Source organism: Arvicola amphibius, chromosome 7, assembly GCF_903992535.2.
Source record: "Arvicola amphibius chromosome 7, mArvAmp1.2, whole genome shotgun sequence".
Lineage (NCBI taxonomy): Eukaryota > Metazoa > Chordata > Mammalia > Rodentia > Cricetidae > Arvicola > Arvicola amphibius.
Window position 1 is genome coordinate 25,562,678 of NC_052053.1, and position 72,089 is coordinate 25,634,766.

Sequence of the window (72,089 nt, forward strand, 5' to 3'; positions counted from 1 at the left end):
TAGAATGACCTGGGGTGGGGGTGGGGGAGTCCATGTTGAAAAGTTGATAAAGCTGGAGTCGGATGTGTACTGACAGTAACAGCAGCCGTGGGTGTCCAGACTCAAGAACAGAGGTTGCATGTGTTATGATTTATGGTGCAGTGACCCTGGAAGGTCCCACTGAGGATCGGAGTCCGTAGCAGGTGGGAAACAGATACACCATGTTGCGAGAGCTTGCATAAAGAATTTAGTTAGTGGGTACTGGGAAGGGTATAAGAGTAAGGGGTTAGGTGGGGGGCAGAGAGATACAGAGGAAAGAGAAAGAGGGGAAAGGGAGAAGCAGAGGCTGGGCCTCTTAAGAAGAAAGAGAAAGAAGAAAATAGGAGGCACAAGATCAGTTTGCTTCAGCAGGAAGGAGGCAATTGGATGTGAGCCGATTTTGCCTCTTAGACAGGGTACCCAGGTGACAGGCCAGGCCTGCAGAATTATAATACCAGCATGTACCAACAACTGCTTCTCTTTTCTCCATGTTTAGTCCAAGCAGTCCACCAGCCCACATTCAGAAAGGCTCTTTCCCACCTCCATTGCTCTCCCATGAGTCAGCAGACTGAGGAAGCAGCCTCAGAAGCCCAACCAGCAGCTTGTTTTTTCCTCCAGGTATCTCGATGCAAATTCAGCTGACAATCAAGACTAACTAACAATCACACTGCACTACCCAAATCCTCCTTCAAATGCACGATTTATTTTTGCAGCTGATAAGATGAATCTCCAGCTACAGGCCCAGGTCAGAGAGCCAGCACATTCCTTTGCTGGGTTGGGTCTTGTGACTGAATGAGACAGCAGGATAGAGGAGAAGTTAAATGTGAGAAAGATAACTCCTACTGAGTGAGTTTGCCCTCTCCACTTCCCTCAGGGATTAGTTGAGGCTCTGCTGGGATTCTACCTCTAATTTGCTTCCTTGCCTCTTCTTCCACTTCCTCGCACATACATTAAAGTCATGCCCTGTTTCAAAACCCACTTCTGAAAATCCTAGTCTGCTTCAGGGTTCTTCAAATAATATAAAGTCAGCTAACAAAGGCCCTGACTTCTGCAGAATTTTAAACGCCTTCTTCCTTCTTGTTCTGATTTCCCCACTTGAACTATACATTTTTCTTCACTTCAAATAAGATCCCCACTGCAAGAGCCACGTTGTCTGCTCTACATTGATAAGGATACAAGCTTCCCCAAGCCACTGTGGTTCAGGAACTGGAGCATCTGAAATACTCCACACACTACTTCCTTTTAGGCATTTCTAACTTTAATCATTCAGTGGGCCATCACCCGGCACACTATGTACCAAGCACACAGGATATATACTTTCATTCCACAGCCACTTTAACGTGTGGAACATTTAGGTCAAGGTCCAAATATGTCTCCCAGTCAAGGTAATTGGAGTTTTCAGGCAAGTATAAAGAAAATGAGGAGGGTAGAGATTGGGGAGAGTAGAAGAAAGCCTTCTATGTCCAAAAGGGCTGTTTCAAACTACCTTCACTTACAATCCAACTTGGTGTGACCAGCTAAGGCAACCAGATATTACATTTCTCCCTAAATAGATCTGAAGTAACCTAAATCACCTCTAAATTGCTTTTGCTTTAGCTAGGTGTGATTTCACAAGGATCTCACCTGAGCACTGGTGAAGCAGAGTCAGGAACATCAGGAATTCAAGGCTACAAAGAAAGTTTGAAGCTAGGCTGAACTGTATGAACTTCTGTTTCATAAGAGCAAACAGTGGAATTGTTTTTCCTCTAAGATTTGACATGAATTAATTAAGCTTTTAGATTTGAATCCTTGAGACAACTGACACCTTCCCTTTGACAAGACAGCGGCACAGAAGAGGATGAAGCAAAGGGTAGTGGAGGTCTGGCCTAAATAATAGAAACTTATATGACATGATAAAGTGGCTTTATTCTAGCCCCGTGGATGGAAAAGATGTAATGGTTTAAGTAAAATGTTGCGGATCCCCAAGTGGCTGCAGCAGGCAGCAGGCCATGAGACCACACCACAAATCCCTGAAGTGGAGGCAGGCAGCCGGCAGCAGGTCCTAAGAGCAGCCAGTCCCAGGCAGGGACCGCGCAGTTCCCCAAGTGGCTGAAGCTGGCAGGGGATCTCAGGTAGGGAGCAGCGTGGTGGGTGAGAGACCTCATGAGGCAGCCAGTCCCACGAGGAGAGAAAGATGGGCACACCCTGAGACCACCTTGTAGATCTCCAAAGGTGGCTGGTCCCAGGCAGGGAGCCACAAAGCAGGAGAGAGACAGAGACATGGATAGGCGCGCCATCCTGAGGGAAGTTGGATATTTATTTAGTGGGTTATGGAAGGGAAGGAGGGAAGAGGGAAGAGCAGAGAAGGAGACAAAGAGAGAGAAACAGAGGGGGGAGGGGAGAAGTGGGGAGAAGGGAGAGACAGAAGCTCCTTCTGAGAGAGAGAGAGAGAGAGAGAGAGAGAGAGAGAGAGAGAGAGAGAGAGGACTCAGGCCAGAAGCTGAATATCAGCCTGCCTTGGTGGACAGAGAATGGAGTGGGCATGGCTTGTCTCTTAAACGGACAGGACAGAACATTACATTCCCATCTCTTTTTTATAATAAAAAGGCTGGCGGTTAGGTACCACAGGTTAAAGGAATTGGGGTAGCGGATTCTCAAGACTGCTTCTTGCTTATTTGTGGGAGTCATCTTTGGGGGGAACTTGAGGATGCTGGGTGCTGGTCACATCCTGGCATGGCTGGTCTCTTTGCTCCTGTCCGGTGTTTGTGGTATGGAAATGTCTGGTGTTTCTTACATCTGTTTAAGGCATTGACAGAACAGAGGACAATGTTAAGTTTAGGGAAAAAAATTTAGGACCAGAGAATTGAGAGGGGTGTGTCTGACCTGTTTAAGGTGGATCCTTTAATTCAGTTCCCTGGGACTCACAAGAATTGTTTAGGTTTGTGAAAACAGAAGTCTTAGACAGCAGCAAAATGATTGTGACACATGTTTTTCACAATGAAAAGTATTTTTAAGACTATGGAAGGCAGCATGAGAGAAAAAATTCATAGTGTATATTTGTTCTGACTTCTTCATAGCTTGTTGGTATACACCTTAATAACTTGCATTTGTATTTTGTTGGAATTTGTCTGGTGAAGTTGTCCTTTTAAATGACAAAACCTCTCAGCTGTCAAACTGCATCAGAGATCTTTGAAAAGGATTAAAATTTCACTTGAGTTATTGATTAAAAAACAACAGAGAACTTACTTGGGTGGTACCTAGAGCTACTCCTCAGGGTCCTCCATGGTCACTGAAAGTCCTATTTGTCTTTTACTGTTTAGCACAAGACCTGCCAGGCTCCAGAAGATGCTGTGCACTAAGAAATCTGTAGGAAGACAATTCCAGTGATTCTGTCCACTGTCTGGTAATCTTCAGTTTAGATGAAAGGCAGTTTTGTTCAGTGGTCAGTGCTTGGAAGTTGAAGTGAATCTGGATGGACTTTGTTCTGTGTCCATTTGTCTTCTGTTTTCTTTGGAGGAAATAGAATGCTGCTGCTAGGAGCCAACTGTCTCTTTTTGTTATGAAAAGTTTTTAATAAATGCCATATTCCCCAGACCTCTGAGGAATTGAGGGTGTTTATCAGGTGTAACTACAGTATAGAATCTGCCTGGAGAGCTGGGTCTGATCTTGACTGTACTGGCTTTTAACTTAGCAGATAAGATTTATGCTCATAAAAAGACAGAAAGAAGAAAAAACTGCTTGCAATAGAAGGTTAACAACAGAATTGACAATAGTAGAGGACATCTTAATATACTTTAAATTAGGGTTGGATTAAATATACAGTATTGTTGCAAGAGACTTAAAAGTACATGCCAATTTAAAACATGAAACTTGTTGCTTTGTAGTCTGTAATGAGATACAATGAACAGTCAATTATAACATTTAACAGTAAACATAGGTGCATTTAAGTTATATACACAGAGTGAACAGTAATTGGGTGAAGTGGATGCTCTTGGTGGGTCCTACCAAAGGCATGCCACTGCACAAAACACACATGAAACAGAGTCAAGAAGAGGACCTTAGAGACAAAAACATAAGTAAACCAGGGGACCATGCAGGGTATACCTCAATAAAGATGGTGGGACTTGGTCACCTGACCTGCCTTTCAGTTAAAATGGTAGTGAAGTCACCTGACCTCAATTGAGATGTCACCCATGTAACAGAGTTAACATTGGAGAACCAGGCAGAGAATACCTCAGTAAAGATGGCAGAACTTGGTCACCTGACCTGGCTCTCAACCAAGACGGCAGTGAAGTCACCTGACCTCAGTTAAGATGGTAGTAAGGTCTCCTGACCTTGGTAAAAATAGCAGCAGTCACATCTTGTATGGAAAAGCCATGATTTTTGAGCTGCAGGAATTTTAAGTTTAATAATAGGAGAGACATAGAGGTGTGATCTGCCCTGTCACCATAACACAAACCGCAGTGGGAAACAAAAGACTGGAATTGAAAACAGCCACCTTGTGGATCTGACCAATCTTGTTGGCAGCAGTAGTGATAGCAGAGACAGTTTGAGGAAACTCCTTCCATTTGCTTGTATGCTGACAGTAGTCAGAAAGCTCCTGTAAAATATCGGGATCAAAGGTGCTGTTAGGTGGCCACTTTAAATTGTTATCTAAATTGTAAGGAGACAATTCTTTGAACAAAGATGGACAAGTGTAGGAATCTGTAAGTAGGGCATTAAGGCCTTGGATTTTAGGGCCTCTAAAAGGCATCCGGGGAGGGGGGAGCTGAATTGATGGGCTTAGATGGTTTGCTACCCTTAGCTGAAACCATGAAAACCCATGAAAATGGAGACACCACAAGGCCTATAGAAAGACGTCTCCCCTCTATAGGTGGGGTGTAAATCAGCAGTGAACACTGCAGGGTTTATAAAAGAGCATCCTCTGCCTATGAGCAGGGTGCTAAAGCAGGACTGGCTTCTGTCGGGATGACTCAGAAGCCATTCAAGCCAGAGGCCACTCTGAGTGGCCTTTAATGGTGGGGAAAAAAAGAAAAAAAAAAGAAAAGAAAAGGAAAAGGAAAAAGAGAAAGAAAAATCCAAGGGACCCTTGGCCCCCAGTCAAATGCACCACACAGTGTGTGCAGTGCTAGCATGGGAGGACTGATCCCAGGTCATCCAAACACAATTTCAGCTAAGAAAAGCAATCCAAAGATAAATGTCAGTGAAGGGATCAACTATTAAGCTATTAGCTATTAAGACCATGGTTGCAGGCTGTCCCCCCATTTCTAGGAAAACCAGAAGATTTCCGGGATCTCAAAAGTCAGTTCCTCGGGATCAGAGAAATGGTTAAGCTGACCAGAATGGGGGAACTCACTAAATGAAGGTGGTGGTATGCATAGAATTTCACTCAGGCAGATGGAACGGAGAGTTGTTGTAAAAAAAAAAAAAAAAAAAAAAAAAAAACCTGATTCTCGAGCCCAGAGTTCTGTGTCCTCAATTGGCCCAACTGGGGGCCGGAGGGAATGTGGAGAGCTTGGTCAAGTCATGGCACCATTGTGCTGCGGATCCTCAAGTGGTGGCAGCGGGCAGGGAGCTATGTGGCAGGTGGGAGACAGAGACATGGTTAGGCACACCATTCAGAGTGAGGTTGGATATTTATTTAGTAGGTTATGGAGGGGAAAGGGAGAAGGGGGGAGCAGAGAGAGATGCAGAGGGAGGGAGAGAGAGGAGAGAGAGAGACAGAGAGAGAGACAGAGAGAGAGACAGAGGGGGTGAAGGGGAGAAGTGGGGAGGAGGGAGAGACAGATGCTGCCTCTTCAAGAGAGAGAGAGAGACAGACAGAAAGGGAAAGGACTCAGGCTGGAAGCTGAAGGTCAGCTTGCCTCGGTGGATGGGGAAGGGAGTGGGCGTGGCTTGTCTCTTAAAAGGACAGGACAAATTATTACAAAAGATATTTAGGAGATGCTTTTTGGGGTGCTGTTTTGCTCTAAAGGTCTTTAGGGATTGGGTCATCAGGGTTGTAGGACTGGGAGAAGTAGAATCATACGATGTGGGGACCTCATGAACTTACTTAGGTCAGTTGGGGACATACCCTCTGACCTTACAGTGCTTCTCGTTGGGCTCTAGTTAGATCTGCAGAAAGATTGTATGAAAGACTAACCCCATGCCTCCTAGTCTTCTCTGGCTTTCTGTTTCCATGTGGGGCCCATTCCTTTCCTTTCGGCCCCATCTCTAGATCTGCAAGAGGTGACATAATTAAAGGAAAGGCCCTCACCAAAGTCTGTGCCATGAGTTTGAGTCTGAAACATCCAAACAAACCTCTTTCCTTTTTAAAGGTAGCCTACCTCCATTGTTTTGTTATAATAATGGGTAAATGAACTAATATAGGAAATTTGACTATTGGCTGAATAAAACAGTATTTAGAGGACTATAATTAATATTTTCTTATTAAGCATATGTATGTATGGGGGCTGTGCATGTGAGTGCAAGTATAAGGTGGTCAGAGGAACACAGCACAACCCCTGGAGCTGGGATTGCAAGACATTCGAAGCTGACATCTGTGGGTATAGGAAATCAAGTTCTCTGGAAGAGCAGCAAATGCTCTAAACTGCTAAGTGGTTTCTCCTGGCCCTAAAATTTAGAATTGTTTAGTGTGATAACAATATTGCTAATATATAGCAAATGGTCTTTGGTTTCCTACTTCTTTTTTTTTTCTTCTTCTTCTTTTCACTTTAAGAAAATATTACAAGCCAGACATAGTGGCAAACATCTTCAATCCTAGCAGGCAGAGACAGGCTTATCTCTGTGAGTTTGAGGTCAGCCTGGTCTACAGAGCTGGTTTTAGGACAGCCAAAGAGCTACACAGAGAAATCTCAAAAAAAAAAAAAAAAAAAAAAAAAAAAAAAAAAAAAAAAAAAAAAAAAGACTAAGCAAATCTGAAAGGGAAGAAAGTCAACAGTAATACCTCTGTGTTGGCCAAATATATGCATTTAGGTGCTAAAGCTGCTCTTTTTGTTTGTTCTTATGAAACAGGGCCCAGGATCTTTCTATGTAGTCCTGGCTATCCTGAAATTGGCTGTGTAGAATGTCCCGGGCTTGAACTCTCAGTGATTTACTTGCCTTTGCCTTCCAAGTGCTAGGATTAAAGGTATTTGCTACCACACCAAGAGCTATTCCCAGGACTTCCAATTTAGTAGTTTTGGTTTAGAGCCTTTGAATCATAACCCGTTTCCTGCTCTGAGTGATTTCCTGCTAATTCGTATACACCACCACCACCTGCCTGTTGTTAGGCTATTGGGGGATAATGTTAGAACTAATCAGGCTATGGATTTACCTGAGTATAAGGTGATTTAGCAAACTAAGAATTGTTTAATAATTACCCCAGGGCACTAAACGTTATCCTAATGATCTAAAATAGTTATTAAACCTCACCACTTAAGATTATTAAACTGCAACATCTGTTTTCAGGAAGCATTCCTAGCATCAGCAGTATTTGCAGAACATTTACAACTGCTTTTAGTTCTATCTCATGTCCTGCGAGAAGTTTACAGCTTTTCCTGAAGATAACCAAGTAGTCGGGTGTGAGGAGGTATCTGATCAAGGCAAGCTTCCCGGGTGACAGGCTGCAGCTTTTCCTGCCGGGCCAGGCTTCTCCAGCCTTTGTACGCTTTATTAGCTAATTACCAGGCTGCATATTCAACCCAGGCTCCAACTATATTAAGGGCTATTTACTAGCTAAAATCAATACCCTTTCGATTAGCCACCTGGCGTGGCTTTTTGGTAACTAAGCATTGTTTGGGCTTCACTGCCTTCCCTCCATTGGGGAGATGGTAAAGTGTTTTGTTTTGATTTTTCACACTGAGTGGCTACTGCTCTTAGCGGTAGGGGATAAAGGGCAATAGAGGCTGGCTCAGCCCTGGCAGAGCCCGAGAGCAAACTCATGCTACCCACTGCTTGAGAAGACAGGCAGAGGAGACTGCAAAGATTTGTGGGTTCCATTGATCTCTTTGAGCATTGTCTCGTGTTCTAGGTCATGTGCTACCCCCAGATGAGGGGAGAAATAAAACAGAATCCCCCCAACCTCCGCTAGTGAGTTTGGAAGATAAGCACAGAATCAACAGCTGCTAAGAAAGAAGAAAGAGCAGTTGTGGCGCAGGGTTGTGAGATGACCAAAGAGACCTTCTCATCCTTTCTTCTAAAAAGAAGCCATAAATGGCCTTTAATTGGTAGAGGCTGTGATGGATAAAACTTCAACCAAAAAGATTGTTTTGGTAGTCTTGAACTAGGCAAATTCTTACCACTAAGCTACGTCGTGCTCCAGTGGCACCTTAGTAATGTATTTTATTATAGAAATAATTCATGTTCATTTTGGAAATATGAAATTATATAGACTGCAAACAAAGAAGCACACAAACAAAAAACCCAAACAACTAAGTTTAAAAATCATCTATAACCCTACTGCATCACAATTTATCAGTGTTAAGAGTTTGCTATAAACATTTCTAAATGCTTTCTATGATCTGCACATATTTTTTCCATTTTAAAAAATCATTGGGCTGTTGTTATCTAGCAAGCATGAGACCTTTTCTTTTTTTTTTTCATAGTTCTACCAGAAAACCAGAAAAGGCAACCTACAGAATGGGGGAAATATTTCTGATGCTGGCCTTGTTTTTACCAAGTATACGCTCTTCCTCTGAGCTATATCCCTAGCCCACAAGCAATTAAAAAAAATGCTACCAGGCTCCGTGTCATACACCTTTAATTCCAGCATGCAGTAGGCAAAGGCAAGTGGATCTCTGTGGTTTTGAGGCCAGTCTGGTTTACATAGGGAGTTCTAGGCATCTGTAGATACATAGTGAGACCCTGTCTTTAAAAAGAAGAAAGAAAGAAGGAAAGAAAGAAAGAAAGAAAGAAAGAAAGAGAGAGAGAAAGAGAGAAAGAAGGAAGGAAAGAAAGGGAGAGAGAGAGAAAGGGGGAAGGAAGGAAGGAAAAATGGGAGAAAGAAAGGAAAAAGGAAAGAAAGATTTAAAAATAAATATATATAATAGGTATATGTATAAATATATATAATATTTATGGGAGGAGACATAGGTTGTGAATCAGATAATTTTAAGCCAGATCTTGTCACACTATATGTTCATGATTTTAGGCAATCTGTTTAATCTCTCAGCATCAGTTTCTTCATTTATAATATACAGATAACAATACTTCAGAGAACTGTAAGACAAATTAGATGAAACACTGTTTCAACACTTATAAAATTTTGCTCCATTTTTAAAATTATCACTGTTTTTTTTTTTTTTTTTTTTTTTTTTTGTTTCTGAGGCAGTGTCACATAACCCAGGCTGGCCTCAAACTTGCTATGTAGCCAGGGATGACCTTGAATTCCTAAACTTCCTGTCTCTACCTCCCAAGTGCTAGGATTGCAATTATATGCCACTCTGCACAGTTTACAACTATTTATTAATAGTTTCTGCTTGGCGTTTAGCTCAGCAACAGAGTATTTGCCTTTTATAGTCCAATCCCTGGTCAATCCCCAGAACCGGGGAAAACAACTGTATGCCAGATACATGGAATACAGGCATGTGCCACCAAAGGTGGCTCATAGTCTATTCTTTTGACTCTACTCTGTCCTTTTGGATTTCAAGAAATGTAAAACTCCAATTATCCAAGGCTAAGATTATTTTAATTGTAAGATTTATAAAAGTAACCAGGAATGATTGTATAAAAAGTACTGATAAGCCAGACCTAGGAGCCCATACCTATATAATTCCATCCACTTATGAGGATGAGACAGGAGGCATCTAAGTCTTCCGTGCACCGCGGCCCCGGGTCTGTGCTCTATGCGCTAGACCCCAGTTTGCCAGCTTTGGGCAAGGGGCTGGAGGTTGAGAATACACACGCAGAGACAGACTGACACACAGACCTTCCAACACTGGTACCAAAAGCCCCTCTTTAATAGCACCATGGAGGCTTAAGTACCCTGCCATCAATAGCCAACAGGTGAAAATCCCATCCTCTGATCCTTTAGGCAAAGCACAGCTTTTAGTAACTTCAATTAAAAGGTTCTAGCAGGGAATAGCAGCTGAAGGCCAGGACTCATTAGTACCAACATCAGTCCAACACTTAGCTGGGCTAGGGGAAAAATTTAAGACACTCAGTTCAATTCCCAGCACTGAAAACAAACAAACAAACAAACAAAAAAACATTCCTCAAATAAGTGATTCCTCCTTCCATAGATTTTTTTACTCAAGACAGGCTGAAGTCTAAGGATCTGCTTTCAGACTAAGAACTCAGATGAAAGCAACCTTCAGATCATAGCCTCAAAGTCAGCTGTTCCAGACCATTGCTTCTTAAATAGTGGTCCCTAAGTGAATACAGCATCACCTTATTATAGAAGAAGAACCCTAGAGCCGGGGCTTTGTACAGTGGTAGAGCCCGTGCCCAACGTGTGCAAGGCAGGTTCTCAGCACCATACATGGCGAATGCGGAGGGACTCCGAATCTCAGACTTCACATTCATCATATAAAGCCTGCAGTTTAAAGGCTTCCTGGCTGGTTGCAACCACTTTAAGAAGATGTAAATTGGGAGCTGCAGAGATGGTTTGACCATTAATAGCACTCATTCTTGCAGAAGACCCTGTTTAGATTGCTAGCACCCAAATGGAGGTTCCCAACCACTCGTGACTCCAGTCCCAGGGGATCCAACACCCTCTTCTGGCCTCTGTGGGCAGTGCGTGAACATGGTATATAAACATACATGCAGACAAAACAATAATACACACTTGAAAAAAAAAGATTTACCACATCACTTCAGTAGCACGCAGGATGGGAAGTTGCAAAAACAGATAAATCCATGGCTGTTAATATGCCATCACTAACCTTCCTGCTGCCCTGTGACCAGGCATCCTATGGCAGCCTAGTAACTTGGCCAGGAAAGGATTTATCCAGGACTTGAAAAGACCAGAATTTATTGAAGTCCACTACCAAGAGAAGGGAAATCATAGTGATTGGATGGTTGGGAGTCTTACGGAGCCATTGAAGGTGAAGTTACTTATGCAGAGTCTGGGGCTGGATAGGAAACAATTGTCTCAATCCCGTTAAGTATTACTTTTGCCATGGGGATAGTTTCCCCTGACTCTGGTCATTTGTTCTGGCACATTGGGTCATTAGGAGTAAGTTAGGCACCTCTGTGTAGGGCACTGTTACATCATTAGGGGCTTAGAGTCGAGAAATGTCCTAGTTAATCTGTGGGAAGTTTTTTTTAGTGTTTCTGTTCGTTTGTTTCTATGCTTTCAGTTGAAAGTAGTTTTTTTTTATACATATATTCTGATTGTAGTTTCCCCTCCTATCATCTCCTCTCAGATCTTTCCCACCTCCCCTCCTTCTTAGCCTTATACCCTTTCTTTCTTATCTCATTAGAAAACATACAGAAATCTAAGAAAACAATTAGATAAAATAAAATTAAAAAACAAACAATCCAGAATAGGACAAAACAAACAAGTGGGGGGGGGGGAAGCAAAAGTAAAAAGCACAAGAAACACATGTGGATGAAGGGGCACGTGGGTCCACGCACAGAAATTTCATAAAAACACAAAGGCAGAAACCGTAAAATATACACAAAAGACTGGTAAAGTTTAAACAACAAAGCTCCAAAAATGCCATCTAGTCTGTCGTGTGTTGGCCATTTAGTGGTGGGAATGGGGATTGTCCTTCAGAGGAGTTTGTTTCCCCAGCAATACTCCATTTAAGACAACTAATTTTTCCTTTGCATGTGGTTATCAGTTGGAGATAGCTCCTGGGTTAAGGATGACAGCTGGTGTAGGCTTCCCCTCTCAGCGCTGGACCCCATTTATCTTAGACCCATGCAGGCTCTGTGCATACTGCTCCAGTCTCTTGGAGTTCATATGTGTGTGGGTACTGCCCCCCCCGTATAAGCTTATATATTTGATTGCTTAATCACCAGGTAGTAAAATTCTTTAAAAGGATTAAAAAGATTAGGAGATGTAGCCTTGTCACCAGGATAAATAATATGTCACTGGGGATAGGTTTTGAGGTTTCAAAAGTCCATATGAGGCCCAGTTTGATTGAAAGCTCTCACAAATCAAGTGGTTGGACAGGTCCTAAAGAAAGCAAAAGAAGCCGGGCGGTGGTGGCACACGCCTTTAATCCCAGCACTCGGGAGGCAGAGGCAGGTGGATCTCTGTGAGTTCGAGGCCAGCCTGGTCTACAAGAGCTAGTTCCAGGACAGGCTCTTAAAAAGCTGCAGAGAAACCCTGTCTCGAAAAACCAAAAAAAGAAAAAAGAAAAAAAAAAGAAAGCAAAAGAAATGATGAAAAGGCAGGAAAGGATTTTGATCAACAGAACTGTATAAGGAAGGGGGAAAAGAATCATTTCAACCCATATTTTGAGCACTAGCACGAGCTTGAGTTCAAGTAGAGAATGTATCTATGTAGGGGTGTGGGATATGAATCATTTAAGCAGCCTTGATCCATTATCTCACTTCTGGGTCTTCCGGGTAGCCCGAAAAAAAATTATATTGTAAGGAGACAATCTACTTCTGGTAAGATTATTGTTCATGCTTAGGAGTGGAGTTCATCATGAGGTGATCTGTCTGAAAAGCTCTGCTATTCTAGAATCCAAAGTATCTTCGGGTTGAAACCAATGACTAGAGACACTTAGACACTGTTTGGGGAAGTCTCGAAGAGGACTTTGTAAAGTCGCCAGTAAGATACTGAAATCCCCCATATTTTGTGTTCAACCTTGAAAGGGTATTGCCTATTTTTAGATAGACACTTCTTGAGTTGACAGCACACAGAATCAAGTGAAAGCCTAATCCAACTTAAATTTAACTAAATTTAAGTTAAATTTAGTATGTGCATGCATGTGCACATGCATGTACACATGTATATGTGGCACAGTTTGCATGCAAAGGTCAGAGGGCAATTTGTGGGAATTAGTTCTCTTCTTCCACTGTATAGATCATAGGGATTGAATTTAGATTGTCATCAAGTGCCTTTAATCACTGAGCCATGACGCCAGTTTTAATGTGCAAAATAATGTCAGAGAGACCAACTTCTGTCGTCTTTCAGATGCCTCATGTACCCAAGTGAGGGAGAAATACTTCCTGTTTAGGAGTGTGAATATCCAAGTTGCAAATGGAAAATGTGGAGATGCAATTCAATGAAAAAGATGTATCTCCATAAAAGATCCTGAAGGTCATGCACGGTGGAACACGCCTCTAATCCCAGTACTTGGGTGGCTGATGTGGGAGTATAGTAGTTTTAGGCAAACCTAAGCTTCAAAGTGCAAACCTACTTCAAGATAAGAAGACTCTGCAGAATGCTCGACTGTGGACACCATGAGTGTTGGAGAAATGAAACATGCTGTAGAATATAAACCACAAATATTGGAGAAATGAAGATTGCAGGTTGAAAGCCAAAATTATCTTCTGTTAGCTTAGTACATTTAGTAGCCATTTCTTCCAAATTTTGTATTCAACTTAATTCCTATGACTATTAAAGGAAATTCTCAGAATATACCCCAACACCTCTACCTGAAAACCAAGAATGTTATATGATAGCATCTAAAAATCTGTACAAAAGAGGTGTCCACTTAATTTCTCCACCAATACATTTGGCAAATGACGTTCTTGTTCTCTGTCTTTGAAAGTCCACATAGCCTTTTCCATGGCACAACATGTTGTTCAAGTTAGGTAAAATCTGCTGACAGCTGTTGTCTTTCCACTAAAATCAATCTTTTCAATTTTAATCTCTTATTCTAGGTTTCATTTTATCCAATCAAAGTCTCCAAGTTTACTTAAATGACTGGTATTAATCAAACAATATTTTGTAACTTTTTTTAGATCCTTTTTTATTGACATTTACTTCATCAATAATAAGTTAAAAAGAAAAATACTAAGTTGTCCAGAAACAGATTTTTCTGAACAGTTGATTAATGCTCCCTCCAAAGAACATCAATGGTGAGTGAAGCTTTGTGTTTGTTTCTGAAGTACAAAGATAAGTAGACCTTAATATGATCTCAGATAAATTAGAAGTTGCTTGAGGAAGAAAGCCAAGCGTTTTGGTGAAACAAATACCAATGGACGGTGATAATGTTATGAGAGATACACGTCAGTGCCTCAGACTGCAAAGGAGTGGATCACTGTTAAGAGACAGGCAGGCTTTAGCAGGTATGAAAGTCATGGAAGATGGACTGCCCGCCTCCCCCGTCATTCAGCCCTAGACCCTAACTTCTGTTTTCTTGGTAATACCAATTTTAAGAAAGGGAAGCAGGTCAGAGAGATGGCTGTAACTCCAGGTCTTTTCTGGCCTTCACAGGCACTCACACGGGTAAACGTACACACACACACACAGACACACACACACACACACACACACACACACATTAAATAATAAATTTAGCTAGGCATGGTGGTTCATTCCTTTAAGCCTGCACTTAAGGAAGCAGAGGCAGGCAAATAGTCACGTGAGGGAGGCCAGTCTGGCTGTCCTTGAACTCATGGAGATTCTCTTACCTTTGTCTCCTAGTACCGAGAGTAAAGGAATGTGCCACCATGAACTGTGAAACATGATATTCGAAGCCGTCTAAAAACTCAGTGTTACTCTGATTGGGTATCAGAGCTCAGTACATGAAACTAGACTCCTGAGACTGGAATGTGAGTTTTCAGCCAGGGTGAGTTTTAGCCGGGGAGATTGGAGACCTAAAGGACATAGGAGAAGCTCTAAGGATCCAAAGTGCCTCTTGAACGGAGGATTGTTTTGTTTTTTAGCAATTACATGCAGAAATATTAAACAGTCATTTTTCTATGTTTACAAGAAATAGAACATTTTGTTTATTAGATCACCATGGAGAATAAAGACTAGGAAGTATGGATAGAAAAATATATGGGAACATAAGTTTTACATCTCCAGGAATAGCACATTCCAGCTTCCTTGAGGTGGAAATGTCTGTGTATAGATCATTTCCTTCTGTCCTTAGTGTGCCAAGGGTTAGAGCTCTTTGATGCAGAATGTGTCTCTTTCGTAAACAAGACTACTGGCAATTCTAATCCCACTGGACCTGTCAATCTTCTGTCCAGGTGGCCCCCCTTGGGAAACTGATACAATTAAAAACATGCTAATCATTCCCTTAATGAGATAATCTATTTATACTCCCAGAAGCCTCAATGCAATTGCTTACAGATCTTCACTTACAGATCTGATCACTTTTCTGAGTTCTCACCAAGTGTAGCTTTTCCTTCCCTCTTTTTCCATCTTCTCTTTGGATATCAGCCAAAACTCTAAGCATTTCTGCTCTGATATTCCTGCACTGTTACCATCTCTAAGGAGCCACCACACCCACTAGGCAGCTGTGTAGATACTTTGCAAAACCTGCCTGTTTGCTTAGATTCTGACTCAAAGAACAAGTCTTTTTCTTTTCCATCTTCTTCCTCTCCCCCAAAGTCAGAATTTACAGCTTGCCATCAGTAAGATGAAGAAACACAGAAAAGAGCACTGATTTCCCCAGTAACAAGACCCATGGTGCCCCGGGACACCCAAGGTCATATTTCAGTTCAGTTACATAGCAGTTAAGATCTAGCATCTCGAATCATGATATACAATTTTTTTTAAAAAAATGTATTTTTTCTCTCTTTATTTTAAGATCAGGCTCATGTAGCCCAAGCTGACCTTAAACTGAATAACTGAATGAGCCTGGCCTTGAGTTCCTGATTCTCCTGCCTCCAATTCAAAAGTGCAGGGAATACACATGCAAGCCATGCACAGCCTCAAAATCTTTTCTAAATTAGACGACTAAGTGAAGGAATAGAGGAAGATGTTAACGACTTGTATAAGTAGGGGAAAAGTCAACCAATGTTTGTTCTGACCACTATGTCCAAAATGCCAACATATACTTTAGGATAAAATGACACAAACTATGAGAATACTAAACTATTCTCACTTATTTTTTCTCTTTCTCTTTTTTCCCTCCCTTCTTCCCATCTCTCCTTTCCACCTTTCTTTATTTAGATGCTACTAAACACTGAAACCCAGGCCTCACACATAGTAGTCAAGTTCTCTACCACTGTGCTATGTTCTCAGCTCTTTTGATTTGTTTTATTCTTTAAGACAGGGTATCACTAACATGCTCAGGCTGCCCTTGAACACGTTTCGTGTTCAGGGAATGAACTTTAGGACACCTGCGCAGCTGCTATTCTAGGCCTGTGTTCCCAAGCCCAGTTCCATTTAATTGATATTTCCCCCTATTCTGCCTCTTATTGTTGCTGTATTTTTGAGACTGGTTATCATTAGGAAGCTCAGGCTAGACTTTGGCGTGAGAAATCTTTCTGTCTATGTGTTGCTTTTATTGGTTAATGAATAAATCTGTTTTAGCCAGTGGCTTAGCAGAATAGAGTAAGGCAAGAGTTCCAAACAGATAGGGGAGGAGAGGGTAGGCAGAGTCAGACAGAAACCATGTACCCTGCCAGAGACAGATACCTTCACTGGAACCCACTGAATCCTTGCTGGTAGGCCACGACCTCGTGGTGATGCACAGATTAATGGAGATGGGTTAGTTTAGAATGTAATAGCTAGCCAGTAAGAAGCTAGAGCTAATAGGCCAAGCAGTGATTTAATTAATACAGTTTCTGTGTGGTTATTTCGAGTCAGGGTGGTCAAGGAACGAATGAGCAGCCTCTGACAATAAAAATGACTTGCCAGCATGGTCCAAGAATGTTCATGTTAAGTCTAAGAATGCTTAAAAAAAGGCTTCTAAACCCACAAAAATGGGAGCCAAGTGCAGCTTCTTAGTAACAGTATTTTTTTTCAGATAGGCTATGTTTGCAAGGAAGGTACAGTAAAAACTGTATGACTTCTTTAGAAATGGCAGCTTCTTGGTTCGCCAGCACAAATGGCTCTGACTCTTTCAGGAGGTCATGCTATGGAGCATTTAAATGGAGTTTGTAAGCAGAGTGCTACAACTTACTTAATGGCAACACAGATCTGCTGTGACCCAACCCTGAATTTGGAGCAGAGAGAATGACTCTCAGAGACAGCAAACATGTCATGTTGGATGGGGTGGAGCCAACAGGCAGTGCCATGGAGTTGGTCTTAGCCACACTGCTTAACATTTTTTTTTAAAAAAAAAGGTACTTCAGGTCAGAAAATAATTACAGATACACAATAAAGGCAGATTCAGATAAAAAAAGACCTCTAACTGCGTCACAGTGTTAAATAAATGTATGTAGGCTTGGGAGAGAAAAGAAAAAATATAGACAGTTATAAAAAGAAGTAAATGTTTTTTTAAAAAGGTAAAGTCTTTAAAGAGACAGAGTACAGTCAGTCTAGATTAAGGGAATAAAAAATAAGTCACATAGAGATGGAATAATCACAGAGAGTCTAGATTATGTATATTATTGTGTTTTCTTTAAATTATTTCACTGTGAAGGAGCTAAGGACAGAGAGACATTTTATAGTATGGGCTGATAAGCTAAACAAACATATATATTTTAAAGGTATCTTGACTTCAAAATTTGGGTCTAAGGATTTGTTACTTTGGAAAAGAGGTTCTTCTTTTGTTTCCACAGAAGATGAGAACCTGTGGATTTCTCCCAGATTAATGTGATTTGATAGACCAAGACCCCCCCAAAGGTTGCCATGAATACCCCCCAAATTACTTTGCCCATAAAAAGCAGAAAGCAGTTTAGAGAGAACTATGCCAAATTTCCTAAACATTGTTTATAAATGTTTGTTTACATTTGAAGGGGGGAGATTTGCTATATATAGATATGAATATTTTGCTTTGGCATGGATCTTGGTCTATTGATACAAATTTAAGTACAATTTTGTTATACTGTGTATATGTATTTCTGCTCTTGATTAAGGTATTGTGTTTGTGCAGCTCATTTAAAAATGTTATATATAATTAAGAAATACATGTTAATAGTTATTTATAATAGTCAAACTTGTAGTCACGTTAGTTAGGATTTCTAGATGTACAGATATGTATTTCAGATGGATAGGGATTCTTTAAATCTTTCAAAGACTACAGAATATGGCAAATAAAATGTTTTAAGAGTTTAAGACAATGAGACACATCTGCTCCTCACAGCACCAATCTACTTCAAGAGGATTATGGGCATCAAAGAGGCTTCTCATGGAGTTTGTTAGCCATTTGGGCAAGAAATTGCTTTTGCCTGAACTGTTTGATATTATGCTGTGTGAACTGAATATGCAGGACCCACTGAGAAATGACTACTGATTGAACTTGCCTAAAGGTGAGATGGTCCTTTGGGGTTTCTCCTTCATGAAAGAGTCTGCCAGACATTCTGCAGGACACAGAAGAAAGTGACTGATTGCCAATATAGGTAGGAGTATCTTTGAAATTTTCCTGCTTCATTTAAAATTCTGCTAGATCCTATGGGCCTTTAGGCTGAAGATGGGTGCCCCAAAGATACAGAAAAAGTCTGGATGACTGTCCATGAAGCAAGATGTCTTTGTCAGTTCTAGAGTTTTGGAAGTTGTTTACAATGCACTTCCTGTTTACTTAGGTAATATATCATTCTGGAGTTTTTGATAGAGTTGAAGGATAGTTATAATTATACTCTTACTTAGTTGTGATAAAAGATAAAATATAAATATTGTAATTGTAATTCTTGCTTGATACTTGTCTTGCTATATGTAATTTTACTATGCTAAAGTTAAAACCTTTCTTTTTATTTAAACATAAAAAGGGAAATGGTATGGGAAGTCCTTTTGTCTATGTGTTGCTTTTATTAATGAATAAATCTGTTCCAGTCAGTGGCTTAACAGAATAGGGCAAGGTGGGAGTTCCAAGCAATTAGAGGAGGAGAGAGTAGGTAGAGTCAGAGAGAAGCTATGTAGCCCTGCCACAGACAGATGCCTGATGGAACATTACCCAATAAGCCACAGCCACGTGGCAATACAAAGATTAATATAAATGGGTTAATTTAAGATATAAGAGTATGCCAGAAATATGCTTAAGCTATTGGGCAAACAGTATTGCAAATAATATAGTTTCTGAGTGATTATTTCGTGGTCTGGGCAGCCGGGAACAAACAAGCAGCCTCCCCCTACAAGCCTTGAATGTCTGTCCCTACTTCTTGAATGCTAGGATTCATGGATCACCTTGCCTCTGCTTCCCATTTAATTCTAAACCAGAAATGAATGTCCTGACATTCACATAAGTAAAATTCCTCATTTTCCAGGGTTAATACAAAGGATTTATTATTTTAGCTCATATAAGGATGAGGTCAATGGGGGAAAATCTAGGATTTAGCAGGCAGAAAAAAACCACAAACAAACCTGAGATCCATGCCAGCCCTGCCTATAACAGGCTGCCTTGTTCAAGCTACAACTTCTCTCTGCCTGCATTGTTCTCAGCAAGGGACAATGCATCACTGGGCTTCATTGCAAAATGTGTGCAGACTTTAGCTACTCACTGCTTCCTAATCATCACAGCTACTACAACTCTGCCCAACCACAAAATAAAACAAGGCAAACAAACAAAAACTCTTAAGTCCATTTATTGTTTGTATGTGTGTGTTCACCACAAAGCACTTGTTCAGGTCAGAGAGCTTTCGGGGGTCAGTTCTCTCCTACTGTGGATTTTGGGAACCAAATTCAGGATAGTAAGCATTTTTTACCCCCAAGTTTTTCTGCTGGTTCCTGTATTTTGTTTTGCTTTGTTTTGTTTGGAGATGGGGTCTCATTCTGTAGCCCAGGCTGGCTTGGAACTCACTATGTAACCAAAGCTGGCCTCAGATGTGCAGAAATCCTGTTTTGGTCTCCAGAGTGCTGTAATTAGAGACAAGCCACCATGACATGTGTGCTTCTTGCCCTTGAATCATTGTTTCTTTGGTGCTGCTTTCATTCCATATCCAACTCACAGCCAGACTATACCTGTAAGGCAAGAACCAGCCTATTCCTTTGCACACAAACTTCCAATAGTATCCTATCCATTTAGAGCAAAAGCAGAAGTGCTTGCCCTGGCCGACCCCGCCATTTCCCTACACTTGTGGCTCATCATTTTCTTCTCCCTTTCATCCCAACTTGGACCCCTCAGGGCTTATAACTTTGCTTTTTATTGTCTCTACTTAGAATATTTGTGTCTATTTGGGAGTTTTCATTAAAATATCATTTCCTCAGAGAGGACTTTCTTCGTGGCCTAATTTACTATCTGAAGTCTCTTACCTCATTGTCTAATGGGCATCTGAGGTTAATCAATTAGTTTGCTATATTTATTTACTTTTACTGAATATGTATGAATGTTTTGGGTGCGTGCATGCATTTATACGTACCACATGTTTGCCTGTTGGGTTCCCTGAAACTTGGATTATGGATCGTTTTGAGCCACCCTATGGGTTCTGAGACTTGAACCTGGGTACTCTACAAGAGCAACAAGTACTCTTAACCACCAAGTCATCTCGCAAAGCTCATCTGGTTTATTTTAAATAAATGCCTTTCACTGTTTGTTGTTTTGTAAGTGTGCTTCTATTATGTTTACTGTCCATCTCCAATGTTAGTGCTGCTGTGAGGGCATTGTCTGTGTTCTCTGATGTATCTATCACTGGTGATGAAAGAATGGAACGCGGGATCCCCTAACCAAGTATTTAATGGATGGCTGCGGTAGTCAGTGAAAAGTAGAGTTTGTTTTAGCCGCCCTCCATGTTCTACGTGCCCACAGCTGGATGGTAGTACGTTTTATTATCTAGATGATAGAAGAAGCAGCAGAACACTAACACAACTCCTGGATCTGGCTGGATGGTTTGCAACATCTTCATAAACTTACTTAACCACGTGTGTTGAAGGCTTGTTTGCCTCTTCTGGTCTGCCGTTGCTTAGAACACACAAGGAACAACTGATGACGTCCCTCATTTTAAAGTGCAAATGGAGTGCATATAATTCTTTAAAATACAACTACTCGTAAAGCAAGGTCAGTACTGAATAACCTTTGACGATTCTTAGAACTCATTTTGAATGTAAGAGGTTGCCTTCTTCTTCCTTTTTTTTTTTTTTATGGCGTTCTGTGCTGATAAGACTCTGGTAAAGCTACTGGAACAGCTCAGGCTTGGAGAGCTGGAAAGTGACTGGGGATCACTTGGTTCATGCCTTTTCCATAAAACATGTGAATAGAAAAGCTATTCAGGCTCCATATATTTCTTAGGATAGAAATACATTTGGATGTATCTGTGAGAATCATTATGAATACCTTCAGATAATAGACTATCCTTTACATTTTAATGTGAATGTTTGACCTCACATCCATTCTTTCTCCATGGGCTTCAGCATCAATTATCAGAGAATGGTTAGGCCTAACTTGCAGTTCATAACAAATCTGAAGAATAAGGAAGACAGGTTGGTAGTCACATGCGTGTTATTTATGCTTAACAATGATAGTCAACTTTAAAATACCAAATCTGAAAGCAATTTCATTTGGAATAGTCAAATATGACATGCTCACTGCAGTTGTATTATAAACTTGAAATGACTTTAAGACCTATTCTTTACTATTAAGGAAAATTTTCAAATTGTGATGGAACACGCCTTTGATTCCAGCCCTGGGCATGAGTGTGTCTCTCTGTGTGTCTGTGTGTGTGTGTCTGTGTGACTGTATGTATGTGTGTCTAAGGTGAGAAGATTGCCACCAATTTAAGAATAGTCTGGGCTATATAGTGAGCTCTGCCTACAAACAAGAAAACAAGCAAGCAAAACCAGATATTTATTAATTAATCAATTAATTAGGAAAAATCAAGCTTTGTACCCAAGTACATTTACAGTACTTCTTTAAAATCTAATATTAAGCTAATTTATATAAGAGTGACTGAATTTTGAAATAAGCTAAGTCAAGTTTTATATTCTACTGATTCAATAATTATATTGCTTCTTTGTCCTTTTTCCTATATTACATATTGTTCTATAGAAGATTAAGAATTTTGGAATTTATAAAGCCTTTGTCTCGGGCCTCTTTTTTTTTTTTTTTTTTTTTTTGGTTTTTCGAGACAGAGTTTCTCTGTGGCTTTTTGGAGCCTGTCCTGGAACTAGCTCTTGTAGACCAGGCTGGCGTCGAACTCACAGAGATCCGTCTGCCTCTGCCTCCCGAGTGCTAGGATTAAAGGCGTGCGCTACCACCGCCCAGCTTGGGCCTCTTTTAAAACATCACCTCTGCCATTCAGTCTCAGATCCTTCATGATTAAAATACTGCTTATCCCACCAACATTTACTTATTATGTATCAAAGTGTCTGTATGTTTATCTGTGTACCACATGTGTGTGGGTACCCACAGAGTCAAAAAAAAAAGAACAGTGGACCCCAAGAACTGAGTTTCAGGCCACATGATTGCCCCATATGGGTTCTGGGAACTGAACCCCTGTCTTCTACAAAATCAACTAGTTCCCACAACTATGGAACCATCTTCCCAGCCCTCATATCAAGTTTTTACAAATCAAAATGCTTATTAAAAGTATCCTATTATCATACAAATATCCTGAAGGCCCAATACGAATTTTACTTCTGCTATCACTCTTCTCAAATAACCCCTGGGTATGAACTTGACACATGCTGTAGTCATTTAAAAGAGGGACCTTTCTTGGGGATGTTTGGGACAGTGTTTTTCTGTGTAACAACCATGACTGTCCTGGAACTTGATCTGTAGGCCAGGCTGGCTCAGATTTACAGAGATCACCTGCCTCTGCCTCCTGAGTTTTGGGATTAAAGGCATGTACCACCACTACCCAGCGCCACCAGTATCTGGCCTGAAAAGAGAGAGCCTTCATTGCAACAATGCCCCCACACGATGGCCCGTGGGCAAACCTATGCTGCATGGTCTTCACTGATGACTGACGTAAGAGGACAGAGCTCCTTGATTGGTGCCATCCTTGAACTTAGTGGTCTCAGGTGCTGTAAGAAAGCAGGCTGAGCAAGCCATGAAGACCAAGTCCATAAATAGCATTCCCCCATGGCCTCTTCTTCAGTTCCTGCCTCCAGACCCTTGCCTTGAGTTTCTAAAAGACTTCCTTTCATGAGAGATTGTAATATGGCAGTATAAGTGAGATAACTCTTTTCCTTGTTGAGTTGCTTTTGGTTACCACAGCAGTCAAAACCCTAACAAGGACACACCCAAAAGAACACAAGGAAGCTATGAGTAGAGAAGCGCCAGTTTTGTTGTGGCTACTAAGTTGACCTTATACTTGTTATAAACAAAGGCCCCTGTACTGCCTCTTAGTTGCTTTTAACAGTTAACGTTTACTGCTCTGAGCTTATCAGGTACCAGAAACTGTGGGAGAGTTCTCTATGTATTAGCTCACTTACTTCTCACAGCCTGTGAAGGCAGTACAATCATATGCCATTATACCAAGGAGGAAACTGAGACAGAGGTGCTAACTACCTTGATCAAGGTTACAGAACCGGTCAGAGATGACGACAGGATTATTTAAACCTGGGCAGTCATGTGTTTGTTTTGTTGTTGTTGAGAGAGGGTCTCTCTTACTGTTCCAAGCTGACCCAGAACTCACCCTTCAACACATGCTGGCTTTTAACCCATGGCAATCCTTCTGCCTTAACCCTTCTGGTATTGGGATTACAGATGCAAGCCACCACGCCTAGCTACATCCCGTGTTCTTGATCACTATATCATTATACATGGATCTTGTGGCATTTTCTGGCACTTTCTATGTCTGATGGATAGTGTCTACATTTGCTACTCAGCAGCTAGTTTAGGCCTCATGAGGTTACTTAATTTCTTGACTGATTTAAGTAAGCCCCTCCATTCAGGAAGGTAAACTGAGTCAGAAAAACCTTGATAACTGAGTGAACTAGATGATTCAGGATATTAGAAGGCAGGACTTGGATTGAATACTTGGTTACCAGCTGATGGTAGGTTCTGTCTGGGAAGGTTTAGGGCCTTTTTGATATGGAGTCTAGCTGGCAGATATAGATGCACTAGAATGAGTCTTGAGGGTTGTAAATACCCTCTGTTTCCAGCTCAAGTTTTAGCTGGTTCTTGGCTGCTAACATGATATCATGATTTGCCTGGCCAATTCATGCTCACTCTGCCACAGTGTGAGCTGCTCCAGCCTTCATTCCTTCCCTGAATCTTTTGAACCATGACCCGGAAGGAATACTTCCACTCTTAATTTGCTTCTGATCAAATACTTGATCATAGCAATGAGAAAAGTAACTAACAATAAGGTAAGTAGGTCATAGGATGAAACCCTGATGAATGGAAGAGGTGCCCTTACCAAAGGAGCAACCTGCGCCTCTTTTACTCTTTCTGCCATGACACAAGAATTCATCAGTCTGTAGCTAAGAAGAGGCCTGGTGCAAATACCTGACCATGGTTGCTCCAGGCTTGGACCTCCTTATTCCAGAACTGTGAGAAGGAAATTCAAGTTCATTAGTCATGCAGCCCGTGGTGGGTTGTGGTAGCAGTACTGACATTAATTCAATATTCTTTTCATGACTTTAGTGTTGGATGAATGAATGAAATGTTTGGCGGAGAATTCTTTAGAGAGGGAGTCTGAACTTGTTTCATATTTTTCTCATATATATTCTAAGTTTAACCTGGCAAATTCCAACTAATGTAAAATATCACTAATTGCATTAGATAAAAAATATACTAAGCAAAGTAGCAGAGAGTTAACTCTATTTTTACCAGTGATTGTGCAATATGAAAGAAATCTATGTGAAGGGGTTAGATATTTATTACAGGTTAGAGGGGCAGCTATCCAAGGGCAACTATGACCTTAGACTATCAAGTTTCCATAATGAAGATATGTATCTATCAAAAATGTGGAAATATTAAATATTTTATGGACATACATTATTTAATTTGGGCATGATGTCCCATGCTCAAAATCCAGTTTCCTTGTCAGAGTCTCGCCTGATTACCCTATGCTTTGAGCATAAGAAGGAAAGCATCATATAGACACAAAAGCAGGATTCCTGGGGGATGGTGTAAAGCAATCTGGGAAGCAACTGGTTGTGGCTTTGGGTCTATGTATGTGGACTCAGAGATACAGTTTCTTATTCCGGCTTGTTGTTGTTGTTGTTATTGTTTCTATGCTTCCTGTGTGTTAAGCAAAGGCTGTACTACTGAGCCACCTCTCCAGTCTGAAGGGACTTTCTTCTGATAACTCACCAAATGAAGTTTTCTGAACTTGGAAAATCGAGGAACAGAACAGCCATCCTTTTCCCCACCGAGCGTTGAGGCAGCATGAGCAGTCACTTCACAGGCCTGTTCACCCCTTCCTTGTCAGGAAGGCCTGTATCCTTAGATGGTGAGCAAAATGAAATTTCACCCTCCAGCACACACACACACACACACACACACACACACACACACACACACACTTAAAAACCAAAAATTGAGGACTAGACCATGAGCTTTTTAAGTCACCAAGGTAAACGCTGGAAGGCAAATATTTTTGAAAACCATCTAGCTTGACTTTGACATTGAGGTGTACCTCATAAAATGCCAAGCTTACAGCTAATAATGGCCCTGTGAATTTTCATATTCAGATGGATTTTGTTTTTAGTGATAGAGATCAAACCAAAGGCCTTTGGCATGCGAGGCAAGCATGCAAGCACTGAACTATATCGTTAGCCCCTGCTTTTGCTGATTTGTTCTTGTTTTTCGATCTTATTATGCAGCCCAACCTGGCCTCGGACTCATGCGCTCCGTCTTTTAGGCCCAAGTGCTGCAGATAACTGATTTGTCTATATTTAGCAAGAAGGTGATATGCAGTAGAACTTGAAACATATATAAATAATAGGAATCCCCCAATTTAAAATGTTATTAAGAGTAACCTAGTAAATGTGAGCTGTCCCCTCTATTTGTTAAAACGGAAACTAAGGTTGAAAGCCTCAGCACCTACTAACCCCACAGCTGGTCAGCGGCATGTATACTTCCCCATCTACCACTCTGCTTCTGCCAGCCTTTCCCATCAGTCTACCTTTTATCATTAGATACATTATTTTCTTTGCAAAAAGGTTAATATAAAGTACCATTTCATAATGAGCCTTTGTTCTCCTCATGTCCCTCCCCAAATATATCATGAAGATGTGTGTGTGTATGTGTGTGTGTGTGCTTGAGACACAATGTAGTCTTTACAATCTGGGTACTTACTATATAGACCAGACTGGCTTCAAATTCATAGGAATCCTCCTATCTTTGCCTCCCAAGTGCTGGGACTAAAGGTATATGCTGCCATTACCAACTAATCTTTGAAAGAAGGATGAAGACGCCGGCACAGTTCACCGGCCTATAGAGTACTGGTGCATTTCCCCACCCCACTTCCTTTTTGCAGTATTGGGTTTGAACACAGGGATCTGTGCTTGCTACACAAAAGCTACTGCGCTAAATTCTTGTCTCTAAAATCTCTCTCTCTCTCTCTCTCTCTCTCTCTCTCTCTCTCTCTCTCTCTCTCTCTGTGTGTGTGTGTGTGTGTGTGTGCACGCAGGTTTTGGATCTCCTGAAGCTGCCTGCTGTGGACACTGGGAACTGAACATGGATCCGATGTAAGAACAGCAAGCTGTCTTAATCACCGAGCTTTCTCTACAGCCCCAATCATTTTTTGAAACAGAGTCTCTCACTGAACCTGGAGCTCACCAATTAATCTTCGTTGACTGGTCTGCAGGCTAGTGCTCCTGTGTCTCTTCCTCTTCAGAATTACAGGGAAGACTTTACTTTCTGGCTGTTTTCCTCTTTTCCTCCCTCCTTCTCTCCATCTTGCCCTCCCTCCCTCTTTCTTTCTCTTCCTCTCTTTCTCTCTTCTTCCTTTTCCCTCCCTCCTTTCTTCCTTCTTTCCTTCCTTTCTCTCCTTCCTTTGGCCACCAACTGGGGACCAAATATTCAAATGACCCCCAAATGTAAAGGGCATCTCATTCAAAGCACCACAGAAAGCCTGGGACCTCTTTGAATTTCTACCTCCCTTTGTTCCTTTAAAGACAGAGTCCTCCAGGCTGGCCTCAGACTGGAAACTCTCTTAGCTCCACTGCCTAGTAGAGGCCATCACTTGCTTTGCAATTTTCTTTTTCTTAGAGCAAGCCCTCTAAGTTAAAGTACTGTCATGCTATTTGACTTTATTCCTTTGTGTATTTACAGTTATATTTTAATATACCACCACACTCTGGTTTCTGTTTGTACTCAAAATTTAGAGTTTGCTTTCTACATCAATTTTTATTAAATTTTAGCATTGTAATATTTTTAAATGGTTCAACATTAGAAGCTGTATAAAAGTGAGCACTAGAGGAGGTCTACCTCTCATCTACTTCATTCCCACATAGCCCTTATGGATTTCTCCTCCATGATTTCTTTTTTTTAGGTGTGTGTGTTAGAGTTAATACACATGTGTGTATATATGTGTGTGTATGTATGCATGCACAATCAAATCAGGGAATTCAAAAATCAAGATGATTAATAAACAAAGCATACACAGATTTTTGCACAATATCTACAAGATTGATGGTGCAAATAAGAAAAGTATTTCATGCCCTCCTAAAGCTCCATGCAGTCTGTATTTTGTAGTTGATCTCTGATGGTAACCCTTTGGAAGTACTGATTATACTTGCTTCTCCCTAGACGAAACTAGAGTTGTAGCATTTACGCTAGAAATTTACACTAGAAATTATTAAATAAGCATATTCAGGGCAAGCGCTTTTTGTTTTACTTTTCCATTTTTGTGTTCATTTAGTTTGTGGTGCTGGGGATTAGAAAGACTGTTCTTAAAAAGTTTTGTCAAAATTATTTCATTTGAGAGCCTTCCTCCAACAGCTGTACTATTAACCCGTTTAGAGTACTAGAGCATTGTGAAATAATTCAAAATATTTCCTAAGATTTCTTAAATCACATCTCTAGTAACTGGGATATTATTCATCCCTTTCTTTATTTTCCTTTTTTTCCCCTCCAAAATCAAAATGTTATTCTCATCTTTGTTATTAGACATGGTCATGTTTTTACAGATTGGTGTTGTGTGTGTCGACAACATCAAAAGCAGTAGTGTCTTTTCCATTAATTCTTCATCCATGTTATTTTCACTATCAAATAATTGTGACTGGTGGGGGAGGGGGGGAGTGTTTCCACACACTGACCAGTGCAATATTGCAGTTATAATTAAGGTGCCTTGGAGGCCTGAAAATGATTCTGTCAGACAAACAAGTTTATTTCCACTTATCCAAGTAAAGAAAGTAATTAATTCATAAATTATACATTTACACAGAAAAGCAACTATCTTTCAATTCCATTTTCATCTTTTTTCTCTGATTCTCTCTTTTAAAAATTTTTATTTATTCTTTCTGTCTTCGACACTGTGCATCTTGGTCCCATTCACCTCCCTGTCCCTTTGTATCTGTCCTCTGCCCTTGCAACCTCCCTCCCAAAATAAGATAAAATGAAGAGAAAGAAAGAAAGATCTCATCATGGAAGCTGCAGTGTGACCCAGTGAGTCACACAGTACTTGCAAGTGTTCATTGCAGAGTCATTTGTCTGGCTCCAGGCCTCTGGCTTCTGTTATCAATACTGGGCCCTCACTGGGACTCCTTTGGTTATCCTGTTGCCTTGTGTGGCAGAGATCCTGTAGCTTTGGATCTACGGGACAGGCCCTTCCCGTGCTCCAACAGATCCTAGATGGAGCAAATGTTGGGCTGGGCCAACTCATAGCTCTGGTTCTGGGCCTAGTGGGCCTAGCTCTCCCCCATCCTCACAACCCGCGTGAGTTCTCCATGGCTGCCCTGGCTAGTTCACCCTACGCAGCAAGGAGCAAGGAGGTTCTACTGCTTCCACAGCCTCCCGGTCGGCTCATCCACACCTAATGACACTAGGGTCAGTTCTGCTTCACTGCCCAGGCGAGATGCAGGAGTCACTCACCTGATTGCTGCAGCTGGTGAGGGGCAGGGACAGCTCTCCTGCTCTTGTGACATCAGGGCCGGCTCTTTCACTTGCCAGAGTTGGTGAGGGGTAGAGGGGGTGGTACATCTTTCCCTCACCCACATCGCCACATGGCAGATAAGGGGCAGGGCCGGACCTCCCCCTCTCCTACCGATTCTGTAGTATGCCAGTATTCCTAGTGAGGCAACTGGTGGGGGGCAGGGCCAATTCTCCCTAGTGTTGCAGCCAGGGAAGTACAGGGAAGTACAGTACTCTCTGCAGCCCTATCCTCTTGGTCTTCTGTGGTAACAGAAGCCACAGAAATCAGCGTCGCAGCTGCAGCAGCCTAGGCCCAAACGTCGCCATGGTTCCCAGTGGCAAGCAAGCCATCCACCTTCGCCTGCTCCTCACTTCCTTCACCTCTTCAGAACTACCTCTCTCCTCAGGACATGATCTCATATTCATTCTCTCTCTTCTCTCCCCCCTCTCTTCACCCTCGCCACCCAGGACAGGCCTCTCCGGGCCCGCATGGTGGTCTCCTTTTCCCACTCAGTCATTGTATTTTCGTCTTAAAGAACTGAAGTAGTCGATAATTTTGACAAATTCTAGAAGCAACTATAAAAGGAGGACTTGTAGCATAGAATAAAGTCAAGAGCTAAGCATGCATCAGTCTACCGTGAACAACGGAACTCTTTGTTTCTTAGCTGCACACCTGTCTCAGTGCACAAAGTTTTGAGTGAGAGAATGGTTTAGACTGGGTCATTTTTCTCCAATAAAAGGTACTCTAATTTCTGTATTTAATTTTTTTTCAATGTGGTCTCATGCAGCTTACCTTGGCCTCAAAATCTCAATTCCTCTGTCTCATATTCCCAAGAGCCATGATTGCCTGTGTTCCCCAGCACAAGAAGTAGCCAGGATATTATTGGAAATAAATCCAGTCATTCGGTCTTGGGAGAGACAGTACAGCGGATGAGAGTATTTATTGCACTTGTAGAGGGTTCAGGGTCTCAGTACCCACATGGCAGCTAGGAACTGGCATAAGTCTATTTCCAGGGGATCAAAGGAAGCTCTCTTCGGACCTCTGCAGGCTCCTGCACTCACATCGGGCACATAAACACATTCAGGCACACACACACACACACACACACACACACACACACACACACACACGAGTTTAGTCCTATGTCTTGGCTTTTGCTATTAAATACTTTGCCACCTTTGATTTCATAATACTGCTTAATTTGAGGAACTGATTAAATCAATAATGGTAAAAATAAAGCTAGTATTATTAATAAAAAAATACAACTGTCTCTGCCTAGTCAAAAGTTCAAGCCTACAGTGTCCTCCTATTTGGTTGGGTCTCCTTTCTCTTACAACCTGGTACATTATACTTGGTAATTGCATCGCTTAAAGTGCAGAATCCACCACCCCAATTCTGGAGGTCAGATTCCAGAATGTGGTGTTGGAATATGTGCTTCCTCCTGTAAGCTCTGAGGGGGATCTAGTTTTGTGTTTTTGTTTTTCTTTTGTGATTTTCTATCAAAGGATGGGTTGCTATTGGATATTGGTGATTATTGATAGGTGACTTTATATATTCAGTTGCCAGTGTTGCCCGATAGCCGTCACATCAATATTGCATTAGCAATTATAGAAAGGGAGGCAAGCAAGTGGACATGCAGATAAGCTTCCTGGCTGTGCCTGTTTGTGTGCACAGGTAGCCGGGGGCTGTGAAGCCAGGAGAATCTTGATTGTGAGGTCAGTAGGGAGTGGCTGTATAGGAAGACCTTGTCTTAAAAGACAAACCAAAGGACCTTTGACCACAGGGACAATGTGTTAGGAAGGTTAGGGCAGCAGCAACAAAATACAAGCAGTAAATATTTAAGAACTGAATTTTGAAATGAACCCAAACTATTGCTGAAACTTAGGAAAAGGTAATAGCAACACAAATCTGTGAATATACAAAACCCCCAGAAAAATCAATGAAAAAAAGCCAGAACCATTCTAGAACACAGGGACCACCAACAGAGGATTGTGCTATATTATTGTGCTATATTATTGTGCTATATTATTGTGCATAAACCGTGACAAAATGCCTGGTGACAGAAATCTAAGGAAGCTTTCTCATCTCACAGTTTGTGGGTAGCTGTGACAGGGCAGTCATGGCTGCAGGAATGCTGTCTCCTAGATCCTGTGCAGTGAGGAAGCACAGAGAGGGTGGAGCTGCCTCTCAGCCGGCTTTCTCCCTTTGCTCTGTTTATTCTGCCTGGTGTGCCAGCCCCTGCATGGTGCTGCACACACACACACACACACACACACACACACACACACACACACACACACACATTCGGGGTTTGTCTTTCGTGCTCAGCTAAACCTCTCCGCAGAGATCCTCATAGACACTCCTAGAGGTATGGCTTCTAGGCGATTCTGTGTCCGGTCAGGTTGACACTGAAGATTAGTTATAGCACAATGCATTTGGTTTATTTTTATTTTCATACTTTTCCTCAGTCGTTGCACACAGCAGGTAACTTAATGGCCCTCCTGTTCATGATCGGTTATTATTTTTTTTAATATTTATTTATTTTGTATACAACATTCTGCCTCCATGTATGCCCGCATGCCAGAAGAGGGCACCAGACCCCATTACAGATGGTTGTGAGCCACCATGTGGTTGCTGGGAATTGAACTCAGGACCTTTGGAAGAGCAGGCAATGCCCTTAACCACTGAGCCATCTCTCCAGCCCATGATCGGTTATTATTATCTTAAGGCCGAAGCCTCTCTTATTTTGTGTGGAAGTTGTGCATATTATTTAGTTAAGATCTCACCATGGAGCCCTAACTGGCTTAGAACTCACTATGTAGATAAACAAACCTCAAGCTCCCAGAGATCTATCTGACTCTGCCTCCTGAGTGCTGGGATTAAAGGAAAGCACCACCAGGTCCAATTATTTATTAATTTTTCCTCATATCTTTATTACATTTCCTTTGCCTTCCCAGAAGCCATCCTTGTGGGTAATAACATGCATCGTATTGTTTATATGAGATATAGAAAAGCATGTACTATTGTTTTTTTTTTTTTTTTTGTAAATCACTTTAAACTTCTGCCAACTGAGAGTTATATCTCATTTCATGGCACATATTGTTCACTGGGAAATATTTTTGAAACTTCTCATGTTGCTCTGGGATATATACAAAGAATTACAGACAAGTCCGTGGTAAACACTGGGATTCACTTTCTCAGTCTCCCACAAAACACTGGGGTGGCTCCTACTACAGTGAGGGCCCTTGTGGGCAGCATTGGGAGCATGAGAGATGGAACCAAGGCTAGATGGTTGCAATAGGAAAAGGAGGGGCGCTTGCGCAGTCTGGAGAATGTACCCATCTAATTTGCATGGTTCTTAGCAAGATGAAAACACAGAGGGATCTGTTTAAGTGTTAAGATACTGCAACATGGCAACAGAAGAAAATAAGTTCGAAGCCTTGCTTGACCTCATATGTTATATGCTCATGAAATTCCCCCCCTTTGAATCTAGCAAAATTTACACAAATCGTAGAAATTAAAAACCACTGAAGTTTGAGAATGAAAGATTGGTTGGTTTAGGTCAGCTTGACATAAACTAGAATCACCTGGGAGGAAGGAACCTCAATAGAGGTGATGTCCTCATCATGGTAGCCTATGTTGGTATAGCATTTTCTCGATTGTTGGTTGATGTCGGAGGACATAGCCCTCTGAGAATGATGCCACCCTTTGGTTAGCGGTCCTGTAAGGTATAGGAAAAATAGCTAAACATGAAGCTAATGCAAGCCAGTGAGCAACCTTCTTCCATGTTCTATTTCAGTTCCTGCCTATAGGTTTGTGTCTGGAGTTCCTACTCTGCCTTCTCTTCCTGATGGACTACAAACTGTAATCTGAAATAAACCCTTTCCTCCACAAGCTGCTTTTGACATGGTGTTTGCTACAGTATTAGAACACAAGCCAGGACAGCTAATGCAATGAAATGTCACAAATGCGGGGGGAAAAAAGGATTTCTCTGCGATGTGATTCTACATTGTATATCCAGTATATTGTATATACTCCTAGCATGGTGGGGCATGCCCTTGATCCCAGCACCCAGGAGGCAGAGGCAGCAGATCTCTGAGTTCAAGGCCAGCCAGGGTTATACAGTGATACTCTGTCTTGAAAATAAATGAACACTCAACTTTTCCCCCAGCAATTTTATTTGCAGGAATTTATTCTGCAGCTATTATAATCATGCAAAAATGGTACTAGTGCAAAGCACTGACTGTAGCATTGGTCCTACTACACAGCACCAGGAGCAGGATGAGCATCCTCTGCTGGAGACCCATCTGAAGGGATGACTCAGCCTCTATGTCACGCACTATCCTACCGCCCTCACACATCTTAGGACTGCAGCCGTGGACTTTACTCCCATGCCTTGAGTCTCATCTTTAGGAAACCTGGCCTGAGGATACCACTTACAAATGAGAAATGGAAAAGTTAATGCCTTAATTCCTAACCTATAAACACAGTTAAAGGATGTACGCAGAGCTCCCTTCCCTGCCTCTAGAAAATGTAGCTGCCTATGTTAAGGTAACTTTTTCTAAGATGATTTTTTTTTTCTGGGGAAAAAAAAAGCAAAGCTTGTGGCTACAACCATATGTGTTATGTCATGTACATACACCATGCACCCTCTCTGCTTTACAGTAAATGAAATATTTGTATCTCCTGAGATGAGGTGGGACAAAGACCACTTTCAATGACTAGGCTTTCAGTTGAATTTTGAATCATAAGCATAAGTTACTTAATGCATAGATGTGTGTGTGTGTGTATGTGTGTGTGTGTGTGTGTGTGTGTATTTGTAGACGCTTTAGACATAACATGACTTGGTAAGAAGAAAGCCATTGGTAAGGGAGGCAACATTCACTTCTGCCAAAAGATGGTGGTGGTCGCGTGGCACCGAGACTCTTTGAATAACTGCTACCCCCCAAAATTAGGAATCAGAAGGGCGATGAATTCATACTCGCATCTCCATTGCACACTCTGTAGGGCTTTGAAACCAATTCAGCTTTAGAATCAATAAGAAAGGAACAATGAAATTCTCAAAAAATAAGGGAGAAAGAAATGGGAGAAGAGAGAGGAATGGTGAGGGGAGAGAGACAATTAAATTAGTAGCTGCATGGACCCTGGCAAAAAAGATGCAGGTGTTCTCAGTTTAGGGAGTAAGGTGATAATTATCTACCCCCAAGTAGGAGAGACTGCTGTGAGGAGGAGGAGCAGAACTCAGTTCCCTTTGGACAGAAACCTCAGACTTGTTGACTGGGCATGCCTGGGAACTGGGAAATGCAAGCAGGTGACTCTCAATGACCACCTTCCAGGAAACAGCGCGGCATCCTCAATGCCTGCACGTGAGAATTATTCCTGGGTTCTTCATTTCCATGCCCTGATTTTCATCCTTAGGAAAGTAGGCCTTAGGGTACTACTTGTGATTCTAAAATGGAATAAGTAATGATTTAATTCCCAGCCAGTAAAGGGCAGTCCAAATGACAGGCTCCTCCATTTCCCCAGGGCTAGTTTTTAACCTGGGACAGAAATAAGCCACGTGTATTAAATCAATACAATCACTCACAGCTTAAAAAAAAAGGAAGGAAGGAAGAAAAAAAGGGCACTCCTTTGCTGAGTGTATTATACCAACTACTTCTTACCTCCTTCAGATGGCCTAATCCTAACTGCCCTTCAGAGCCAAGCCAACTCCATCCTTGGGTTTGGTACCTTGAGCAAGGGCCCAAAGATATTTCTACTGCAATATAAGCCCAGCGACATTGTGTGACATTTTACAATTCCATGCTGCTCCTGTGTTTTCTCGTCCTCTCTTTCATTCTCAGTGGGGACAGTCTCTGTGAATCAGAGAGGAGACCAGACTAGAGAAAGTGGGAGTGTGTGTCCATGCTCAGGTGCAGTGGGCCAGCCTCGTGAACTTTGCATGCATTTTGATCACACAGATGGCAAAGTCACTGCTCACTGAAACATTTCTGCTGCTTCTCTAGTGCCCACTGCCCACACACTCAGGGTTATGTTCTCAATTTTCTACCCATCGGCTCTTGAGTCATCGCTTCCCTCCTCAGCCACTCCTGCGGCCATAAACCCCTTCGAGTCCTCAGTCCTTTCTTTTTCCCTTTTGCTCGGGAGACTACATTTGAGGCAATCCCTCTGCTTCAGGGGTCCAAGCGCTGGGATTATAAGTGTGTGGCATCACCCCCCCCCCCAGCTTCTCATTTTTCATTAAAAAAAAAGGGAGGGTCTTCAATTTTGACATTTTCACATATGAATAACACACTTTGCACACACACAGTAAATCTGGATTGTCCATATTAAACAATATATATTTGCCTCTCTGCATCTGGCTTACTTTGCTTCTCAGCTGTAGTCTCAAAGTTCTCTCTCCCTCTCTGTCTTTCTCAAGTTTCTGGCTTACAAACTCGTAAGCAGATGCTAGTGAATGAGGGGCTTAAAATGATCTGATAAATTGAGGTGCGGGACAAGGCAGCAACGGCTTTCCTCACTGGCCTGGAACAACCCTGGAAGGTCAGGTCCTTTCCACAGTGATATTTTAAACCCCATTTCTGCCCCATTTCTCTCATTTCAAAGAACAAACTGTGTTCTCAAAGTAAAATGGTTTTGACCTTGTTCTCTCACAGGTGCTTGGGATTGGAGCTTAGATTTTTCCAGCGCTCTAATACCTTATACTTTTCCCTCGTTGTGGTTCTGTAATTCATTTGCCTTCAAATTCTGCTGTTTACCCCCAACACTCAAAGCTCCTTAGGGACAATCTCATTGTATAAACCCTTACATTATTTCAGTGGCTGCTTGTGATCTTTCGTGATCGGCTTTCGACTATTCCGAATGTATAACAACCCGAGTTACAATGCAATATTTCAGGTGAGCAGATTGGGCAGTCGCCAAGTCCTCAGACGTGAGACATGATCGGTGCCAATCATGCCCCTAAACGCCCCGGCCTCATCATTTAAGTTACAGCAATTTACTTCACTAGGATGAAGTCCACCTGCGACACAGGCATCAAGCCTCAGATATAGTCACTGCTAGTATAGCTCGTATTTTATTTTCTCCTGGAATCTTCCTCAACTAGTCAAAGGCCCATCAAAATTTTTGAAATTTTTTATTCAAAAAACAAACAAGCCAAGGATGCCCCAATCCACAGTATTCTATGAATTACAAACACATATTTACATTGAACTCATTTTTTTTTTTTTTACCTGTTTCCTTATTCTTATCTATACTGGTTGTTCCTCGGTAATGCCCCTTTCCAAGAAAACAAGCGCAGATTCAGACTCATTCTGAGTTGAAAGGGATCCTGGAAGTGTCATTCCACAAACGAAACAGGGACAATTTAGAGAATCCAGGTCATTTGGTTAGAGTAAGTAATGATTCCCAGTTCTGTGGGGGTCGGTGTGTCAGTTCGGCGTTCTCCTAATAACTCCAAGTTTCTGATCCGTGATTCCTATTCCCAATCCTGAAATTTTTCCACTGTGTAATTTTGTCTGAGTATTTAAAACAATTGATGAAAACCAAAAGGGGTGGGATACACAGGCCGGTGATCACGTAATCCTTTACAGAATACAAAATCTTCACTTGTGCCCTTTGTCAAGAACAAGAAAACTCAAAGTTTAACAAAAGTTAGAACAGTGAGAATTTTAAAATGTTGATGTTTTGCCAATATTTAGCGACCATTGAATTAAAATTTCTGTGCCATGTTCTAAATCCTGTGGCTGGCAAAAAAAAAAAAAAAAAAAAAATCCAAATACAATGCATGTAAGTGAGATAAAAATGAACGAGAGTAACAAGAACATTCTATTCCTTTTTCTGATTTTTGAATAAACACACAATTAACAAATTTAATGATTCCTAGTATAGCATGAAAGAACCAGATCCTGTGTGCTTGCATTGGTGGTTCAGTGGTAGAATTCTCGCCTGCCACGCGGGAGGCCCGGGTTCGATTCCCGGCCAATGCAGTAGGAAATCTTTTTGTTGATTCTCTTTGAACAAATCTTGTTTTTGCGAAATTATCAGCGTTAATGAGAAACGGAAGTACGAATTTTCTTTCCAAATCTTTGTTTCACTTTCTCTTCGAGCAAACACGAGTCAGTTTTCCATATTTTGTAGATTTTTCTTGGCCTTTTTGTTTTGTTTTGGTTTTTGTTTTTCGGTGTGTTAGTTGTAAGCAAAACGTTGGTAAAGATAGGAAAAAAATAAGATCCCTTTCGGCTGCTTGGAGATGCCGGGGATTGAACCCGGGACCTCACACATGCGAAGCGCGCGCTCTACCACTGAGCTACATCCCCCAGCCCGCAGAACTAGTCTTAACAAGCATACTTATTCATGGAACTGAGCGCCGCTCTAACGCCTAGAACAAGGATTTGGTCTGACTTCGTCTTAGTACAAGTTTCTATGGTGCATTTCTTTCTTTGTGCTCTCGATTTAGGCTGCGCTCCTGTTGCCCTTGAGCCGGCCCCTTGCAGCGAACCAGCAGCTGAAATTTAGTCGCCAGGAGACTCGCAGCGAGCGCTGCGAGCCGGCATCGCCGGAGTCCGCCGGAGCCCGGAGCCTTGAACAACCAGAGGGCCTGGACCTTCCCGCTGCCCAGTTCCTTCACGAACCCAACTCCGTGAGCCTACTGCGCAGGCGCCGGAGATCCCTGCGGCCTGTCTAGTGGTGCTGAGTATTTTTCGGAGCTAGGTTACAGATCCGGACTTCTACCAGGAGGTCAAGTCCGCTAAGGGAGGGCCGGTGGTGGTGGTAGTGGTGGTGGTGGAGGAGGAGGAATTGCGGGCACCACTCAAATGACTCAAGAGACCTGTTGCTGCATAGGCCTGTCTCTGCATTTAAGAGTTTTAAAGATTTATCTAGGCATCCTGCACCTTTGGAAACCCCCTAAGTCTCAGGAAAACCACATCAAAACTCCGGTTTACCCAGTGACTTTAACCTTTCTGCTCTGCCTTTTGGAGGACCAGATCCACAGAGATTCTTTAGATAGAGGTTATGGCCAATTTTGGCAGCTGTTCTTCTTTTGCATGAGATGAGGCTTAGGCTGAAACAAAACCATGCTGTCCCCCTCTTGGTGGCTTAGGCGTGTATAAAGGATAAAGTATGGTAGAGAACCTTCTCTAGATTGTCTTTCCAGTCCTTTGACATTTACACCTTGGGCCAGTTGGATTGACTGATAAACTTGTAACTAGTTGATATGCATATAATTCTTTTAATGCCCTCGACATTCCCTGACCTAATCGTGCCCCGGCCCTAAAATTTCAGTCGGCTGGGAGCAAGCTAGATGACCCGATGGGCCGGCTATCTTTGAGTGAAGTAAGGTGTGTGTTCCTTCCAGGTGCATTTAAAACTGATTCCACTTCAGGAGGAGAGGCTTTGTGGTAGCCGCTTCTGATGCTAATGGCAGCAGGGTAAGTACCTGGTGTAGATGGGACTGCGTCAGTTTATTTCCGTCCAATCTGTAAGGTTGAGGCCAAAAGGCTGCAGCAGAGCAAGGGCCTGGAGTTGCCTCGCCCTTGGCTCGTGCAGAGGTCAGCTCTGCAAAAAGGCAGAGCGGAAAGCAGAAATGTCAAAGTCACCGGGTAAACCACAAGCTTCATAATCACACCCTGCAGTAAGAATAAGTAAATGACCATGTTTGCTCACAACAATTTAAACAAATGATAATTCTGATTCGGTTTTTAATGAGAACAAGTCTCACTTGGATCTAATTCAGCTGTAGAAAAAGGAGTTTGGGGGAACAAGTAGACAGCCTCAAGGAGGTCTGTCTGCTCTATACCTAAGAATGCCCAGGTGTTCCTTCCCAAGGCATCAGACACACATTTCTTAAGCTCATCCTCAATCAGAAATTGGAGGCAGATCCAAGTCTCTATTCCAAGGTTTGCACCAGGGAAACTGGGGGTGCTTGCTGTTGCTGGCTACTTGCTCTGGAATTCCTTGGGATACTTTTCCTCATCTTCTATTTTACCTACCACCTGAAAACTTTCCTTTCTCATAGTTCTCAGGTAATTCCGCTTTTGTGGTTTCTAAGGCAGAATCTCAAATGTAGCCCAGGCTGGTCTTGAACTTTGGAAAATCCTTTTGTCTACCTCCCGAGTGTTTAGATAATAGGCACATGCTGCTACGCTGGGTTCTCAGTAATTCTGAAGATTTCAGAGCTGAGTATAGAGAAACCTCATCTTAAGTGCTACTCCTCCAATTCCACAGACCCCAAGTCTCTTAGGCAGAAGTTCTCAACCTATGGATCTCCAAATATGTGTTTGGTCTTAGGAAATGAGACACCACTCAGTAGCAAACTACAGTAATGAAGTAGCAACAAAAATGATTTTATGGTAGGGGCCACAACATGAGGAACTGTATTAAAGGGTCACAGTGTTAGGAAGGTTGAGAACCACTGCCTGGAGATTCACCTGATGAGTCTAAGGCTCTAAAACCAACAGGGACTGTGAAGCGGTATCACAGGTCTGGCTTAGCCCAGGAAGATAGCTTTAACTTACTGGACCATTTCACGACTGTGTTGATGGAGAGATGAAAAAGGAGGCGTGTTTCAGAAAACTCCTTGGACCACATGCATTTAGTATGCAAATAAACCTTGAGCCTCTGCAAGCTCAAGGTTTGAAAAGGCTGATCAGATATCCCTAACTACAGAATTTAAAAGACAACCAAGCTGTCCAAACAACGACACTCAAACAGATCAGTCTGTCTCCTATGCTCCTTACATCCCTTTGGTTTGGTTGGAGAAATTTTTCTTCTTATATTCCCAGATTTTTTTTCTACCAAAAACCTAGTACTGAGATGTATACACACGTGTGTACACATGTTCACACCATGTGCAATGCTACTCTGAGTGCTCCCTCCACTCCCAATAATGTAGACTGAACTTAGAGATAATAGGGCCGCTATTCAGCTCTTGAGCTGAGATGCATTCCCAGTCCCCTTTTCACTTTCTTATTCTGGGACAGGGTCTCACTCTTGCCCAGGATGGCCATGGACTGTAGCTCCAACAGACCTTGCATTTTCAATCCTACTGCCTCAGCCTTCCAAAGAGCTGAAAGCTCGAGCCTGCACCACTAGAAGCAACTCAAGCCTCTTTCTAAAGCAAGTGGTGTTTGTCTCTGGTACTGCGTTCGCTTATCATGTCTCAGCTCTGAGCACACATGATCTGGCAGGTATTGCTCAGCCGTCCTTTAGAGCCAGCCACAAGTTAAGGTGTCCGTTCTCAGTCCAGGAAGTGGACTTATTCCTTATTCCTGACCTTGCCTTGGAATCACTGGGGCAGCTTTTGAAAAAAGATGCAGTTGTTTATTTGAGCCGAAACCTGGACCAACTGAGTTAGTGTCTCTGAGGGTGAGTCCTGCAGCAATGTGTTCATAAACACATACCTCTATTTGATAAAGAGTCCATGCATAATGTGATGATTTGGAATATATGTACATCATGTAACGACTGCATTTTAATTAGCATATCCTTCAAAGTTTACATCATGCTTTAGTTCCCAGGACTTGTTCATTTTATAACTGAAAATTGGTCCCCAGTGTTCAAGTTTCTCCATTTTCCTCACAGCCGTATCTTTTGAAAATTCTTTAGATGATTTCAATGTACAGCAAAGGACCTAAAGCCGCACGCCTGCCATGTAAACAGGAGAACCCTAACACTAAGTCCGTGGTTCTCAACCTTTAGCACATATTAGGATCACTAGAAAGGTTGTGAAACTAAACTGGTACTTGCATTTCATCTCCAAATATTCTAATTTAACCGGTTTAGGGTGGCCTGGGCATGGGATGTTGGAAAGACTTCCAGGTAGGTCTCATAGGAGCCAAAGTAGAGTATCATTGAATTCAAGCGTGTACTTTCTCAAGTTCTCCACTTGTGTGTGAACATCCAAGGCTGCCATAATTCTGCAAGTGGAAGGCTCATTGCCCAGAGCTCCCCCACACTCAGGAATCAGTGCTGCTGGAGGATGGAGCTGACTCATTCCAACTTCTCTTCCTTATTTTCCTTAATGTAAAATCAAACTGGTGGAGGCAGGTGTCTAAGTGCTAAAAATGAGCATTTTTTATCCTTGGGTTCTGTGTTCTCTACCCCACATTCTTATGAATGGATTCCTTAAGTGGGGTGACCCTGCTGATTTGCTGCCAACTCTGAGGCTCAAGAAGGGGCTGGGCAATGAGTGGGAGGGGTGCGATTTGCACTTGGCACCCGGTATGCTTGGTGCGTGTAACTTCCTGAGTTGAAATCCCGATTGCTTTACTCAAGCAGCTTTTCCAATACATTTTTTTTTGTTGTTGTTGTTCCTCGGGGCAATAACCATTGGTAATTCTTCGTCACCACAGTTAATTATCATTAATACCAATCTGAGGGCCAAGAAAGCTGCTGATTACATTTATTACAGAGAAAGTTAATAAACATTACTCTTTCCAATATGTATCCCAAAGTGAAAAATTATAGTGATCATGGTCTACATGCAGAGTCAGAAGTGTTCATCGAACAGTAAGTTAGATCTTACATGGAAAGCTGCAGATTTAGATTCTAGTCACAAATAACTTAGAAGAAAAGGAGTAATGTATTTAAGCGGGGGTCACAAAAGTCTCATACATCAGGAAAGTGTGAATGGACACAGGTTTGCAGAAGATTATTTTAAGATTAGAAGGAGTAAAATAATGACTGTCTTAGTGTGCTATGAAACATATTTTTCTGAATTTCAATATCTGTTCAACCCTAGGAGTCTTGGTATTCTCTATCTCCCGTCATTAGAAATGGAATCCGTAGTTTCTTATGGTTGTCTCTGATTGAGACTTGTCACCGCTGGGCTCTCTGTATGCCTGTGACGTGTGTTGCCTTACAATTCAGGGAGGACAGTGGTACAAAGAGCTCCTAGGGGTAAATGGGCACACGGGAGTCTACCAGGTGTTATGAAACTGGGCTATGTGATGGATGCCCAACGCAGTAGACGTCCTAAAAGTCACATGATTGCAAGAGGAATGGATCAATGACAATATGCAGATTGTAAGAAGAGGGAAGTATGCAAGGGAAGGAAGGTTTCAGCAGGATGGAATCCTATGGGAGGTTCCTCATGCACACTGTGTTTTTATGTTGATAACAGAAAATAAAGCGCTGCCGCACAGAAGATGGAGAGTGGATGATGACAGAAACCATTTCCCATGGATGCAGAAGGAGAGGAACACATCTTCGGCAGAGATACGAAACTGCCATTCAGTGACATCTTACCCATGAGCTGCAATAGTGAGTGATACCTGTGTTGGCTACTAAACTGAGCCCAGGGGTACACTGCAGCACAACAGAAACAAACATTCACGAGTGTTAGAAATCCCCTGTGTTTACAGAAGGAGAGCAGCTGAAAGCAAAAATCAATCCACCCTTACCTCAACCTCACGCCTGCACCTCAAAGTTGTACCTTCCAAGAATACTGCTTGCCATTAATATCTGCTCCTCATTCTACGGCAGGAGATCTTCTCACCCATAGCTGGCCTCATGGCCACAGAAAGCAGTTAAGGTCTTTATTATCCCAAGACGTATCTTCTAAAGACACACCCAAAAACGTGACCCTCTCTCTCCTCATATTCTACAAGCCAGACCCTGATTTAATTCAAGCTTCATACGAGTGCAGAAAGAGAAAGAGGAAGGAGAGGAGGGCTCAGCACACTAGCCCTGAGCTGGCTGCTTTGGGACTTCAGTGGCTGATAAATACTCACTGAAGGTTAATCAACTCTGTCTGTTCTTCCCTCCCTCCCTTCCTTCTTATCCTCCCTCCCTCATTCCTTCTCTCTTTCCCCTCCTTCTCCCCCATTTCTTCCCTCTCTCCCCTAAATTTTAATTCATAAAAAGGAAGCTTGTCATGATTCTCTCTGGGCCAAAGTAAACACACAGAAGAATGTGGCCCATGTGACCCAGAAGACATCAGATATATGTGTTTGAAGTAGTGTTAGTCAAACTTTATAAGTCAAAGGGGGAGGTGCAATTCTTGTCACTACTAACAAGGCTTGTGCAGAGAAGCCAGAAATTTATTTATTCCTCTCCTCTCCTCTCCTCTCCTCTCCTCTCCTCTCCTCTCCTCTCCTCTCCTCTCCTCTCCTCTCCTCTCCTCCCCTCCCCTCCCCTCCCCTCCCCTCCCCTCCCCTCCCCTCCTCTCTCTCTTGCCTCCCCCTTTCTTTCTGTTAACTCTGGGTAAAGAGCATCCATCCATACTACTCTTTTGCTTACTTAGCCTCCCAAGTAAAGAAAGCAAAGGCAACGTGCACAGGAAAGAAATAATCTTCCTTGGCACTTCCTCTTGTTTTCTACTTATTTGGCACTGGTCATAGCCAAATTAAGAGGGGAAAGTTACCACAGCCTGTCCTCTGAGTTCATAAGTTTAACTTCCCAAAGACAGGCTTCAGGTTGCTTTCTTCTACTTCTTATCTTTCTTTCTTTTTATTTTTTTCTTCTTTTGGTTTTTGGAGACAGGGTCATTCTATGTAGCCCTGGCTGTCCTGAAAATTACTATGTGGAATACGCTAGCCTCAAACTCACAAAGATCTGCTTGCCTCTGTCTTTTTGAGTGTTTGGATTAAAGGCATGTGCCACAATGTCCCAATTCTCTTCTGCTTGTATGCTATGTGTGTGTGTGTGTGTGTGTGTGTGTATGTGTGTGTGTTTATTTATTTGTGTGTGTGTAAGTGTATCCACTGAAGCTTGTTAAGGAAGTTGTGAGCTACCCCACATATGGGTGCTAGCATCAAATATATCTTCCTTGCCCCGTAGTATAGTTCCCTCCCCTTCCCTTTTTATTCAATGGTGGAGATTGAACTTGGGACTTTTGAGCATTCTAGGTAAGCACTCTACCAACGTGCTATATTCCAAGACACTAAGTTCTTGAATTTTTTTAAAAAAAACATTTATTTATTTATTTATTTATTTACTTACTTATACTGTTAAACTGAGCTCCAAGGGATCTAGTACCTCTGGCCTCTGTGAGAACCTACATAAAGACAAACATATACAAAATGGAAATAAGATCTTTAAAGAAAAATAGATGTTGTAGTGAGTATATTGGTTTACCTCTGTAATTACAGTGCTTGGGAAGTTGAAGCAAGAGGAGGGAAAACATAAGTTTGAGGTTAAGAGGCCAGCCTAATCTACATCATGAATTCCAGGCCAGCCTGGACTAAAAGTTGAGACTCCATCTCAAAAACAAAAAATAAAACTGCAAATTTCGTATAGAATCTCGAGGAAAAAGTTCCATGGCAAATAAGCCCAATACATGTATAATTAAACCACATAACTAAATATAATTATGCAACGATTACATAGCTTTAAGATGACTATACAAATTTGCTAATGTAAGACATTTCTAATACCAGCCACTAAATATTAATTGATTAAGACTATATAATGGGGTGGGAATTGTGAAAGAAGGAAGTGGTATCTAGTTTTCTGGCTTGAGCAATTATATACAAAGTATATAATGAAAAAGAAAGCATTCAAAGAAATATATGTTTTATTTTTGAAGCAGGACCTGACTATGTAGTTCAGGCTGATCTTGAACTGGTGATCCCCCTGCCTAAGTTGCCAAGTGCTTAGGTACAGGTGTGTGCCGCTGTATCCAGGTCAGTGAGTGGTAGTGGTAGTCATTAACTCCATTTCTCCTCTGTTCAGCTTGGAATTCATCCATCTTTCCCACAGGAGAGCTTAGGTAGATACTAACATGTCTTTGGAGACAAGAAGAAACATTTGAGCTTGGCATGGTGGCACATGCCTTTCATCCCAGCACTCAGGAGGCAGAGGCATACAGATCTCTGAGTCTGAGGCCAGCCTGATTTACAAAGAGAGTTTCAGGACAGCTAGGGCTGTTCCACAAAGAAACCCTGTCTTGAAAAACAAAAATAAAACATCGTCATCATAATAAAAGAGATTTTGAAATATGTGTATGTACTTGAATCTGTCAGGCTGGGTAATAAATGCCTAAAAGTCCATCACTCAAGAGGCTAAAACAGGAGGATGCTGAATTCCAGGACAGATAAGGCAGGGAGGGACAGTGCAGCCGAGAGGCTCTGCTGTTGAGAAATTAGAGTCGTAGAAATGGAAGAGAGTGTTGAAGAGGAACATCAAGAATGAACAGGAAGGAATAGGGAACCTGGAGAACAAGAAAGAATGAAAAAGAGGGGCTTCAAAGACAGGAAATCTGGATCATTTCAGAGATCCCTGTAGGAAGAGAAGGCTTTGAAAGGGTGGTTAAGGTCTGGGAATTGGTATCAGTGATAGAGTGTTGGTCTACCATATGAGAGGACCTGAACTAGAAAGGGAAGAAAGGATAAGCTTTAAAAGACCTGAGGAGTCAGACAGCAAACTCCGGACTTAATGTTTCCATGAGAGTGAGTAACATGAGCAACATCTGGTTATCTCCAGTGACAGCTATTTCACCAAAAGACTGAGTGCTAATTCTTCTAAGAAGTGCTCTGCAATTTACAGTGGTTTTTATTTTCTGGGACAAGACCCTCTCTTTCATTTACTAAAGCAGATGTTTCATGTACTTTACCTTTTAGTACCTACCTCAAAGAAATTTCCTTCAAAGCAAATGCATCTGGATATAAGAAAGAACAAGAGGCACAGATATCTTTAAATCACCAGGACCTTCCCAAATAGTAAAGTTTCTTTCTATTTTATTTTTGTTCCTACCCCCAAATTTATTCATTGCTCAGTAAACAGATCTCTATTGAGTACCATATACTAAGCCCCATTGTAGAGTGGAACCTCACACAGCAACACAGCTAGTGCCATTCCTATCCTGACCTCAGTTAAGGCCAAAGGATTAACATCCAAATGCAAAAGAATTATCTGAGAGACAAATGTGGGTAGTCTTTGCCCATACATACATATAATCCAAGCACTTAGAAGGCTGAAACAGGAGGTTGGCCATGAGTTTGAGACCATCTGGAACTACATAGAGAGACCTGTCTCCAAAATAAATATAAATAACAAAGAAATCATCAACAGTGCAAAAGGATATGGTTGAAATTGCTGAGGGTTCTACGTGAGCACATGGGGTGGGAAACTTGGTCCATATTTAAGGCGCCTGGAACAGTCTGATGAGACAAAATGTGAGCAGAAGATGCACAGAGGGATGAAAAGAGCATTCTAAACAGAAGGATCAGAATAGACAATGACTAAGAAGGCAAAACCATGATGATGGGTTAGAGAGAGAGAGAGAGAGAGAGAGAGAGAGAGAGAGAGAGAGAGAGAGAGAGACAGAGACAGAGAGAGAGAGAGAGACAGAGACAGAGAGAGAGAGAACAAATATGCACTGTAGTGTGGGCTATGAAAAGCAAGAGCTGGAACAGAGAAACAAGCAAGTTCCAGCTCATGCAAGGCCTGGGAAAAATCCCAGGACCCAGAGAGGCCTATGTACAGTTCTGTAGAGGCAACAACCTAAAGTTTTATTTCACAAAAATGGGGGCTGGTAACGTTATTACGTGCCTACTGCCAAGCCTGACAACCTGCGTTGATTCCTGGAGCCCACATGGCAGAGAAGAGAACTGACTCCCACTGTAATGTGTTGAAAATATAGAAAGGAGACTACTGGAGGTTTTTTAAAAAGGATTTACTTTTAAAATTTATGTATATGAGGTTTTTTACCTATAGGTATGTAAGTTCAGCACATGTGTGCCCATGGGGGTCAGAAGAGGGCTTTAGATCCCCTGGAGTCAGAGTTACAACTGATGGTGAGCTGCCGTGTTCTCAGGAAGAGCAACCAGTGCTATTAAACCACTGAGCCATCTCTCCAGTCCCAACTGGAAGCTTCTCAGTGCCCAGTAAAGAGTCCATTTTGAGAAAAATATTGCTCTAGAGAGCTTACGCAGTCCATTATGGTGACAGCTAGCAAGATATGCCTAAAACTTCATAGTGAATACTTATGGAAAAGACAATGTGTTAATATTTGCATTAAATGGAATAGTTTATTAAATTTATTATCTAATAATAGTTCTGTGATATGGGATGCTCCTCTGTATGCTGTGAATATGTTTTATTACCATTGTTTAATAAAGAAATTACGTTGGCCTATTGCAGGGCAGAATGTAGCTAGGTGGTAAATCCAAGCAGAGATAGAGGGAGAAAGAAGTCAGAGTCAGGGAGAAGATGCCAGCAACTGCTGGAGAAGCAAGATGTTAGACAACAAGCCACGAGCCTCATAATAAAATATAGAATAATAGAAATGGATTAATTTAAGTTGTAAGAGCTAGTTAATAACAAGCCTGAGTTAATAGGTTTAACAGTTTGTAATTAATACTTGTAATTAATTTTAAGCCTCAGAATGATTATTTGGGAACTGATGGGTGTGAGAGAAACCTCCAGTTACAGGTCTGCTATATTTGTAGCACAATATAGTGCTGCTATTAAATATATCTATTGTGGCTTTCAGAAAATTAAAATAAATCTGCATGTATGGTTCGCATTGTATTTCTGCTGGATGCACAGCTTCTAAACTTCACAGTGGAAATGGAGAAAAGCCTAGGAATACTGAGACAGAAGGTGGGTTTGTAGGCCTCACATACTCTTAGGTAGGACTTCTATTGCTGTGAAGAGACACCATGACCATGGCAACTCTTGTAAAGAAAACATTTAATTAGGTTGGTTTTGCTTACAGTTTCAGAGGTTCATTGTGGCACAGAGCATAGCAGTATGCAGGCTGATATGGTGCTGGAGAAGTAGCTAAGGGTCCTGCATCTTGCAGGCAACAGGAAGTTGACCTAGACACTGAGCAGTATCCTGAGCATAGGAAACCTCAGAGCCCACACCCACAGTGACACACTTCCTTCAACCAGGCCATACCCACTCCAACAAAGCCACAATCCTAAGAGTGCCACTCCCTATGAGATTATGGGGGCCAATTACATTCAAACCACCACACATGTCAACTGACTCCATGGGGAGAAGCAAGAAGAAGGAATAAAAAGACTCTCTCAGTTTTCACTTGAGCATCTCAATGAATGTAAATAACAGTACAGAAACCGTGGTGGTAAGAAAGGCTTTGTTCTGCTTGTAAGATGAGAGAAGAGTCAGTATATTTAATGGAAGTAAAAGGTATCAGAGAGAGGAACTCTGACTGGGCTAATGTTTCTCACAGAGAAGGAAGATGTAGTAGATACCTTATAAGAATAGAGGAGGATAGGTTCTGGGCAAAGATTGTTAGAGGCAATTGTATGAAAATGATTTTATTTAACAAAAGAGGGAGGGAGGAGAGAGAAAGGGGAGGAGAGAGAGAGATAGAAAGATACAGAGAGACAGAATGGGAGAGGTGTTAATAATAGGGAAGCTGATTCATAAATTTTTATCCATTCAATAAATATTAGTTTCTTTTAACAGCTTACATAGAAATCAATAAGTGATTTCATATTAGAATCATATTCTACTCTTCTCCCCACAAACACATAGAGATGGGTCTGTCTTTCTCTCAACACACACACACACACACACACACACACACACACACACACAAACACACATCTCCCTACAAACAAACGTGAGTCCAGGTTTTAAGACAAAAACATTCCTGATGATTTCGGAGAAGCTTATCAAGTTTTATGTTTTCTTTCCTTGTTGCAGATCGAGAAAAGATGGTCTTGCATCCCATTAACAAAGGAACTTGAGAAGCGTGCTAAAATAATAGCTCTAAAGATTAAAGGTGGTCATGCCCATGCCGAAGCAGCATTTTTAGTGGTGGATTTTGAGTCTGAAGACTGCTGAATTAGGAGTCAGAAGACCTGGCTTCCAATCAGATTGCACAGTTTTCATTTGTGGTTTGGGAGACAAGATGCTTCCCTTTGCTGAATTTCCACCTTCCTGTTGCTAGACAATGGTGATGGTTTTTACAGTTCACAAAATGAGACAGGTCTTTGTGAGGATCCAGTAGAAAAATGTGCCAGAAAGTCGTCTGCAGCCTGTGATATGCACGTGGAGCTTGCTATATGACTGGGGCTCTTGCTTTCCCTCCAGTGAAGGTGTTTTACTTTTGTTTTGACACAAAGTTTTTACACTGTGGCCCAAGTTGGCTTTGAACTAGCTGCAATCCTCCTGCTTCACCCTTCAGAGTACTGGGATTAAAACTGTAAATCACCACACCTGGCTTAGTAAACACTTCTATTTTTTTTTAAAAAATCATGACTGCTATTGTATTGATAAAATTCACTTTTAGGATTAAGAATGAAATTATAGCACTATGATTTTAAAAATTTTATTATTTATGTATATATGGGTGTTTTGTATGCATACATACCTGTGCATCATATACATGCCTGCTGAATGCTGAAGCTAGAAGAAGGTCTTGAATCCCCTGGAACTGGAATTACAGATGGTGGTGCTGGGAATAAAACCAATGGAATAGCAACCAGTACTTTTAACCACTGAGACATCTCTCAAGCCTTAAGAGTTATGATTTTTGATATGTGGCCATTTGCTTATTGGTTAGTTTTGAGTCTTGTAGGGTTTCTGTAAGATTCTTTAAGATTTTTTTTCGGTGAAGATGACTGAACCCTCAGCTGGTGCTTGGTAGCTAAAGGTCTATCACTAAGCTATATTCCCCCAACTATTTTTTTCCCTAAAATCAGGGCTCATCCCCTCAGCATTATCTGGCATGATCTCCTAACACAGTTGCCTGGACACAACACCTCCTCTAGACCCTTTCACAAGAGCTTGTATGATGTGGGATTCCCCTGTGTATGCTGTGAATACCATTGGCTTGGCCTGATAGGATAGAACAACCCTCAACAGGGAAAACTAAACTGAATGTTGGGAGAAAGAAGGGTGGAATAAGAGAGAAGTGATAAAATAAAAATTTTTAAATCATAGTTCTATAATTTCATTCTTAATCCTAAAAGTGAATTTTATCAATACAATAGCAGTCATGACTTAAAAAAAAAATAGAAGTGTTTACTAAGCCAGGTGTGGTGATTTACAGTTTTAATCCCAGTACTCTGAAGGGCTTAAATGTGGCCCACCAGAGATGCTGGAACTTTACCTGGTAAGCCACAGCCTCGTGGTGATACACAGATTAATAGAAATGGGTTAAATTAAGATGAAAGAGTTTGCTAATAAGTTAGAGCTAATGCGCTGAGCAGTGATTCAATTAATACAATTTCTGTGTAGTTATTTCTGGACTGAGCAGCCGGGAACTAACTAGCAGCCTTTCTACAACACTTGCATTTATCTATGAATAGGGACATAGGCCTATAATCCCAACTCTTGAAGTAGAGGCAGGAGGATCAAGAGTTCAAAGTCAGTTGTGGCTTCATGAGACCCTGTCTCAAAAAGAATGTGTGTGTGTGTGGGGGGGGGTGTTATAGAGTACTGGCCTATCATGGGATTGTGTTCAGTCCCGAGAAACACCAAAATAAATAGATATTAATTTGAAAAGAAATCTACATGACACACAATTCACCCCCTTGAAGTATACATAGTGACAGTTTTAGCTGTATTTAGAAAGTCATGAAACCATCGGCTTTATATCTGGGCCTGCTGGACTGAGGATGCTCTGTGACTGGAATGTAAGGAATCTCCGACACCTGATTCAAGAATGAAGCTAGAAGCGACAAATCATTGCATGCCACCACCTCCTCTGCTCTCGTAGCACTAGTAACCTTCTGCTCCATTGATGTCCTCTGCTTTAGGACAAGGCTAGGATACTACAGAGAAAACACCGATGGCATAACATGGAATTTTTCACTTCCTGTAAGCTGGACAAGCCTTGGCCTTGACTGTCTAGTCTATGAATCAGAAGATGTTTGGGAAGGGAAATGAATCATGATTTGGCTAGTTTGGAGAGTCCTCAGCTCCTCCATGAGACTGTTTCTAATTCAAAGGTCTTTCTCTGCTTTAAGAATGCAGGATCAATGCCGCTTCCTAATATCTTTGGACAGAGCTGATTGACATTTCGGTTTGTCAGCTTCCAGAACTCCGCTGTTGACTCAGTTCTATCTCTGTTTAATTAGAGGGGAAAGACTGTTAAACAGAAACAGTTCATTGTGCTCATAAAGGGAAGTGTGGCCGGACAATGGAAGCTTTGGAGAATCACAACTGTTTAGGCTGGTAACTTAGATGCTTTGAAAAATCCATTTCTTACTCTGTGGGGAGAGAGAAATGTTCTAAGGAGAGCTTTACTGGGGGATCTAGGCAATGCTCTTTTCTGGTTTTCACTGTGAGGGTTTCTGATTTTGTGGTATAGTAAGTATTTCTTTTTCTTTATTTTTAAATATCAAACCAGCAAAACAATAGTGGTAGCTTCCTCATTATGGCCTTACCCCCAAATACACTCTTCTTTCTTTAAGTTGCCTTGGTATTTATCTCAGAAACAGAAAATTAACTAATACACAGCCCTTGACTTACATCCATATCCTACAATACCATGGAACTCGAGTTAGGGGGAGAAGGGGCTAAAGAAATTTGTGAACATTGACTTCAATTCTAGATGCTGTCTGTTGAAATCGGGGCATTGTGGGGGTTAAGAATCCAACCCTCTCCCTGTTCATCTTGAATTAGTTGGTCAAGAAGTGAACTTTGAGTCAGGGGCTAATATCTGTATTCATACATCAACAGAAAGCTGACTGTGTGAGTTCATGTGGCACATTGTACCAGGATGTGGATGAATCAACAGACATATTAGAAAGGAGTCTTCAATCACCCAATATAATGGCACCAATATATATTACATGGAAGAAGAAAAGGCCTGAGTAGAGTAATGGTTTGCTATAGACAGACCTTGTGTATCATTTTCTTTCTTCTCCTTCTCCTATTCCTCCTTCTCTTCTTCAAAGAAAGCTTTTTTTTATTTTTAAATTTTTATATTTATGGAACCCAAGTTAACTTTAAAGTTCTATTCTATTGTTTCTGCTTCCTGGGTGCTGGGATTGTAGCTATGTGTTAGCATACTCACACCACTTCCTATAAACCCTTGAAGAGGATTAGATCAATCCTTTCTTTTTACAGATAAGAAAAAAAAATAGAGGCCAAAGCTAGGAGAATTTAACTAGACCTTTTTTTCCCCTCCTCAGTATAGGTGGTTACACCTATAAGGGAAGTTGTCTCTAATAAAATTTACTGCTAAATTAAATACTGTGTTCAGGGTAAGACTCTAAAGGCATGATCGAGAAATCCTTAGCCTCTGTTAATAGCCCAAACATTATATTTTAAAAATTCATGACGTTAAGTGAAAGCAGAAGACAGGGTATGTTTTAAAATTGGTTATTTCCCATGCTGTTAAAAATCAAAGCAGACCACAGGTAATGTTTAAGGTTGGTTGTTTTCCTCTGCTGTGCACCCGACTGTCATCTTAGTCTAAAGCTCAGTTCAGACTGTCTATGGATGCTTTCCAGACTCCAAAGAGCTCTGTCTGGGGACATCACTCAAGGAATTGGTAGCATTTCTCCATATTCGTTGCCTTTTGTTTTGAAGCTCGTGACCTCTCAATAGTCCCGTCAGGTATGACCTGAAGCATCCTGAGTGCCAGGAAATACCTTGTCATCACACTCTTGGCAATTTTTGGTTGCCCATCAGCCACGTCACAAATAGCACTCAGTTTTCCCAGTCAGTCTTTCCAGGGACCCGATTCACCTCTTTCTGTTTGGGTTTCCATGCTGACATTTAGAAAAACAACAGTCACTCAACTCATAGAGCCTTTTCTCTATGCGCTGTACTAATTTTAATATTGACTTTCTCCTAAAAGCTCCAAAACATTTTAAGGATCCCCCCCCTTTTTTTTGCAAGATTAAGCTTCCAAGCTTGTATTTTTAAAGTGCTTCCAAATTTTTTTCTTAACATATGTTGCACGAAGTCTGTCCTATTAACAGAACTAAATCCTCTTCCAAATAGTATAAAAATCCAAAGATTTAGCCTTTCAGATAGCATTTCTAGGCTGTACAATTGCTTTGAGCTTTGTGTTCAGTTCCGACCATCTTGATTAGGTTGGGTCCTCCCATGTCTCTTGTCTAGAGTAATCAAAGATTCTGAGTACAAATTCATTTCAGAAACACTCAGTTTGGTGTCTGTCTTGGTAAGGACACTATTCATTGTGCCCATGAGGACAGAAAAAGATGTTTAAGAAATGAACACAGCAATATATTACTTGATTCTAACATTTTTTTAAAGCAGTTCTCCTTTACATCCTCCTCCTGCTCAGAAAACTCTAAAATCACAGATTTGATAAATATGTGTAGCAAATTAAGGATTTTTGAGAGGTGTTATGTGAGTGCAATTAAGCACTTTGATGCCGGAACCACAATGCTTAGGCTTGGAGCTGAGCTTTGCCACTTCCTTCCTTCTCCGGCAACCTTGAGAAGGTCATTAGTCTCTCCATGCCTCAGTTTCTAAAGAGGAATGGCAAAATAGAAGTGAAGATAAATATCAAGTATATGCAAATCTATTTGGACATGTCTAGTGAACAGAAGTAATAAATATAAGCAGTTTCTATATAACTGCAAATACCAAGGATAACGCTACCATAGGACACTGCAAACAAGGGTTTCCCAGGACACAGGCTATTTGGGGGGAATTCGAGATAAGTTCCCATACATTTTTATTCAGTGCCTTGAAGTTTTATCTCACTATTTATTTTATTAGAGTTGTTATGAATTGTTAGAATTTTTAGTTCTCACCCTGAATTTCAATTGCTTCATAAAGAAATGAGGTTACAGTAGGAAGTAGTTAAAGGTCCTTCTGTGGCTGTTACTTGTAATTTTATATGGATTTGGCATCCATTTTACAATAGGTGTAGGAATCAAATGAGATCTTTTTGATTGGATTTGACGAATCTGGGCCTTTGAGATGCTGGGAGGCTGCTGTGAGAGAAATGTTCTAGAAACTCCTGAGCCACCTCTAGGATAAAGTGTGGGAGAAGGCAGGAGTGCAGTACCGTCTCCTTGGAGGGCCCTTCACAAACTCCAGCCAGATCTTTTGTAGACTCTTGGCAAGGCTTGAAGCTGAAACAAATAGCTAAGGTGAGATTTGTGGGTGATGAGTTCTTGATTTACTTCACTGTGGGTAGGTTCCGGAGCTCAATTCAGGCCGGGCCTGGTGGCACACACTTATAATCCCAGCAGATTGGTAGATAATGAAAGAGAATGTTAATCTGACATCCATAGATCCCGTATCAAAACCCCAAAAATTTCAGTTTTGCTAGAAATGAGCCAGATATTATGAAAAAAAAATATGATGATATAAAAATTTCATGGTCTTACTTAGTACCAAGACTGCCTTGGGCTGTATATAACCCTGAATTCCTTATGTGCTAAGCCAAATATAGTGATGGTTTGCTGTGTCACGTTGTTGTCTAGCTCTTCTGCCTAGGTAAATCTCACTGTCCTAAGCAGGCATCAGGACTGGCATGCTTCTTTGTCTCCGTTAGCATTTTCACAGCATGGGCTGTGGATTCGACCCTTCTACAGCTTCACAAAGGGATCTCCGTGCTTACTCCCAACTCATAGCATGTTATCGCACACACTGTCGACAAGCCCACTCCTCATTTAATCTGCATGCATGGCATGGCAATAGATCTCCCTAAGGATGGTATCCTGTGTGCGTTCAATTATAATCCTTGCCAAAGGTCAGCTCTCTGCTCTGGGAGGCCCAAGAGTATGCAGTTCTAGGAGTTAGGCTATTGTAACTCCTTTCTGAAATGTGGTTCCAGTATAACTTGGTTCGCCACACTCAGCTTAAAACACACACTCACACACACACACAGACATGCACACACACATGCATGCACACACGCAGCTATTGTAACTCCTTTCTCAAATGTGGTGCCAATATAAATCTGTTCGCCACACTTGGCTCAACACACATACATGCACACACACAGGCACACACATGCAAACTCACATACTGGATGAAACAGACTAAGAGGATTCACAAGGGAAGAGAGTTGAGGCTTTTTGGTACTGCACATGTCTTTGAAAATTGTATTTTCTCTTAGTCTGTTCAAGCAGAATAAGATAGGTTGTAGCTGGGGTTTTTTTTTTTTTTGAGACAGGGTTTCTCTGTAACTTTGGAGCCTGTCCTGGAACTAGCTCTTGTAGATCTGCCTGCCTTTGCCTCTTGAGTGCTGGGATTAAAAAAGCATGTGACACTACTGCCTGGCTAGGTTGCAGCTTTTATATAGCAGAAATGTGTTTCTTATAGGTTTGGAGCTGAGATGTCCAGTACCAAAACTCCAGCAAATTTATCATCTGAGGAAGTTTTCTTTCATGGTATGTAGAAGGCAGCTTCTTGCTGGGTCCTCAGATGGAAGAGGAAATTGTTTCCAGATCTTACTTTTTACATGTGACTAATCCAACTCATGAGGGTGCTGTCTTCATGATTTAATCAGACCCATGGTTCTTATCCTTCCTAATGCTGTGACCTTTTAATATACCACTCCTCATGTTGTGATGACCCCAACCATAAATGATTTTGTTGATACTTCATAACTGTAATATTACTACTGTTATGAATTGTAATGTAAATATCTATCTGATATATGACCCTCCAAAAGGGTCTTGACCCTCAGTTTGAGAACAACTGCCTCCTTATGCCATCATACTGAGAGGTAGGATATCAGCATATGAATTGGATATTCATAGGATATTAGCACAAATATTCAGGACACAGCATATTCATAAAAGATTCAAAACCATGCTAAAAATACAAACATTAGCTAAACTATTTACAAAGTTGTGAGCTGCCTGGAAGAGTCGTTATAGCCCCCATTCTTTCCTTTCAAGAAGTTGCATGCAGCAATAACATGGTCATTTTTATTGCTAAGAAATGTGAGTTATGAGTTTCCACATCTTTAAAGCTCATATTGATTACCTGAGTCATTTTTTTAATTGGGAAAGACTAATAAAGCATCTAGTGGTAGATATTATCTGTCAGCTAAGACAAATGAATGTTTATGTGCTAATTATGCTTAAAATACAAGTATAAATAACTTTGCCACAAGTATGTAAAGCAAGTATCTGCAGCATACTGAAAATTGGAGATGATGTCTTGGTATAATTTCACTTTTTCTCCTTTGTTCTCTTCCCCCTGATTCCTTTCCTTCCTCCTCCCCACTTCCCTTTTCTTTGTTTCTTAGATCTATATTTTTCTACTCTTAAAACTTGACTAAGTCTGGGCAAAGTGGCACATACCCGTGACCCCAAAAACTAAAGCAAAAAGATGTGAGTCCCCTGATAGTCCAAGCTACACATTAAGCTATACAAACTCTTGTAATAGTAGAAAGAAAACCTAAGCAAATATTTCTCCCATAATGCTCAAAAACATTTAATAGTGTGAACCTCAACTTAAAATGATTATAAACATATATAATTTTATGGATAACATTAATATGTATACAATAGATTCAATAAATGCATTAACTTTCAACATTGATTATTCTCTCTAGCAAGATAAGAAGATTTTAATTCCCTTTTAGTTTTCTATGTACTTCAGGCTTCGATAGACATATTTTTATACTTCTAAATATTAAATAAACATCACTTTCATTAAAAGCAATGTCATTGGCTTATTTAAATTTAATACAAACCTTTTTATGAGGGGCAGTAAGGCCAATGAAAGGGCTGCTATATGGGGAGACAAAAGTAAGAATATATAAAATTTAGTCTATGAAAGGACTTGAGATAATTTCCAGAACTTTAACTTTCTTCCTTCCCATTTCATGGTAGCTTTTTGGATTTGGTGGTCTAGCATCTCCAGCTTCAGGTAGGGATGGGCTCTGATGTGTCCAATGAGGCTATATCATCCTTTAGCATCCATATTGCTTCAGGAAACAACCCAATGCATTCCTGGCTGTGTTCACTGGCTCAGAAGCTGGCCAGTCTCCTTAGGGCTGGAATTTTGCTCCTTCCATGGTTGAAAGAATACTGTATTTTCTTACGGTATTTGTTGTTGCTTTAATGAAACATTTGCGGGTGGAAGTATTAACTGTGAAACATTCTGATTTAGCACACAACCGTGGAGGTTCAAGAGCATAGCTCCCACATAAACTAGATTCTGGCACAGAGAGCCTTGTGAAAGACACTGTGTGTTGATGGCAGGGTTATGGGGTGGTAGGTTGGAGAAAGATCACATGACAAGACTGAGGGTAGAGGAAGAGAAGGCTGAATTTGGTCTTTATTATAACAATCCTCTTGCACAACTAACTACAGTCCCAGGAAGGCTATTGCAATTTCTTCCAAAGGGCGATGCCCTCGGGGACCTACTTACACCCCACTTGCCCTCCCTTGTACAATGTTCACATCATTCCTCCAAATTCAGACTGAGGATCATTCTTCCAACATGAACCTTTGAGAGACAGACCCATGGCCCAATCCAGCGCTTACTGTATAGAAGGCTTGACCTGGAAACTGTCCATAAAGCCATCTAGAAACAAAACCTGAACATAGGAAAACAGAGCCACAGTTGAGTTCAAACACAGCTGTTACCTATCACAAGATGTAGATGTTTCCCTGGCTGAAACAGGGGGTTGCAGCTATTGCTAATTAGGCAAGAGGAGTTAAGGTTTGCTGCTAAGGAAGAGAGAGAACAGTTTCTTCACAAAACAGTGGGTTTTTGTTTCTTTTTTTTTTAAGCTTTAAATTTATTTTACATACCAACCACAGTTTCCCCTCCCTTCTCTCCTCCCCTTCCCCCCTTTCCCCCTGCACTTCCTTTCTACCCCCTTCCTACTCCCCTGCCCCTAGAAAGGGTAGTGCTCCCATAAGGATTCAACAAAGCCTGGCATATTAAGTTGGGGCAGGACCAAGATCCTCGCCCCTGCATCAAGGCTGAGCAAGGTATCCCTTCATAGGGAAGGACTCCAAAAGGCCAGCTCATGCACCATGGACAGTTCCTGATCCTACTGCTAGGTGCTCCACAACCAAACCAAGCTACCCAATTGTCACCCACATGCAAATGGCCTAGATGGGTCCCATGCAGGCTCCCTAACTATTGGTCTAGAGTCCTGTCTTCACCTGACCTCTATTCCTCTCTCCACCCAGCCACGTCACTGCTGTCTCCACCTCCCTAGTGCTGGGATTAAAGGTGCATGACTCCCGAGTGCTGGGAGCATCTTTGGGTGAGTTCTATTTCTCTTTTTGGACAAATTCAACCTCGTGTAGCCCAGGGTGGCATTGAGTCCTGGGATTACAGGTGTGCGCCACCACTCCCTGGCCTCTAGTGGCTTCGATTTGCTCTTTTATTTCCAGGAAAGCTTGTATATTAAAACACAAATAAAATATAACTACAGCAGACCACCTGATGCAGCCTCCCCTCCCCCATCTCCAGTGGACCATACAGAATTCCCTTCCAAACTTCCCTCCCCTCACTCATCACTTTATCCCAGCAGGCCTTCCCTGAGAGTCCAAAGCCCCTCTGGCTAGGGAAGCACGCATCCTAACTGCACTTACTCACCTCTCCTTCCTCTCCAATTCTAGTTGCCCAAGATCAACCCAACTCTGTATCAGTCCACCTGCTGCGGCCCTCACTTCCTCTCCATGGAATCACAGATTTCCTCCAACCCCTCCTCCACAGTCATCCTGTTATCCCAACCCCCAGAGCTCGCAGGCAGTAGCTGGAAGTCAGCAAAGCCTAACAGAGAAGCAAGTAGGCCAGCTAAGCAGGTGGGTGAGTTTCAGATCTTCTCTGTCCTCTCCGTCATATCTAAGGTCTCAATCTCATCCCCAGCTCTGTGGCAGACTATCTGCTGTGGTTTTCCCTCACTCTCTGCCTCCATCCCTAGGGCACTAAGCAAATCCTGGTAGAACACTCGGATTTCCTCTCCTCTTTGGACCCCCCCCCCCACACCTCCTCAGGGATGGGCTCATCCTGTTCCTAAGTGTCAGCTCCCAACACCTAGAAACACATTTCACATGGAACCCAGAGTGATCCTAGAAGTCTTCCCTAACAGACAACGCACAGCCACCATATGCTCCCAAGAACCAGAGAGGGCAACAAAAGCAAAGGAACAAAACACTCATCCAACAAAGACAAGAACAGATATCAGCACCTAGAATCAGAATCTTCTCAAACCCAAAAGCCTAGACACCAGCAGAAAAACAGAAGCAAAAACAGCCCAAACAAGATGGCTCCACTAGAGCCCAGCAACCCTAACACAGTAGGTCCTGAGAACTGCAACATCACCAGATCACAAAGCAAATACCTTAAAATAGCCTTTATGGATATAATAAAGGTCCTTAGAAGGAAAATTAATAAAACCCTTGAGGAAAACTATGCAAACAAAAATAAACAGAAAGAAAAAAATGAAAGAATTCGAGGCATAAAAGTGGAAATAGCAATAAAGGAAACTAAACCCGAGGGAAATCTGGAAATGAAAAATTTAGGAACTCAAAACAGGAACCTCAGAGGCAAGTCTTACCAATAGAATATAATAAATGAAAGAGAATCTCAGACATTGAAGATACAGTAGGAAAAATGTATACCTTGCTCAAAGAAAATATTAAATATAAAAAATTCCTGGCACAAAACATCCAGGAAAGCTGAAACACTACAAAAAAACTAAATCTAAGAATAATAAGACTAAAGAAAGAAACCCAGGCCAAAGACACAGGAAAGTTTTTTTAAAAAAAATCATAGGAGAAAGTTTCTCTAATGTAAAGAAGGAGAAACCAGCCGGGCAGTGGTGATGCATACCTTTAATTCCATCACTTGGGAGGCAGAAGCAGGCAGATCTCTGTGAGTTTGAGGCCAGCCTGGCCTACAAAAAATGCAATTCCTCCTGGTAGATTTTTCTTTTTTATAAGTTACTTGATCTTTTTCCCTTTCAGCTTTTAATATTCTTTCTTTGTTCTGTACACTTAATGTTTTGACTGGTATGTGTCAAGGGGATTTTCTTTTCTGGTTCACTGTTATTTGGTATTCTGTATGTTTGTTCTTGTACCTTGATAGATATCTCCTTCTTGTGATTTTGTTTTTGATTTTCTTTTGAGACAGGGTTTCTCTGTGAAACAGCTTTGGTTGGCTCTATAGAACTACAGAACTAACTCTATAGACCAGACTGGCCTTGAATTCTGTGCCACCACTGCCCAGCTGACATTGTAATTTTTAACAGGTCATCTAGTCAAAATCTAATGCTCACCCTAACTGATATTACAAACCAAATGAACCTAACATATATTTATAGAATAGTTCTCCTAAACATAAGAGAATATGCTTTCTTCTCAGCATCTTGTGGAACTTTTCCAAAATTGATCACATACTTAGACACAAAGCAAGTCTTGACAGATGCAAGAAAATAGAAGTAACACCCTACACTCATATGATGCCATGGATTTAAGATGCATATAGAAACAATAGAAAGCTTACAAACTTATGGAAACTGAACAACTTACCACTGAATGAAAAATAGGTTAAGACTCGAATTGAGAAGGGCATTAAAGACTTCTAGAATTCAATGAAAATGAATTACAGTATACTCAAACTTGCGGGATACAATAAATACAAATCTAAGAGAAAGGCTCATGGCAATAACTGCCTACATGGGAAAAGAATGGAGAGCTCCATACTAGCCCACCAGAAAGCTCTAGAACAACAGCAACACAAAGGAAACAATGCCCAAAAGGAGTAGCTTGCAAGAAATAATCCAACTCAGGGCTGAAATCAATAAAATGAAACAGCAACAACAATAACAAAATACAAACTCAATGAAACAAAGAGTTTGTGCTTTGAGAAAATCATAAGATTGAGAAGCCCTTAGGCAAGTGCACCAAAAGGAAGAGAGAGAATATCCAAATTAACAAAGTTAGAGATGAAGAGGAAGACATAGCAGACACTGAGAAAACACGGAGGTCACAAGGACATGCTTTAAAAACCTGTACTCCACCAAAGAAATGGATAATTTACATGATACATATCACTTGCCAAAGTTAAACCACATCAGATACGCAATTTAAACAGATCCATCTAGTGAAATAGAAGCAGCCATTAACAGTCACCCAAGCGTAACTAACATATGTGACAATATTTTGGTGACCAAGAACCAGAGACTAGATTGCCCATGGACATAGAGTAAAACCAAATACTCCTGTTCTTTAGCAATGACCCCTAATGACAATCTACTGTATTCACCGATTGTCGTCAGAGAAGCTTCTTCCTGCAGCAGATGGGAGAAAATACAGAGCCTCGCAACCATACATTATGCACAGAGTGAGAGACCTTGAAACACTCAGCCCTAAACGAGATGTCTCCATCAAATCCCTCTTCTCAGGACCCAGGACTCCTGAGGAAGAGGAGACAAAAAGAGTGTAAGAGCCAGAGGGTACGGAGCACACCAAGAAAACCAGGCCCTCTAAGTCAACAGAATCGATGCACATGTGAACTCACATATATGGAGGCAGCACACACAAGGTGCATGGGTCTGCACCAGATGGGGTCCTAGTGCTGAAAAGAGAAGAGGACACATGGCCCTGTCTATAAAACAGAAACTATATCCAGTTGAAAACCACTTGTAAATAAAAATTTAGTTTTCTCCGAAAGAGTCTCTCACTGAGGTAACAAACTATTCTTAAGGGTGGGCTGCATGCCCAGCTAATGTGCGAAGCAATCCCACACCAGTTTGGATTCAAAGGGTTATTTATTTTAGGGGAAAAGCTTACAGAACACTGACAGCCAGGAAAGGAGTCTAATGGCTGGAGGAAGAACCGGAAGCAAGAGAGCGAGCAGAGGGCTGCCGATCTTTTTTAAAGAGAAATAGACCACGCCCAGTGGGCTGGTATCTCAGCGGCTATTGGCTGAATGAGCGGAAGGTACTCCTGTAGTACCCAGCACTAGATGGACAACAGAAAATAAAGTCAGGGCATTTTCAGAGGTTCCTTGTCTTGTAATATTGTCAGACTTTTAAAAAAATTTTATCATATTTTTATTTTTATTTATATATTGCCTCTCTTTTTACCCTACAGAGCCTTTGCATATAAATTATGGCTTCCAGCTTTGTGTTTTTACGGGATTTCTGAGCATACAAACAAATGGGCCTCTGTGTCTATATACGCCTACATTTCTTTCTTGGACTCTTTTCCATCTGTTTGTTTGTTTTGTTCTATTAGTCTTTGCTTTGTCTTATATTACTTCATTTTATTTTTAGCCCTTCGAAGACTCTTAGTTTCATAGTAAGAAACAGAAAGGGGATGGGCGGGTCCAGATGGGAAGGGCGGTGGAGAGGATCTAGGTGTAGTAGAGGGAGGGAAAACTATAACCAGGACATATTATATGAGAAAAAGAAGATACTTTCTCCAAAAGGAAATAAAAAACTAAGTATCCCATATGTAGGAACAAACTAAATTGCTAATTGATATTAACTGATTAAACACACATTAAATGTTCATTCTGTGTTTTGTAGGAGTTTTAAAGAGCAGAAAAAGTAAAGTAAATAAGTTTTAAATTGTTTGTTTGTTTGGGGGCAACATTCATGCTACTAAATCAAAGGACAGAAGACAACTAGCTGGGGTCAGGTTCTCTTCTTCCACCATTTGGGTCCTAACTGGACTCAGATAGACAGGCTGCATGGCAAGTGAAACCTTTACCCCATGAGCCATCTCACCTGCTCCAGAATACAGCTTTTGATGCAGCTGGCCTGGTGCTCATACGTCAGGGATCTTTCAGATGTCCGCAGGAAAATGTTCCTGGAAGGAGGTCAATAATACCTTCCAGAGAAGGACTATCTTTTCTTTTAAGACTGGGACCATCTATTTTTTATTATAACATTCTTCCTTTTGTGAAACCGTGATAAAGCACAGTAAAGTTTATTATTGTTGTTGTTATTTATGTTCACACTTAGCAAAATTAAAATTGGTAAAAACATGGCTAGATTTGCGACTGTCCAACTTACTACTACACTAGTTTTCTGACTTTAATAAGAGTAATAGAGATGAGCATGGTAACCTCCCACTAATCCTGAACCTGGGAGGTAGAAGCAAGAGGATTAGGAGTTGAAGAACATCCTTGGCTACCTGGTGAGAGATCTGTCTGGGCAACCTGAAATCTTATCTCAAAATAAAAATAAAAACAAGAGGCCCCACCCCTTCCCACCCGAGTGAGAACACTGGCCCTGCAGGCAAGGGCCTGGGAGAACTGGCTCTGCCCCTCTCTTGAGGGGGTGGCCCCACAGTGGCCTTGGAATGACCAGCTCAGCTATCACACAGGCCCAGATCCAGGGCCTTGGATTAGCCCACCCTAACATCTACCTCTTCTCCATCCTGCTGGAGTGCATGAAGGGACTATGGGATGATATCCAGGATATCCATGACTCGGTAGCCTCAGGATGTTCGAGAGGAGTTGCGGTGAGGGTTCAGTGAGGATGATGAGCCAAAAACCAGGGGCCTTGAAACAGACCAGTGACTCATAACAATGAACATTCATTCACAAGTAAAGCTGATTGAACCAAAGATATACTGTGTGGCTCTTCACGGCTCGACACACCATGGCTCCCAGTGCCACCAGGATGAATGAAGAGGTGTTGGAGAAGCACGAAAGAGGGAGGAGTATTGTTTTGTTGTTGTTTGGTTGCCTGTTTGGTTTGGTTTTAATTTTCATTTTTTTAAAATTTTATTTGAACGCTGCAGGAACATGAAGGGTGGATATGGGGGGACTGGGAAGTGAGCAGAACTGGAGTACATGATGTGAAATTCCCAAAGAATCAGTAAAAAAAAATTATGTAAATGAATAAATAATAATAAATGCAAGAAAGATGAGAATAATTAAATCTAGTGTTTTTTAAAGATGAGATAGAATAACACAGTAAATCTGATATATAAGAATCTGTATTATAAGAAATACATAACTGATGGAAGCAGAATTTCCCATCATATCTGGGGTCTAAAAATAGGCTACATTCTAAAAGCAGATCCACTGATTTCTATGGGACTCTCATAGTGTTGACAATGTGGCCGGGTGGGGCACTGAAAATGCTTTTGAGAATTGACGCTTTCTGTGACTCTCCCGCCTTCCAAGATGAACACTTCTGGTGTGAATTTCTAGAGCTCAGCTGCTGCCCACTGTTGCTTTTGCTCTTCTCTCTAGCTCTTTCTCTTTCCCCTCCTCTCCCCCTCCTTTGTACTTTGGCAGTCTGCCACTGACATTTTTGTGTTGGCACCTGTTCTTCAACTTCTCAAGGAGAGCAGATCTGATTGTGTTGTTTGTCATTACCAAACAAGGCTCGTTCATGTTGGGTAGGTGTTGGCTCAGGTGCCAGTGCCTTGGCTTGGATGTTGGTCCCTTGGCTTAGTCACCAACCATCAACGTGGACGGACTGGTTTGACTGCAAGCACTCAGCTCAGGAGAAGCAGAGCTCCTAAATCTTCTGAGACTCCATAAGTCATTGAGTTAGATAAAGTTTAGTGAAGAGCGAAAGACAAAAATCTCTGAACAAGAGATGGGGAAGGGTGTCTCACAAGCAATGACTGCCTATCTTTTTCCATTTTCTGATACAATTGATGGCTTAAAATGACTAGATTACCTTTTTACCTCCTTTCCTTTCTCCTCCCCGCCTTCCTTCTCTTCCTCTCTTTCTTTCTTCCTTTCTCCCCACCTACTTATACAATAAAAGCCCAGAAAGATATTCTGTTGCTTCTTTAATAAAAACATTAGGGAAAAGAAAAAAAACCAAACCACCATGGTTTGGGCCCTCCACCATTGATCATTAGTTGAGAAAATGCCTTACAGATGGATCTCATGGAGGCATTTCCTCAACTGAGGCTCCTTCCTCTCTGATGACACTAGCTGTGTCAAGTTGACACGCAATTGCCAGCTAGTACATTAACCTACTATAGTGTATTTTATTTTTGACTTGTTGAATAGTTCTCTCTCTCCCTCTTGTACCTCCTCTTTTTAAGATAGGGTTTTACTGTCCATCACATACATATTGGCCTGAGGCTCACTCTGTAGCTCAGGCTGGGATTGAACTATGTAGTCCAAGCTGGATGATCCTCTTCACTTTCCCACTGTGAGTAGTGGGATTATGGGCCTGCCCCTCCATACCTGATTCAACATTATCTTCCTTTGTAGCCTTCCAAATGGACCCTCAATTTGCTTAGAATTTGGACAAGAAAGAAAATTCTCTCTGACTCTTGGGGAAGCCAATTTTAGCAATTGTTCTAGGAACTCTCATTGGCAGATTGTAGCCTGTGGGACACAAAGAGAAGTCTGTCTGTTGGGGAGTTCTTTTCTTAAGTAGAGGACATCACACAAAAACAAATTCCTTAGTGCAGGCCAAGTCCTGGTTCCTGTGCTTGGATACTACCTTTCTGCAATAACAAGGGATGCAGATTGCCGCAGTGTTGCAGGTCACTGCAATGTTGCAACTATCATTTGTCTGATACGGAAACTGATCAGGTTGCATAAGTCAGCACTGTCATCATGGATTCTCTGCCTGAATCTCAGCTCACGAAAGCCACTATTGGCCGCTTTTTTCCCTTGACTGCAGTGGAAACCATTCCTAACCATTACCTCTTTTCTGTGAACAAATTCAGCCACTACAGAGCTCCTGTCATCTGCTTGGGATCAGGGCTGCCAGTGAGGGAAAACATCTTCCCTCTTAAGCACTGCCACATTATTGGTAGCAGGAAAGCATCTATAATTGAGTATATTTGGACACACGCTTGCTATGCCAATAAAAATAAGGCAGCTACCCTGGCACAAAGATCTGATGCTGTCATTGAGTGATAGGGATTAGAAGAAGCCCAGACTGACCAGGCAAATTGTCTTTGCAGTATACTGTCTCCCTGGAAAACAGAAAAGAAAACTTCTTTCAGCTCAGTAGAAATAAAAATAAGTTCTGGTCTAATGATTTTCATAGGCTCCCAATAAGACAACCAAACTGCACATTATGAGAGCCAAAAATCATCCATCATCAGCTATATATGTTTCTTGGTCTACATTATTTCTGTCCCAGACACTGGAAGCCTGGACTTATCCCAGAGAAGAGAACTGTCATCCTGTCACATGACTGCATTTGGCAAGTCTTACCAAGAAAGTTTGGCAGATCCTAAGAACAGGACTAACATATGTTTTATATATGTGTGGGTAGGTGTATATATAGCCATCCATCTACATACATATATGTATACTTATTTATTTATAAGCCTAAGTTAAAGTTAGAAAAATTAATTTTGCATATGGATAAGTCCCACAGATTAGCACTGCTTTAGAAGGGATTAGTAGAAGCCTAAAAGCTATCATTTTGATTCTTTAAAAGTAAGAATGCCAGTGTAAAAGTTAAAAGTAGACTATCATGCTAATAGCTTTTATCTTTAGGTTATTGCTCATTTTTAGTTAGCAGTGATTCATTCATTCATGCAACAAGTGTTTATCAAACACCAGCTAAAAAAGCCGCACAATTCACAAAGACCTTTGCCCTGGAGAACCCTATGATCTGTAGTATACAGGGAATGGAATCTGCCACTCATGTAATCATTCAAAGATTGTCACTGGCGGCTACATTCAGGTGGACAGAGAAGATTCTTCTGGGAAGACATTTAAGCTGATCCCCAAGAGACCATAGGAAGAGTATTATCAGGTGAACTCAAGCATCTTTCTTTCTTTTTTTTCCCTCTCTCTCTTTTTTTCTTTTGGTTTTTCAAGACAAGGTTTTTCTGTGTAATAGCCTTAGCTGTCCTGGAACTAGCTCTTGTAGATCAGGCTGGTCTTAAATTTACAGAGATACAACTGCCGCTGCCTCCCAAGTGTTGGGTTGAGATTAAAGGCATGTGTCACTACTGCCCAGCTCAAGTGTCTTTTTGCAACTATTGTTACTATAATTAATAATTATGCGTATGGGTGGCGTGGTGGTGCGTTCCTAATATCCAGAACTCAGGAAACAGAAGGAAGGGAGATTTTTGAGTTCAAGGCCAGCCTAAGCTATATATAAAAGCTCTGCCCCCAAATAGAAAATGAAAACCAGGGCAGATTAGTGTTTTAATAATCAATGCATGCATGGCTCTATGTACATGTGAATGTATGAGTATGTGAATACACTTAGGAAGGAATTAAAAGTGGTTTATGATGTGGAGGACGATTGAGAAGAGAAATGGTGCTTCAGTACTGAGAGAGAGAGAGAGAAGTGAGAAGCCAAACCGTTGAAAAGGACGGCGTGAATGGAACTCAGTTTTCAACTGTTGGTAGCAGCGGAAGCGCTTGTTCTGTAATATAAGGCAGGCAGGGGATGACGCAGGGTAAGGCGGGTGGGTGGTTTTAAGTTGGGAGGCGATGGAGTTCTTGTTAACCCCATTTTCTCAATGTTTCCGAAATAAGGTGATACACGGAGTGTATGAAATAAGGTGATACATGGAGAGTATGGAGAGGAGCTGCAGAGATTTAAGGAGTCACGGCACGATAGGAAGTGATCGCTTTGGAGATGTGGGGCGCCCGAAGTGCAAGGGGAGGAGCCACTGCTCTTGCGATTCCTTTGAGAGTCACAGACTGGTTTGAAAATGGCATTAGTAAGTGCAGTCCTTACATCCTCTTCACTGTGAGGTTGTCCTGGGACCTACCAGTTTAATCAGGGGAAGGAAGGTGGCAGAGGTCAGAGCAAAGGATGCTATTACAAGAAGGCTTAAATATCAAAGACTCTCTGCTTAGAGGAGAAGGAAGAGAGGACTCATGGCAGGCAAGATAATAAGAATGCAGCCATAAGCTCAACAGTTCAGAAAGTTAGAAATTTTTGGTTGAAGTTTACTACTATTGTTATTTTGCACCGTGTCTCTGATCTGTGTGCGCGTCTGAGCATACCCACACACCACACTGTGAGTGTGGAAGGTCATAGGACAACTTTTAGGAGTAGATTCTCTCTGTCCTTGTCTTTTTTTTTTTTTCTTTATTTGGTTTTTTTTTTATATCTGTTTGTTTGTTCATTTTGTTTTTGGTTTTGGAGAAAGGGTTTCCCTTTGTCGCCTTGGCCGTCCTGGGAATCACTCTGGTCTCGAACTCACAGAGAGTTGCCTGCCTCTGCCTTTGAGTGTTGAAATTAGAGGTGTTATGCTCCCTGCCACCCGGTTCTTCACCCTTCTTTTGAGGCAGGGTCTCTCTTACTTCTGTTGCTAGCTGGCCAGAGGCCTTCCAGGAGATTGTGCTGTCTCTGTCTCCCATCTCCCTGTACTAGTACTGGGATTATAGAAGCATACCACCACATCTGGCTTTTAATTTTTATTTATCCTTTGAAAATTTCATGCATGCCTATAATGTTTCCTTATTGTTCAATCAACTCTTCCAGCTTTCCTCAGGACTGCCATCAGTCACCCTTCCAAACTCATGTTCTTCATTTAGAACTGTTTTCATTATTTCTTTCTTGTTTTCGTCTATTTAGCTTTTTATTAGGTGGCTTCTGAGCTCAAACTCTGGTTGTCAGGATTGTGTAGCAAGTGCTTTTGCCCATAAAACCCTCTCCCAGGTTCCATTTTGAAAAGCTTTTAATGAAGTCAATACACTACTTGTGTACTGGGTTAGAAGACACTAGGCAGAGAACTGGATGCTTGAATTAGGGATTTTAGAGATGATCAGTAGTAGGGTCGAGAGTATGACTATAGGAGCCTGGCTGCTTTGTTCTAATGTGAAGATGAGAGTGAATAGCATTCGGTGTGTTATCCCTGTGGGCACTGAAGTCAGCAAGGAAGCCAGTGAAGAGTAACAAAGGGAAAATGATGGGGTAGGGGGCATGGCAGGAGGGTGTGTGTGCTGAAATTATCAGAGAATGTGAAACAGAGTTCACTAGACACTAAGGAAGCAGCAAACTCTGTTCTCATAAACCTCCATGGAGCTGGTTTGCAAGGATGCAAAGAACAGGCTTTGTCCGGGAACCAGAGAACATGCTGGGCCTGCAGGTGCACAGGCAGCAGACACACACTACCTTCCTTTGCCTCTGACTGCAGCAGGGATGGTTTCAACAGACCCAGCTAGATTTAGCCTAGAGTAAGAAAGCAGTGGAGCCATTCCAAGATGGTGGCGAGAATGAGACAGGTTTGCTGTTGACTACTTTCCCTATAGACTGGAGAAGCAAAAGTGTAGGTCAGAAGCAGGGGAAGAACAGAATAGGGAAGGATGAACAACCAGTGACCAGGTGAAAGGAGAGAAAATTTCTACAATGACCCAGAGATAGGGATTTTAAGCTTGACAGCCCTGGGGCTCTCTTTTTGAAAGATTCAACCCTACCGTTTAGTGTGAAAGCAATATGCAGAGGAATGGATACAGTTATACTCCAATGAAGTTTTACTTACAAAGGCAAGTACTGGACATGCTGGACATGGGCAATAAACTGAACCTGTTATAGAGTTTGTGCTTCTGGTGATGGGTGAGATAAGGAGTAAAATTTTGGGTTAAAATGTGAGTATTGGGGGGCTGGTGAGATGGCTCAGAGGTTAAGAGCACTGACTGCTCCTCCAGAGGACCCGGGTTCAATTCCCAGCACCCACATGGCAGCTTGCAGCTGTCTGTAGCTCCAGTTCAAGAGAATCTGACATCATTATACCAATGCGCATGAAATAAAGTTAAAAATAAAGTAAAAAAATGTGAGTGTTGGGCTGGAGAGATGGCTCAGAGGTTAGGAACAGTGACTGTCTTCCCGAGGACCTGAGTTCAAATTCTATCACTCACATTGCAGCTGTCTATAACTCTAAGATCTGACACCCTCACACACACTTACGAAAAAAGGGAGTGTTTGGGGCCAAGAGAGAAGGCTTAGTTGGTAAAGTATTGTCTCATGTATGAGGATCTGACTATTGTGTAGCATAGAAATGCTGTAAGAGCCAGGCACAGTGTCTTGGTAACTCCAGAACAATGGACCTCACTGGCCAGTCAGGCTAGTCAATTAGTGAGGCTCTAACTTCAGTAAGAGACCCAATGTAAAAAAAAATAAGTTGGGGAACAACAGAGGAAGGTACCAGAAGTGTGTCGCTGGCTTGTGCACAAACGTGCACATGTATACACACACATGCTCTCCTGCCCGCTCACCATGGGGGAAGACAGTTAAGATGGAAAGGAAGAAGTTGCCAAGTGTGCTGCCCAGGTGCAGTCTCCCAGAATGAGAAGAGCCCTGGCATGAACCTGCTGATAGGGGAAGAGAACAATTTGGGTGATAGCATCTCAAGTATCAGATAGGAGGCCCAGATATACATGCTTGGGAACACCTGATGCCAGACTGCTCAGCATTTTGATGGGCAAGACTCATTGGGAAGGGCCACGCAGAAACATTTCAGGTTTTTGTTTGTTTGTTTGTTTTCAAGGCAGGGTTTCTCTGTAGCTTTGGAGCTCATCCTGGAACTAGCTGTTGTAGACCAGGCTGACCTTGAACTCACAGAGATCCGTCTGCCTCTGCCTCCCAATTTCTGGGTTTAAAGGCGATGCAAGCATCGTTAAATATGGGAATAGGCAAGGCTTTCTCACTCAGCTGCTGACTTGATCCCCAAACACTATCATGATGTCGGCTCATTGAGGTTTCCCAAGGTATAATAAAATATGAATGACTCTACAATTTCCAGCCAATCAGGCTGCTACAAATTAAATTGTGCCACTACCTGCATGGTATGGGGATTGACCCGACTGGGGAGGCGGGGAACGAAATAAGGACAGTGTGTACAGAAAAGCTAAGATCAAGCAGCTGGTGAGCTCTGGTAGAGACACACTGATAATCCATAGACTCAGGTTGTCCTTTAGATACAACTGAATTAGGAGGCAGGTTGGTTAATCTCGGGAAGGGTCTCAGTAGGGAAGCAGTCTCAGACTACAGTCATCCTGGAGGAGGAAGCTGTGGTTGGTACTCTTTGCACACACTGTCAACATCCATCAAGATCCACACTTGACCAGGCAAAGTCTTGTTCTTTCCATGGGTCTGAGGCATTGGGTCATTAACAAGACTCTTCCCATGTCACGAGTGCTCATTCATACAGGGGGTCATGTGCTCCCCACAAATTATCTGTTTGAGCGACAGGTGTTTTGTGTCTGACGCTCTTGGAGCACATATGTCATTCCATTGAGACAGCGCACTTGGAGCCACTGATAAGTCATTCATTGAGACAGCGCAGTGAACTCAGTGTGCAGAATCAGCTTGAAAAGATCCCTGAGCTGAAGCCACTGCAGCCACGGCAAATGTTGAATAAATATTGTCTGTATATAGATTCATGGTACTCAGGTAAGAACTCAACTGAGCTTTTCATCCCCCCTGCCCCCTGCCTTCCTTTTGAGGCAGGGTTTTGCTCTATAGTCCTAGCTAGCCTTTAAGTCAAAGCAATTCTTTCTCAGCCTCCTGAGTGCTGGGATTACAGGCATGAACTATTATACCCATCTTGTGTCGTTTTCTGTTCCTCACCACTGATTGTACCCCCACCTAACTGGAACAAACAGTATCTGCGCTGTTATTTATTTATTTTTTACTTATGTTATCTTTAAAATTCTCCAAGTGCTTCAATTCTTTACTCATAATAAAGCAGGCTGTACTTTACAGAGTGAGATGAACTCTTCCCGACCTCTGGAGTATAATTTGGTATGTTTTCTGAGCAATCGGAAGATACTAATATGTTGCTTGATGGTAAATTGGGCCCTGGGATGCTAATTTATTGCTCATAACTTATGAGATCCCTGTTGCACTAGTGACAAAAAGGGTAGGCGTGTCTCTGAAGGGAATGTTTCCTTTGCTCTCCACTAAAAGAAACACAAAAGAGTAATTTAATCTAATCGAAGCATATTAATGTGTGGTTTTGGTTCATTTCTTTGGCTCTGATAAAATACTCTGACACAGCCAGGGAAAGTGGTGCTTGCCTTCAATTCCCGTACTTGGGAGGCAGAAGTAGGTGGATCTTTGTGAGTTGAAGGGTAGCTTGGTCTGCTTAGCCAGTGTCAGTCCAGCCCAGGCTGCACAGTGACATGCTGTCAAACAAACAGACAAACGAAACAATTGCAAAAAAAAGCAACTTAGAGGAGAAAAGATTTATTTTGAACTCACAATTCCTGGTTACAGTCCAGCAAAGCAGGGAAGGAAGGCCGTTTGGAGCTTAACACAGCTGCACCCACATTCACACAGTTCAAAGATGAAGAACAGGGAGAAAGAAATGTATTGCTGCTTGTGCTCAGCTCATTTTCTTCACTCCAACACAGCCCAGCATCCAAGCCCAGGAAAAGTACCGCCCAAAGTGGGCTGGGTCTTCTCATATCAATTAATGTAATCAGGAAAATCCCTA

At 41.7% G+C, this 72,089-nt stretch overlaps 2 non-coding genes across 2 annotated transcripts; one reads left to right on the top strand and one right to left on the bottom strand.

Moving 5' to 3' along the window:
- Nucleotides 1–36,816: 36,816 nt before the first annotated feature.
- Trnag-gcc lies at nucleotides 36,817–36,887 on the top strand. Its single transcript has one exon. It is a non-coding gene; the product is annotated as a tRNA-Gly (tRNA).
- A 258-nt stretch (nucleotides 36,888–37,145) lies between these two features.
- Trnaa-cgc lies at nucleotides 37,146–37,217 on the bottom strand. Its single transcript has one exon. It is a non-coding gene; the product is annotated as a tRNA-Ala (tRNA).
- Between the last annotated feature and the right edge of the window lie 34,872 nt (nucleotides 37,218–72,089).